Source organism: Bemisia tabaci, chromosome 6 (assembly GCF_918797505.1).
Source record: "Bemisia tabaci chromosome 6, PGI_BMITA_v3".
Taxonomy (NCBI): domain Eukaryota; kingdom Metazoa; phylum Arthropoda; class Insecta; order Hemiptera; family Aleyrodidae; genus Bemisia; species Bemisia tabaci.
The window spans coordinates 49,046,932-49,107,879 of NC_092798.1; the positions used below are offsets into that span (position 1 = coordinate 49,046,932).

At 36.7% G+C, this 60,948-nt stretch overlaps 3 protein-coding genes and 1 pseudogene across 5 annotated transcripts in view; 1 reads left to right on the forward strand and 3 right to left on the reverse strand.

Annotated features, from left to right (window-relative positions):
• LOC109031363 (SLIT-ROBO Rho GTPase-activating protein 1) overlaps positions 1-7,683 on the forward strand; it is a 70,227-nt gene extending 62,544 nt beyond the window's left edge. For all 3 annotated transcript variants that reach the window (XM_019042829.2, XM_019042830.2, XM_019042831.2), the window contains exon 14: positions 1-7,683. This exon is cut by the window's left edge and continues 1,360 nt beyond it. The gene's annotated coding sequence lies outside the window, so the exon portion shown is untranslated.
• Positions 7,684-11,467: 3,784 nt separating this feature from the next.
• Positions 11,468-31,723, reverse strand: PIG-N (Phosphatidylinositol glycan anchor biosynthesis class N). The gene is made up of 16 exons (XM_072301809.1): positions 30,829-31,723; positions 29,566-29,686; positions 28,447-28,546; positions 25,848-26,094; positions 24,813-24,943; positions 23,432-23,637; positions 22,122-22,349; positions 20,992-21,151; positions 19,952-20,053; positions 19,225-19,388; positions 18,741-18,934; positions 18,263-18,489; positions 17,553-17,725; positions 17,027-17,125; positions 14,509-14,700; positions 11,468-13,444 (listed from the first exon to the last, which is right to left on the reverse strand). The coding sequence occupies exons 1-16, from the start codon at positions 31,044-31,046 to the stop codon at positions 13,169-13,171; spliced, it is 2,838 nt and encodes a 945-aa protein (XP_072157910.1). The 5' UTR covers positions 31,047-31,723; the 3' UTR covers positions 11,468-13,168.
• Positions 31,724-35,161: 3,438 nt separating this feature from the next.
• On the reverse strand, positions 35,162-43,428 carry LOC109031352 (cytoplasmic FMR1-interacting protein-like). The gene is made up of 4 exons (XM_072301940.1): positions 43,424-43,428; positions 42,263-42,436; positions 37,194-37,326; positions 35,162-35,470 (listed from the first exon to the last, which is right to left on the reverse strand). Exons 1-3 carry the CDS (start codon positions 43,426-43,428, stop codon positions 37,230-37,232), a joined length of 276 nt encoding a protein of 91 aa, XP_072158041.1. The 3' UTR covers positions 35,162-35,470; positions 37,194-37,229.
• Positions 43,429-44,041: 613 nt separating this feature from the next.
• On the reverse strand, positions 44,042-58,326 carry LOC109033319 (cytoplasmic FMR1-interacting protein-like; annotated as a pseudogene).
• Between the last annotated feature and the right edge of the window lie 2,622 nt (positions 58,327-60,948).

The following is a 60,948-nucleotide window of genomic DNA, read 5'->3' on the forward strand; positions in this document are numbered from 1 at the left end:
TTCAGGCTCTGTTTGTATGCAAAAAGCACTAACTCAGCCAATCGTATTTGTAATACATATAGTCATCTAATTGAAACTGAGTACACATACTTTCATTTTCAGTTCTTGCCAAAGAAACCAGTTTCCTTCGTGTCAACTAACTTGTTTTTAACTGGAGGCTTAATTTTGACTACTCCAGATAACTGAAGTGTCGGATGATTTTTTGCAATAAGGAACCACTATCTCTGGCTCTCCTATAAAAGCCTATATCTGCATAGAGAAATCAATGGCATGTATGTTGTTTCTAAAATGGGCCAGAAATAGTGGTTCCTTATTGCAAAATGTAATCAAATTGATAGTTAGATTATTGGGGTATTGCTGTATTTTCTTACTCTGACATGAGGCTGATCCATTCTTTTTTGACTCTCCATTTATCGATTGTAACCTACACAGTAGAAAATATTGGCGAATCAGTAGCCTGACCAAACTCTCTACCATTCACACAAATGTGAGACTTGGACTTTCGCTCGTTTGAATGAAAATGTTTAAAGACAGTGAACAGTATTTTCCAGATTGATTAATTTTCCTTATTTGAAATGTTGCTAATAAATATGGAAGCAAAAAAAAAAATGAGATTCATTTTTAATTAGATATCTACCAGTTTAAATTTAATTGATTTGCGATAAAAAAATGGATTTAAAGACATCACATGTTGATAAATGCTAAGTTTTGAAAGTCACTGATGTCATAATACACAAATTGATGTACATTTAACTGCTAGCCACAGCACTCAGCACTGTAGAGTGTGTGTGCATATAGAAAAGAACTCTTCCTACATCGAGGAATCGTCTAATTTTTTGGCTTTGCGTTAATGATGAACTTTATGCCTCTTAAAGTTTCATCAAAATTTACTAAGAGCCACTGAGCCCCCAAAAGTGTGTAGGGTTCTTTAATATTTTGTTCAGGAAATCCATTTTTAATGTCGAGCAATGTCTCTGTATTCTTTTATTTACAAGCATGCATCAAGGTGAAGAAATGTTTAATTTAAAGCAAGCAATACCTAATTTACTTTTTTGACCTACTTGGATCGAATATATTTTATTCCTTTATGAATGGATGTAGAAGCATTCACGCTCAACAATGTTTGAAACAGTGTAACAGTGATGTATGCGTTAAATCAGAAAAATTATCTGCCTTCGGAGAAACATTGTTGTTAAATCCACGAATGTCCTAGTATGTGCATCTGAGCTATGCTAACTCATTCTGCAAAATTTCTTAACCTAAAAATTCAACACTGAAAAAAAAGTGAGGTTGATTTAACATTCTGGATACATACAAAGTGTGCGAGAACTTATCAAACGCTGAATTACATCAGTTACAACATTACATCAGTTACTTTAGCAATGCCAAGATGTAAAACTAACTGCTGTGGCGAGTAACTCAGCATTTTACAAGTTCTCGCATACTTCCTTTACATCAAGAATGTTAAATCAACTTCATTTTTGTTTCGGTGAATGTCTTACAGTTTTTCTAATAATGTGACATTCAAAGGCCAGTGCATCTTTCCTGCGATGATGTGGTCCCAGATCAATCAGATGTCTTGCAAAGATCCCCGGTTAATCTGTCTGAAGTTGTAAGATCTTGTTTCATGTTATCATAAATTTCAAACTGGAAGCTTTTCTGAAGGGCTCAAGAAAGAATATAAACTTATCTTATAGATTCGAAGATAAAGAAGATAAGTTTACTATGTCAAATTTTGCAAAGATATCATTGAAATACCGGCAGCACAATTTATACATTATCCCATTTATACTGGTTATATTATTAAACTTGTCACAAGGGCGTTTTGATTGGTGTCCCCTTTTTGTAGAACAATCTTTCAAATTTTCATTTCAATATTGTTTTTTCTCTATTTATTTGTTTTAACATCAAAAGATTCAGTCGTGTAAATAACGGGAAAAGTTTTAGCTCTCTATTTTTCCAAGTATTTTTATAAACCTTATTCTTTTTCCAAAATTTTTTACTCAGCCTTTATGTTAAATTTTTTATCGATCAATTTTTCTGAGGGAGGAAGGAATGTCGCATAAGTGGCGGAAAAGAATGCCTACTTACCAAGATCGTTAACAGGTCTTTTTTTTCTTTTTGTTTAATGGAGATATTTAGACCATATGATACGTACATATTGCAAATGTTGGTTGTTTTTTTCCTCTGAAACTAAAAATTTGGCTGGTATTTTTGAGTGATGTCATTGAAGCACAATTTTGGTTTTAATTGCACCACTGATATGTTGTATGTTAAGTTTTGCCACTTGATGTATAATGTCATTCACTCTGGTGCAGCTCGAAGTTGTTCACTTCTTGCAAGTTCAACAAAAAGTTGAAGGTAAGTCAAGATCAAGTTGATGCAGGCAGAGAAAACTGCATTTAAATCTGAGGTCATGGAAAAATTGAAGGACAAGAAATGGTAATCAAAAAAAAATATGCCTTTGCTGTGTAAGAATATAAAGCAATCTGAATTATGAGCATCCATGTTTCGAAAAAAAAAGTATGCGATCAATGTTTTGAGGAAATTAAGGACATGGTTTTTGTAGTAGGAGATGATAATGTCTTTTATGCCACTACGCTGAAAGCAAGAATGATCTCAACTAGCATCAATTTCAAATGTTTGATGAAAAACATATTCCTGACGATTTGTTACTGTGCCAAGTGGCAGAAGTTAACATGCAACATGATAGATATCATATTGTTTCTGTATAATTTTTATACTGTTGGTAAGACAGAGTTCTATGCTAACTCTGGTGATTTAAGAGACTGACTTTCATTAAATAAGTAATTCATTAATCAAAAAGTAGTCTTCTGAAAATTTTGTGCCGTAAACGGAATGAATAACTTCAATCAAATATAAACTAGTTCCTTTTGGACTACTTAAAATCTAAGGTAAGCTTGCACATTAACTTTTAAAAACGAAATGACTCAGTTGGGTCTTTATTTTTTGTCCCTCCATTTGTTGTATGATACAGTCTTGTTAACCACGTAGGTTTTCAATGTAATCAACAGATTTGTATGGATATGAAAGGTCATTATGTACCTACTGACTGTATGTTATGCTCAAAATGAAAAGATTTCCTCTTTTCAATACTTCTAAAGAGATATTTTCAGTGTAATCATAAAATCTAGTTGTTAATGTAAATTACAAGAGTTCATTCTGTAATATTTGTGCCATATATTGTTACTTCCATTGAAACTTAAGGTTTACTTCACCCTCCAGCAAAGCCATTGTGAAATTACGTGACCTTATCCTTTAGCATTGTTTAAGAAATCTGCGTAATTAATGCATGCCCTCCATCAATGGTGCAAATACAAACAGAGCTGGATTTACACATGATAAAGTAGTTATAGTTCCTAGTCGTGAAAAATTTTTAGGGGTCATTGTCTGAAGGACAGGGAACTGGGCTTAACAAGTCGTACGTCCAGGGCAGGAAACTCATAATTCTCCCCTAGTTAGAATTTCTTAACAGTACATATATGTGACGAAAGTTCATTGATTCTGAGAAAACTAACCCACCATTTCTAATTAAATTTTCTGTGAATTTTCTTCATGCATTTAAAAAATCATACAATTGCAAGGAAATGTTTTGATTGGTTTTCCTTGAAGAAAACAAAAAAAATCGGATGTTTTTAAATTTTGCAATGGAGAAATACATTTGTCGCATTTGGCTGTTGATATTATAATCAGCTGTGGCATTTTAAATCTGTTTTGAATATTATTCTAGGCGCTCTTCAATGAATTTTGTTGTCAGGCTCTCCTTTTAAAACTATCAAATCAGAAACAAAAAGGTGATAGGTAGATTTTATGCTTATATCTAGAGTTGGGCCGGGTATCCGGCGATTATCCGGATTGCCGGATTATCCGGCCGGATACCGGATATCCGGCTCCGGCCGGATACGATTTTCGCGAGTATCCGGATCCGGCCGGATAATCGCGCTATCCGGTTTTTGGACCCGCCGAATAGTGCTTTTTTGGCCCTGAAAATTTCGATAAATTTTTGGTGATATTCTTTCTTTTTTCTTCCCTATCAATACAATTTTCTGTATTTTTTCCTGAAACTTTTGACTTTTTTTCAGTCATGGTAATTGTTCGACCTTTACTACCGGAATAACGCACATGTTCTGCTAATTGACGCGATCGCAACGTAAATTCCTTTAGTCCGCGACCCGCGTGTTTCACTATGGAACGCCGTTAGTGTCAAAACCCTTTTCTTGCGCGCGCGGAATTTTTTCTGGCGCGCGGAAAGAAAAAACCCGTTTTCGATGAAAATCTCTGAATTTCCGGATTCCGCGCCGGTTTTCGATATATTTGCGCCGTTTGTGTCAAAACTATTTTTGTCGGCGCGCCGCTTCAAATCTGTTCCGCGCGCGGAATTTTCGATGTATCGATTCCTGCTCGCAGTTTGTGTCAAAACTATTTTTTTCGGCGCGACGCTCCAAATCTGTTCCGCGCGCAGAATTTTCGATATATCGATTCCTGCTCGCCGATCGTGTCAAAACTGTTTTTTCCGGCGCTGCACCAGAAAATAATTCCGCGCGCCACATTTTCGATATATCGATTTTTCTGCGCGCGGAGAATACAGGGTGATCCAAAAGTCCCTTCCACCCCCTCTAACTTTTTACCTAATTGAGGTAAAGATTTGAAACTTGGGGGATATTCCTAGGTCAAGGGGAGCTACTTTTTGGCCCCCCCTAAAATTTTCAGGGGGCCCCCCTTAGTGGGGCAACGGCCCCCAACTTTTAATTTTCAAATGAGAAGACCCCCTTTGTGATAGCTCGTTTGAAAGAACATAAGAAAAGAAAACTTTTCACGCAAACCCGAAGTCAATATCTCAAACCGTTTCAAAATGGCGGCCGGTTAAAGTTCAAAATGGCCGAAAATTCACATCGGTTATTTGTCGATGGATTTGCGCGAAAATCGGTATGTAAGGGTATTTTGACACGAGAAAAACGAATTGGATGTTAGATTTTCAAAAAAACCAAAATTTCCAAAATGGCCGCTGTTTAAAGTTTAAAATGGCCGAAAATTGTCACCTCGGTTTTTCCTGATGGATTTGCCTAAAACTTGGAATTTGAGAGTATTTTGGCATAAGATAAACAAATTTGAACTTAGATTTCTAAAAAAATCAATTTTTGGTCATTTTGAACTTTAACCGGCGGCCATTTTGGAAATTTTGGTTTTTTTTTTTTAAATCTAACGTCAAATTCGTTTTTCTCGTGTCAAAATACCCATTCATACCGATTTTCGCGCAAATCCATCGACAAATAACCGATGTTAATTTTCGGCCATTTTGAACTTTAACCGGCCGCCATTTTGAAACGGTTTGAGATATTGACTTCGGGTTTGCGCGAAAAGTTTTCTTTTTTTATGTTCTTTCAAACGAGCTATCACAAAGGGGGTCTTCCCATTGGAAAATTAAAAGTTGGGGGCCCCCCTGAAAATTTTAGGGGGGCCAAAAAGTAGCTCCCCTTGACCTAGGAATATCCCCCAAGTTTCAAATCTTTACCTCAATTAGGTAAAAAGTTAGAGGGGGTGGAAGGGACTTTTGGATCATCCTGTATTCTCCGCGCGCAGAAAAATCGATATATCGAAAAAGTGGCGCGCGGAATTATTTTCTGGTGCAGCGCCGGAAAAAACAGTTTTGACACGATCGGCGAGCAGGAATCGATATATCGAAAATTCTGCGCGCGGAACAGATTTGGAGCGCCGCGCCGGAAAAAATAGTTTTGACACAAACGGCGAGCAGGAATCGATATATCGAAAATTCCGCGCGCGGAACAGATTTGAAGCGGCGCGCCGACAAAAATAGTTTTGACACAAACGGCGCAAATATATCGAAAACCGGCGCGGAATCCGGAAATTCAGAGATTTTCATCGAAAACGGGTTTTTTCTTTCCGCGCGCCGAAAAAAAATTCCGTGCGCGCAAGAAAAGGGTTTTGACACTAACGGCGTTCCATAGTTTCACTTTCATAGATGCAGGTGGAAATTCAAGGCCCGAATTTTGTTAGCTACGACCGATCGTGAGTCGAGTAAACTTAACCTCAAAAATCGCGACATTTTTCTAGCGAAAAAGCACTATCCGGATCCGGTACTATCCGGATCCGGCCGGATACTTTTTTGAATTATCCGGTATCCGGATCCGGCCGGATACAAAAAACCGATATCCGGATCCGGCCGGATACAAAAAACCGATATCCGGATCCGGTTCCGGTGACGCGAAAATTCCATTTCGGCCCAACTCTACTTATATCCTTGCATTGCAGAAAGATTAATCCAGCTCTAAGCAAAAAAACTTGTTGTATCTTGTTTGCCTTGTAGCATACCTCTCGTCAGAGTTCTAGTTCTTAGAAAGTTCCTTTTACTGCAAAAACTGATTGAGATGAATTGCTGAATTTTTAATTAGATCTCAAAAGACCATTCTCTCAAAATTTCAAGATTAATTGTGTTAAATTTTACTTCACTATCACGGAGAAAAATTTCAAACTTGGCATCCGTGATAAGCGTTTTCAAAGCTGTACCATTGATGAGTGGCCACTATCCTTAATTTTGTAAAACCAATCAGTTGGTTTTTTTGTATAAAAATAAAATTATATCAAGAGGAGAATTGTTCTGTGTTCAAAATAAAATGAAGGAAAGCTTCGCTGCAATCATCAGCATGCCTTCTTTAATGTGCAATACTGAAAATTGTTAATCTTCTATGCGAAGTCAGATCAGTGATTCATTTTCTATGTAGATTAGAAAAAAAAAAGCTAGGCTCATAAAAACCTGATACTTACTTAAATTGCATGCCAATACTATATCTCGAATTAAAATATCTTCAAGACTTCACAACAGTTTAGCAGCATCAAGTAAATGAACGATACCGAGGCAAAATGTTTCCTACCAGATTTGTGAAACTCAGAGTATCATTTTGCATGATACTAAAAGCGGGTTCTCTGCTTTGTTTGTAACTACTTATTGTCGGTTTCTCCCCAAGAGCATTTCGACAGTGTAAGTCGGCAATTACATAACTTTGTTTACGACGTCGCAGACTTCCTGTCATACCTACTTTATTTTTTAAACCGAAAACTACTCAACGGCAATTCTTTAAAACTGCCGTAATTTTTCTTCTCTGTGCGAAAAAAATTCTACAAAAACTTCAAGGAATGATGTCTATTTGTTCTTCTTTAAAAAAATAACATAAAAGCGGAGATTTTTAGACACCGCAAACGAGATATGTGATTGCCGACTTACACCGTCGATTTGTTTTTAGTTCTGTGCCGATAATATTCAAACTTTTACAATCTTGAAACAATGCACTGACTTTTCATCCCTTCACCGAAAGAAACTGTGATGCTTCTAAAATGTTGATGTGCTCTGCTAGAGTTTCCCTTAATAGCACAGGTAAACTGCCTGAAGCGCAAAAATAGAAGACAAAGTTAAGAAAAAGTCTTACTCCATAAAAAGTAATAATTCAAATTCCTCATTCGCAATTTTAAGTGGCTCTCTCAGAGCGCATCACACCTATTAAATATGAATCGACCAAGTTACTTAACTTCCCTAGCTGATGTGTCAAATACAAGTTCTTTCAGACCATATCGTAATCATTGTTCACTAAGACAATTAACTGTTTTACTTAACTTACTGAGAATAAATTATTTTTTCTCCAAAGACAATTTACTTTATTTTGCTCTTTTTTCTGTCAGCCTTTTCATTGCCCATTCGCTTTCCAGGCATTTAAAATATCGCTTAGCGTATTGCCATGTTTACTGCATTAAGAGTATCTCACGGTTGGATTTTATGTCTTGATTGCAACACATACTGCAGAGGATCTTAAAGGTATTTGCCTTTGAAAAATACACTATAAGTTCTATTTCTTCGATCTAAACTTAAATGCCAAACTGATTGCAGTGAACGCACGGGTCGAAAGACAATGATGGAGTTTTTTAGCCATAGTGCGTAAAAAGTTCATCTTAAAGCTGATATCTCATTACAGAGGGAAAAAGCTCATACTTAAGCACAATTGGACTACATTTTGCAATTTGGAAGTATAAATGCTAGCCTGGTTTAAAAACAACGTATGTGCCATTAGTTTCCTTATGCACTTGAGTGTTTTTCTAGCAGAGCCAGAATTTACAGTTACAAATTGCAAAATGCAGTCCAATTAAAGCAGTGCAGCTTGGTAGCCGAAAATTCAGGAGGCTGCTCTGCACTGAGGATTGGCCCAACAAGGCCGAAACGCGTCTGCAGTTGCCTTCCTGAATGGACGAAACAAGTGTTGCTCCAAACAGCGTATCTCTTTGATGGAAAATTGTGCTTGTGCGTGAGCTTTTTCCCTCCAAAATGAGATATCAGCTTTAAGCTGAACTTTTTACGCATGATGGCTAAAAAACTCCATCAACTTAAATGGGCGGGCGGTTTTAGGTGTAAATAGCTGGGCTGCATTTTACATTTTCCAATTTTCTCTTATGTCTCATTTTTTTGACAGAGAACTGAACTTTTTGACGCCTTTAAACTTGTGAATTTACCTTCCATTACAAAGAAAACACACTCGCAAAATTTCAAGTCTTAATGTTGCTTAGTTTTCTGTTTAAAAAATGAAATATCAGGAAAGATTAGGTTTGTTGGATAACTATATGAGGACTTATATGTAACAATAGTATATGTAGAGTTTTCACATTGTGAGGAAATCGCGTTTGAAGTTTTCGAAGCTTTGCACTTTCTTGCTTGTAGAAATAAGAGAACTCTTCTAAAGATTTTCATGAAGAGCAACTCTTCCTGTAAAAAACACACGTTTTACGATCGATGTAAATGATGTAAGTGTACGATCTATGTCAAAAGTAACAGCGATTTGAAAAAAATGTGACATCCCCTATTTTTACTGAAAACACTTTTTTACAGTCTTCAATAAGGGTAAGGCTGGTGAAACAACTGAAATGAACCAAAAGTATGTCAATGCTGAGTCATTTAATCAAATTGAACAAAACACTAAACCGTCTGTAACTTCTACATCAAAAATAAGGAACAAATTATAAAATCAGTTAAAAACTCATCAATTCTGGCAAAACGGTCCCGATACGTATCATTTGAGTGTCAGCTGCAGCCTGTGGCCGGTGCATGGGCAGTTATCACAAGTGCATTAGAATCTCCACGATGTCCTGCCGCACCGGCTGGGGAGAACACTGAGAACAGTGGACTCTCATATCCGCTGCTTTTACAAATAATATGGTTTTCAGTTGAATCAGTGAGTTCGAAAACACACCAACTCGGTTTTTTTTCGATTTTCACTTTTTTACGGTTTAGTAACACTTATGGATAGAAGCATCTGCACGCAAAAGGAAATTTCGAAATTGCAATCAGAAGTGCTCGAAACAGCAATGGGAAAAGGGAAAAAATCAAAATGATGGTATTTCATTAGAAATACCAATTTTTGGCCATTTCAAGGGAAACGGGTGACCATCTGATTTTGCGGTTTTCTTTTTTCGGTTCAGTACACCTTGTACCAACAAATTATATAAATATTCAAGCGTTATTCAGGTCGAAAAATATAAATTTTTCAGGGCAGACTGTGAAAAATCAGTACCTGAAAGTCAGTGAGAACGAAAACACACACACTCGGAAATTTTTAGATGCTTAATTCTCTGTCATCAAACATGGTGTATCGATTTCAACTTGGTGCTTTAAAAAGTCTCTAAGTACTTGTCCTTTGGCACCAAAAAGGTTTTTCTTAAACTAACTTCTTTGCCCGCTGCGCAGTTTTAGGTGTTTCCTGAACAATTTTTTTTTCCGAGTTGGTGTGTCACCGATTCAGTTCGTATCTCGCCGAAAAATTACGCTGGAAGTCTGAAACTTTGCACAGGCATCATTAAGGGCTCCAGAATTCGAAAAAAACGTTTGCCCTAAAAATGGCGGATGTCAGCGACTGCTATTGTTACATACATGTCCTCATATCCAAAAAATTGAATATAGTTAGGCAAACTCCAGTTAAGCCTGTTCAAATCGAGGTTAACTTATTGTTGAATTTCAAAAAAAATGAATGATACCGAGTCTAGTTGTGGTAATGGAATTTTTATTGACTGTATTAGGAACAAATACCGAAAAAACATAAGGACATACTAAACATGCTTACAGCACATACGGGACCTTCTTAGCAAATAAAATTAGAAACCCGCATTTAAACTCCACACATTATCAGGTAGGTGGGAATCTACGAGGGGCGTTCAATAAGTAAGTATCCCCCCTCTCTAAAATCAATAAGAATTGACCAATTTTAAAAAAACTTGAGCTCAAAATCTTCCTTAGGATATACTGAGTTCAACAAAACAAACCGCAACAAAATCGGACCATGTGCGGCCGAACGCGAGCCGTTTGAACGCGCCGAGGTGCACGGCGCTCCCGCCGAATCCGCGGAGATTTTAAGTCCGCGACAAGAGAAGAGCTTCTCTGCCAAAGCCTCAGTCGTTCATCACTGACGAAAAATCAAAGAAGTTTTTGTAGAATAAGGGGCTTACCTCACCTCTCCACATAACCAGCTCGATCCAAGCAGGTCTGATACTAATTGTGAGACTAAGAGAACGGATACCACGCGTTAGAAGTCTTTCAACTGGCTGGGGATGAAAGTGTTGACGGCTTGTTTGACCTCTTCCACTGATTCAAAATGAACTCCCCAAGTTCAGATTTTAGATACGGTAATAAATGGCGGAATCATACCACATTTATTACCGTATCTAAAATCTGAACTTGGGGCAGTTCATTTTGAATCAGTGGAAGAGGTCAAACAAGCCGTCAACACTTTCATCCCCAGCCAGTTGAAAGACTTCTAACGCGTGGTATCCGTTCTCTTAGTCTCACAATTAGTATCAGACCTGCTTGGATCGAGCTGGTTATGTGGAGAGGTGAGGTAAGCCCCTTATTCTACAAAAACTTCTTTGATTTTTCGTCAGTGATGAACGACTGAGGCTTTGGCAGAGAAGCTCTTCTCTTGTCGCGGACTTAAAATCTCCGCGGATTCGGCGGGAGCGCCGTGCACCTCGGCGCGTTCAAACGGCTCGCGTTCGGCCGCACATGGTCCGATTTTGTTGCGGTTTGTTTTGTTGAACTCAGTATATCCTAAGGAAGATTTTGAGCTCAAGTTTTTTAAAATTGGTCAATTCTTATTGATTTTAGAGAGGGGGGATACTTACTTATTGAACGCCCCTCGTAAAAAAAGAAACAGTGGAACAGAATTGGCTTCTGTTCTGTTGAGATGGAGAGATATTTCAAAAATGATGGATAAAATTAAATACTGATGGATGGGTAAACTACTGTAGCGCTGTAATGAATCCTGAGAGCGGCTTAAAGAGATGAAATGCAAAAAAATAAATACAGTAAAATCTCGCCGGTCAAATTGTCCAGGGGGTTTCAAATTGCTCCCTTCTCTTGATTTTTCACATATAAAATCGAATTTGTGGAGTTTTCTAAAAAAAATTTCTTCAATTCAAGCAACTTTTTCTCCGCGACAAAAGTCACGAATTTGTCTTAATCATACTTTAGTTACCTTACGCCTGTTGGCGGTGTCTAAAGGTTGAGAGGAATTTTGTCTTAACCGTATTTTGACTCTATGAGATTTCACTGTAATTTATGATTGGAATTTTTTTTCTATAATTATACCCATGATGAGTTTTTAATTTGAACTAGACATAAATAATTGACTGAATAAATACAATTCTTCTGTAACTAAACTCATAGTTAAAAGTATAGATTTGTACTAAATTCAAACTTAAAAAAAATTTGGCAATTAAGTATGATAAGATTTCAACATCAGTTGGCGTAATACAGGGTCATCCAGAAAATAAGTTTACCTATTCAATGTCTCCTGATCTAAGATGGACGGAGAAAATGTGTAAAAAGCGTTGAAAAGCCACTACTCTCAGTTTTTTATTGCACTATAGATTTTTAAATTTGGTCTAATAGAGCTCTAGAAATGAGGATTTTTCTAAACCCATCTCCTCTCGCGGGTCCGAAATTTCACAAAGCACCTTAATCAAATAAGCTGCTGTGTCTATTACTTATCGCAAGAAAAAGGGCTTAGAGATGGTTGAATTTCATGTAAAATATGGGGAGGCACATTTTTTTATCAGAAAATCGCAGGTTCATTCGATAATTAGTAGGTCTGGACTGCAGTGCGTGAAAAGGTTAGGCTACAATTGGTAGTTTCATGAAGTTGTGCTGCTGAATTTGGTTTTGGCATGTGAATTGCGCTCTATAATTCGATTTTTAACAAAAAAAGGTGGCAAAAGCTGCTCCAATTCAGGACATTTTACAGTAAAGATATTGTAAACGCTACATATTTATCAAAATGATACATCTTTGACAAATTTTTTTTGGGAGCGGGCGGAGTAATATGAAGGCCCATGAACAAAATTCAGTCAGAAAGTGACAGTTAATGCTGACAAGTTGGTCAACTTTTGTTCAAATACAACTGATTTTAAAGTAAACACGGTCACTCCTGCAAATTCCTAGCTGCTTAATGTTTCTTCCTCATGTTTTACATGATTTTCAGCCATCTCTAAACCACTTTTCTGTGATAAGCAACAGATACAGCACTTACAGCAACTCACGTGCTGATGGCGCTCTGTGAAATTTTGAACCCGCATGGAGAGAGGGTGGGTTCAGAAAAATCCACTTTACTAGAGATTTATAGAACCAAATTTAGAAATCTATAGCGCATTAGAAAGCTGAGAGTAGTGGCTTTTCAAAACTTTTTGCAGATTTTCTATGTCTATCTTAGTTTAGGAGATATTGAATAGGTAAACTTACTTTCTGGACGACCCTCCTAATTATGAAGAATATTAGGGAAACTAAGTGTCTTCATGTTTGTGCTTAGGTTAAGCTATTGCTTTAAGTAGACGCGCAAGAAAGCTTAAAACTTTTAAGTAGAACATAGCTTGAGATAACCTTATTAATCTGTGAACAATCTCAAGAGTTTGATCGTGAATAAAATTTAGTTCGATAGGCGCAGCTGAGAGGCCACTATCAGATTTTCAAATTATGAAAAGAAAAAGCTTGAAGGTAAGAAAAAAAATCTGAGACGTACTTGGTAGTGAAATCCCTGATTTTACAGTATGAATCTTCCCTGAGAGTAAAAACAGAGACAGTTTTCTGTGAAAGTATGACGAGTTATCAATAGTTTTTCTTATTGGATCTATAAGTCTTTCCTGAGAGGTACCTAGCACCAACTGAGGTAAGAATATCGTTACTGCTCAATTCCTTCAAGTAAAAGTGAGCTACACCCAAGAGAAGTGAAATAAATAAAATAATAGATTCTACGATGACATAATGCGAAAGTGAGGTTCCAATTTCTTTCCAGCTTCCAACATTTTTCACCAAGAATAAGAAATGGAGCCCAAGCAAATCGCAAAAGATGAAAACCACCAGGAGTAGCTCGTTGATTGAATCCTAGAAATAAAACATCACATCAAAATTAGGATTGTATCGTTAGAAAAGCATTATTGGGAAAAAAGTCCTTGTTCCGAAAGACGTAGGTAACCCTTTTTTCAAGAGAGGTTTGAGGTTGAAATTTTACACTGCAGAGACTGTTAGGGTAACCTTCAGTGTGCGATTTAACTTAGGTAGGTTATGGTTTTTCATGACCAGAAAGTTATAATTATGCATCGAAAAACGGCACTATCTTAGTTGGAAGTTACTTTCAATCATTCTGGTTCTGCGAATCGTGTTTTAAATGGATTTTGATGAGAAAACATAAATATTTATGTATAATTCGCACCAGTGTTCGAAACTCACCTTGGAGTCTCAGGAGCCATAAGGCACATCAATCTCAACTTTTAGGGGCCAAATTGACTTTTTGCCTATGTATCTTGGTGCATTTAGTGACAAGTTAGACGCAAGGTGATTTAGTTACAGAACTATTAGCTGTTACTTGGGGAAATTTCGAAAAATCACCAAACAGAAAAACTAGGATTTTTTTTGGGGGGGGGCGGGCAATTTAAAGGGGCCACGATGGCGCAGAGCCTTCATTTTTTAGGCGCCATGACCGATTTCTTAGGCGCATTTGGCGCGTTGGCGCCTGTGAGTTTCGAACACTGATTCACACCTTGTCTAATGGTCCATAGTAGCATTTTAGATACCTTAAAGGACCTCATTTCGGATTTTTTGGTGTCCAAAAGATCAAGTTATTTTTCATGCAGATGACTAAAGTGCGGAAAAATGTATGTACATTGAGGTGTTTCAAAATCTCTGCTCCAATTTTATTTATCAAAAAGAAACAAATTAACTATGTAGCTTGAAATTTTTACAGAGTATTCTGCTGATGAAGAAAACAAATCTTGGAAGTTTTCAAGAAATTAATTTTCTTTCGGAAAAATAAAGTATAACAAGAAGTATACGACTTTGCAAATGGATATCGGTTTCACATTTTGGCCATCAAATACACTTGTATACTCTTCTTTTGACTTAAGTTACCTGTTACGAGTTTTAACATTTTGATAAAGTTTAGAACTTACATGGATTTTGATGTACAAGCAAAATACCGTTGCAACAACCAGAAGAAAGGGAATCAATAATTTCAGAAGGATTAGACTCATCATTGTGAATGGAGAGAACACAGAGATGAAACGTTGAACAGTTAGCAAGTCAAATGAGCTGACGGATGCTATATTTCCAGCACCAAAAAATGACATTAATAAGAACGTAAGCTGAACATAGAGTTAAGGATTTGCTATTAGAAAAATAATTTTTTTTAGATTCAAAATAATACGGAGTTAGATTCTACTGTATAGGGTCGATGATATGAAATGGTGGAAGGGCTGAACATTGAGAAATTGAGAAAAAAAACTTATATCATAAATTGATACTCTTGTTCTAAGCTTGAACCTATACAGATTGGATGATTTTGATTCAAACTAAGCTCACCTAGGCTAAAAATTAGCTTTTCATACTCTTAATATTTCCTTTGCTAGAGCCCGAAACAACAGTTTTGTGATTTAAAAATTGATGCGATCTTTTGGCAACAGCACTAGATCGCTCCTTAGAATTTAACAGTCACTATTTCAGGAGCAGACAAAAAGAGGAAACAGTTCCGCTAAAATGTTTCATATTATGAGGAGGATAATTTTGAAGCTTTACACACTTCAAGATCTTGAGAGGACTTGGAGAAATTTTTCTGAGGACCTGAACTGTTTTCTTGCAAATCCGATTTTTTCACCAATATCTATATTCTTCCTACATGTATGACTAATTTGATCAGTTATGGTAAAAATAATTCATTCCATTCATCAGGGCATACGCTTAAATATTTTTGCCACATAATAATAAGTTCAGTGCTTCATGAGCAATGTACAATGGATGGATAAAAAAAAAGGTATGCATGAAATGAATCTGTTGCATACAAAAGAAACAGCTGACTGAGTACGCTTCTACAGGTAAAATTTTCCGAAAATTACAAGCAACTCATCAGAGAAGCCAGTCAACAGCTTCTTAAGGTGATTCGATGGACGCCATATTTTGTGTCAGAAAGGCATGCCATATATCGCATCCATTGGTTCCATTTTTTCAGCTACTTGTCATTTTTCTCCAATTTTGAGATCGCAATTCTGTTGTCAGGAGACTATGGCACTCACTTACCAATTTTAACAAAGAAATTCAACGTAATAAAGGCGTGGTTTTTTTACAGAGAAAATATCGCATTTCAGTGCAGTTTCGATATCAGTATCGAATGGGATGTTTTCTCTCTAAAAAAAACGACGCCTTTATTACGATGAATTTCTTTGGTAAAATTGGTAAGTGAGTGCTTTAGTCTCCTGACAACAGAATTGCGATCTCAAATTTGGAGAAAAATGACGAGTAGCTGAAAAAATGGAACCAATTGATGTGACAAATCGCATACCGTTCTGCCACAAAATATGGCGTCCATCGAATCACCTTAACACACACTTTGCGTAATCCATACAGGCTTCTTTAAATATACCCCATCCGTAGGAAATGTTTCTTGGTCACCAGTAATCAGATTTGCTCAGAGGGAGACAGAGGAAAACCTAACCTTAATGATAATGAACGAACAGTCTTGCAAAATATTTCTTATGTGTGATTAAATTGCTTCCAAGCATGTGTTTCCTCCCTATTTCTTTGTGTTGCAAAACACAATGCTTTAAATAAATAGAAATCAAACGTCAAACAAGTTTGTTAATTGTTCGTTGATTTTCGTTAGGCTTCCTCACTTCTCTCTTTGGACAGACTTGATTACCAGCTACATACTGAGAAAAACTACCCCTGGACACAGTAAAATTATGGAAGATGTGTAATAGAGGCTACGCAAATCAAGTATTAAGAGGAGGATTTTAGACACCCTAGAAACACACCTTGTAAAATGTCTCAGGAATGAGTACAACACTGGTACTTATTATGAGTTTGAAAGTTGTACATGGAAAAGCTTGTAAAGAAGTAGAAAATAATCGGATGAGTTAAAGAATTTAACCTAAAAAATATGTGATGAGAGAGGTGAGGAGAAAGTAATCTGTACTTACACGGAAAAAAAAAAATTGCTGATTCAACAATTCAACTGCTGAAAACAGTGAGTGCAATGTTTCAACGCAGATTTTACAACAAAAAAATGCTACTTTCACCACATTGTAAACTAATTTAACCACATTGTAAACTAATTTAACCACGGGGTGGTTAAAGTAGCATTTTTTTGTTGTAAAATCTGCGTTGAAACATTGCACTCACTGTTTTTAGCAATTGAATTGTTGAATCAGCAATTTTTTTTTTCCGTGTATGACATATTTTTCTTGTAAAAAATACCACATAAGCATTCCGTTTTTTGTCTATTTTATGTACTACTTTTTTACAAGCTTTTTTTGTAAACTTTTACGCCTTTGTGCTGCTAGGGAACGTCTGATGTGCTATGATTTTTTGTATGATTTTACGAGAAGTGTACGTGCGTGGCTGTATCTTTTTTACGCAATGGTCTTATTACTAATAAAAATGAGCAGAAGTTTTCTGGAGACATTGATCAAAGGATACAAGGAAAAAAGCTCTCCGCCAGGTAACAGGACTTGTGTTTCCTGAGATACCTTCAATGGTGCCACCTCCAATACCACCGATACAGACTCTCGAAACCAGCTGAAAATAAAGGATCAATTATGTACAGTCTTCACTTAAACTTTTGTCCGCTCTAAGAAGAAAACAAGAAACACTCAAACTTTCAGAAACTAAAAGGATGAAATACTAATTTTATTAAGTGGTTAATTTTATATTTTGTAATAAGATAATTTAAAGTTAAGTCCAAAAACTCATCAAAATTGGTTATTTTTTACTGGGGAGAGGAGAAACTATGCCTGCAAGCCGATTATTCTCTGCAAATTTGAAGCAGGCTTACTCAAAGCAAACTTGAGAACATCACTGAGAATTTTGGAAAAAAGTGTCCAGCAATATTCTAAAAAAATTAAGGAAGAACACAATTTTTTTAACGCCATAATCAAGATAATGCATCTCCCTAGTTTCAATATTGATATGCATATGGAGAAATATGAAATGCCTGAAAACATACCTGATATTCAAGTGCGAACCAAATAAGCAGATGAGCCGAAAATAGAAAATAAAAGAGCGACTCATGTCCTATCGACAGAAGTAACATGGGGGAGGTCATTGAAAGGAACAACCCAACCAAACGGAGGGACACATCTCCTTTCATCATGTTGACAGGAATAATAATGGCGTTTCCTATGAATGAGAAACAAGTTTGAAAGATAATATATTCCAATATTTACACAAAATAGAAGGACAAAGTTGTGACTTGTTTTGAAGAAAGGCTATGAATTTTGCAGTCACGCTTTTCAGCAGCGTTAAAAAAATGCGGTACTTAATGGACATAAAAAGCATCCACTACAGATTTTCGATGTCCAATCATCAGAAAAAGGAATGTATCGTTTCAGCTGCAACTTCCACAACAAAATAGCTATTTTTGGCGATAAAGTTCAGCATGGCCAGAGCGGAAAATTATGAAAGCATGTACAGCGACAGATTTTGAACATGTTAACCTGTTTTTTTTTGCAATGTTTTCATCAGAAATTTAATTTAAAGTATCTGAAAATTTCAAGGAATGATACTCATAAATTTTCTCCAAAATAATTATTTTATCACGAGAAATTCAGCAACCTTCGAATTTTCTTACAGTGTTTTTCCTTAGCACAGCAGCATGCTTGATGTTGCATGTGAGATTTCATGTAAATTTATTGAGTATCAGCATTGTGTTCTTACCTAACAGGATCCAGGATACAATCTGACAGTACTTCACTGACAGATTGAAATACATCGCTATACAAACTAAGAATGATGCCAGAAGTGCCCAAATGTGCCGAATGGTGCCCAATGAAAGATAACAGCCACTACTACCTTCTTCGGGTTTCAAAATGAAACAGTGATTCAGCACTGGCAGTAAGAGTATACTAACGTTGAAAACAATAGATAACAACCCAGATATTACCCTGAAACAAAATTAATTAACTGTAAATTGCTTGACGTAACAACAATTAAAGGCAGTTAAATTGCAAAACAGGGTGACTCACCCTCCACCAGCTTTTCGGTAAGGTAAGCAAAAAGTTATTGCATTTTTTATAAAAATTACTTGCTACACTTATTCCCTGGTTTCTAGTAAAAATGCACAGTTTTTTAATTAAGTAGAAATGCTGTGATAATAAAATATTACAGAGGAATAAGAGAGAAATTAAATGCTTACACAAAAAATATATTAGCTTCGAAACCGGTGACTGGTAAAAACGGAAAAATAGCTATTCCCAGTGTCGAGCAAGTCCACATGTAGACAAGAAACTGACATTTTTGCCGCCTTAGAGTTGGGAGATGAAACCATGGCCAAAACACTAAAGCTAGCGTGACTGCGCTGATTGCCCATCGCTGGAAAAAAGTTAGCACCTGAAAATAAAATGCATAAATTACAGGACATAAGCTTGAAGTAAACAAAAAGAATCAAATTTGAAGCAATTTCTGCAATTTAGATAATTGTCCTGTATCCACATTAGGTTAGGTGTAATAATTCTCAAAAATCCTCCTTGAGGCAAAAAAAAAAAAAGGTGAGAAAAGTTTGAAAAAGAGGGGCTAATACTAGGAATGATGTGAATCCTGATACAATTCCCTTTCCACTGCTTTTTGAAATACTTGCGATTTAGACTTTGCAGACTAGAAAGGTTTAAAAAAATACTTACGAAAAACTCCACTCCAACGGCATAAGCAATTGGTAGATACCAACATTCATAACAAGTTTGTGCAAATCCCTCAAAAACATTCAATGCATTGTGTTTGAATGCAAACCACCACAGGAATACAGGTAGGAGACCGTAAATATAAAACTGAATGGGTAAGCTTTGCACTGCAACAATGTTTCCACATACATGAGTCAGTTTAGATGCATCTTTTAATTTGACTGTATTATCCAAAACTAGCTTAACTGTATAATAGCATGCATAATTTTACAAGAAAATGGGCAACACTCTGCTAAAAAAATCTTTAAAATATGTCCTTTATAATCAAGAAAATACATGTTTTGGAGGATCCCTTAAAATCATGCGTTATTTCTCCGCAGAAAAGGTACGGTACACACAAAAGGTACTGCGTACATTTGAGTTGTAGGGATAAGATATGTTACGTTGGGGAAGTAGCGTAGTGCCCAATTTTTGTGTGACCGCAATTTCCATCTTATTTTGATAATATATCACTCTATCATTTTCTAACATGAGGAGCTAAAAGTTCTGCAGCTTAGGGGTAAAAAATAGCAAAACATTGTCTGCATGAGGTTATAAACACGAAGAGAAATTCAGAACTTGAAAAATAATTATTAATTTGCTTCTTCAGTTTTTGTAATTTAGGTGATGCATTAATATAAAATAAAAAAGAACTCAAAATAAGAAAGGTATATCATTGACTGATTATTACCTATAATAAAGCTGATGGTTATCACAAACCACACGGTAAAGGCATATGGTGAGAGCCTTGACAGCATTGTGAGAAAGGAGAGTTTGGCTGATTTTGGTCCACCTGGAGAAAAAAAAAATCTTTTCACTGCTTCCATTTGATTTGTTTCTCACAGTCTGAAATACATTTGAAGCCTCGTAGGTGCATATAAAATGGAAGATTATCAAAATGTGTTGGATAGTATAATCAGTAGGATTACAGACACGGCTTTTTGAAAAATCATCCGTCCATGGTAAGAGTAAAAAAACACTTGCTTTAATTATAACATTGCAGATTTGTTTGTCGACTCCCTTTCTTCCATAGGAAAACTAATCAACATTCTTTTTGGAAATTTGTACTGATTTTCATTCATATTATAAAAGTTTAAAACAATAACGTCCATTTATTTCTTTTTAAGAACGAAAGAAAAAATTGAGAAAAAACAGAAGAGAAATTGGTTCAGATAAGTTTTTTTGACACTACAGCCTCAGTTACTTGTTATCTTTTTGACTGAATATACTTCTAGAAGCATTCTTTGCCAGCTATCTGGTTAGTTTGCAGTAGCCAATACGCTAACTACAATCATTACTATATGCTTCCTTACTACCTACATACACGAATCGCTTTTATAGCGCTCTCTGGCGCTTTGCGACTCCTGATCGCCACAAAACTCGCTTTACTACTTACATTTTCATATCTTGACTGAGCTACTTTAATAGATCTACAGGGTCGATTTCCATGATTTTTCTCCGATCAGCAAGTAATTTTCTTTAGATGAGCCTGCTGGCTTCAAAATGTTCATTTTTGAGCCCCCCTCCTCTCTTTGCTGCTGCAAATAGACTCTCTAAGGATGTAGAGCAACTACTGCACTCTAATAAAGAGAAATATTCATTAAGCTGATATCTAGTGCAGTGAAAAAGCTAGGGTTAAATGATGTTTAGACTGCTAGATTTTTGGCAAATCAACAAAACGAAAGAGGACTTGTAACTTGATTTGAAATTACAGACTAAATTAATTCATACCTGGCTTCAGCTGTAGATTCTTGCAAAGAACCGTTAGCAAGACAAAAATCCAACCAAAATATGATACGGATATGCAACCCAAGAGTAAATACTGGTAGTAATTTTGGTAGTAATTGATGGCGGCTAAATTGAGATGTATCAATTTCTGACTCAGAGAAATCTAAAGAGAAGACACAAAGTACTAATGTATTATACTTCCCGGGATATTAGGTTGAATAAAGTAAACTTTATATTATACAAATCAAAAATCGGCAAGGCAAAATTTGACGAAAAGGCCTGAAAAGATTTACGACATTTGTTTCATACAACTTTCAGGGAGACTTTAAAAATCAAATAAAAAGGAGCAGGCTTTCACCAGAAGGAGCGAGGAAATTTCAATTAAGATTTGGGTGCACTCCACAGTGGGTCTTTGATACTTAACTTTCTTTTTAAGAAACACTTTTGGTCCTGAAAAATGTATTGATTTTTCCTTTCAAGACAATGGTACCTACAGATGGAAAATCGGCCAAATAAATGATACAAGTAGTTTTCACAGACAAAAAGTACACTTGTAGATTTTATCCTAAAGAGACGAGGAGCGATCAATTGAGCAGAAATTTCTACGTTTTCACATTATATGCATTGTCAATTGCATTCTAAAGAAAGTCTGACTGAGTGAATTCAGTTTAAAACACGAATTAATTGTAGTTCTTTTGAATATTCACATTCAAAATCGTTTAAGCAGATGAGTCTGTTTTTTATAATAGCTGCCTAGAATTTAACACAAGGTTTTTTGTACTAATAGTTTATGTACTAATAGAGTATGTGATTCAAGTTGAGCCTTAATAAATCTTGGTAGTCTTTCTGCCAAACAAGCGGAAGTTAAACCGAACTCAAAACATTCCCAAAAAGAATTAGAATTGAAATTTTTTTAGGGGTTTGGTTTCTTACTGCACCTCTCAGATATAAATTAAAGCAATAATGATTGCCATGAGTTTATTCTTGAAAAAACAAGTCTTGAGAGACGTTTTTCATACCTCTATCAAAATTGATCAAAAATTTAAAAAAATCGAGTCCGAAGTCGAATTTTACCTACGAGTCGTGAAATAAAACAAAAGGGAGCGGAGAAAAACAAATTAGCTCTAACTCACTGCCTCATGATATTGATGGTTGATGATGTGGTTTTTGATAGCGTTCTTCATCTCTGCATCTAGCTCATCAGTCAGATCCTTGAACGGTATGTAAAAGAATGATGTAGATGATAGTTTGACTGAGTCACGGCTTTTCAAGAACTGCTGATTGATTTGTTTCATGTTTAATTCCAGCATCTTGGCTTTTTCTCCATCAGAGACATCCAAAAAATCCATTGGAAGCACACCCTGTGAGAGAAAAAAATTCAATTTTCAGACCAAATTTTCCATTAGTTTTCGGCAAAATTTGTATTTTCGATTAGTCTACAATGGTGGATTTGCTCATTTTCTAACAATCGTTGGATAGGGGGATGAAGTAAATTTTCTACTTACAAAATTTTACAGAGAAACAGTGTATTCTTGATACATATATCTTTCCGCAGCTTTATCAAAAAGAAGACATTTTCCAAATTTATTTACTAAATCAGAACCGTAAAAAACCTTAGAAACATTGGATGTTCATAAATGCATTAAAATAAAATCACCTTTAATTTATGCATCATTAATTGCTTGCTTTGAATATTTTCAATGATCAATGATTTTTTTATCGATGAAGGAGAAAGTATCATTGTAATTAGTTGTAATTGCAGACAATTTTTCTTCACCCTGATGCAGTAATCTTAAGGCCTTGAGGCCATAGCAAGTCAAGCAAGCAGAATTTCTAAAACTCAGCAGCTGCAAGACATTTTTTTACAAATTAGATAACACGAGGTTGCCATAGAACTTTGAAAATGAATTTTCCTGACACATTTTGGTAAAATTTTGTGACACTTGAAGATATACCAGATGGTTAAGAAGACATACTTTGAAATAGTTTTTCAAAATCTGTTGTTCAAAATGTCAAACCTATTCTAGAGAGCAAATAAAGGTGACTTAATACTTTTTCTTTAACATTTTTGTCATTTCCCCTAACTATGGCAACCCTGTCTCTACTGTTGTGAGGACTAGAGGTCAAGTCGGCAATTTTTAGTTTTTTTAGAGGGTATTTCCTTTGTTAATCGTAATCTTCCAAACCATCTATTTGGGACCAAATGATTTGTTACCAAAAAATCAAGTATTTTCAAAGCCTTAATTCTTTTTTCGAAATCAAGTTTCTTTACAACACTTTTCAAGACTGCACTAACCATGCATAAAATTACACAAAACTATGTAGGTCAGTGACCTGCAATCAGAAAAACAAACACACCTAAACCCAAGTTCTAAGAAATATAAAAAAAAAACTACTGATGAAAGATAGAGAAAGTGTTGTATGAGAATAATCAAACACTTACAACTGAGTGAACTGGAATTGAAATGCCAAGCAAAGTGGCCAAAAGGGGAACAACATCCGCTTGCCGCAGATCACGACGAATTAAATGAGATAGTCTCCAAAGATCATTCTTATCTGTTTCATTGACAAGCTTTGGCTTTTTCACACCTGGGCCCCAGATGACAAAAGGGGTCTCCGTCTCAACATTTGATCCATCACCATGAGTTCCTGAAACACCGTTTACATCCATTAAAAATCTTTTATGACAGAAATTGGGAGTTCTATTTAATTTGATGATAAACAGGGTCATCCACTCAGCTTCAGACTAAATTTTGGCAAGTTATAAAAAAAAAAAAAAAATTATAGAAATAAACACTCATTGTTAGCGTAATGACAGAGTGATCAATTTTAAGCGTGATCAATGTTAGTGGAAATTATAAACCAATGTATGACCGCTAAACATCAACTAGACATGCAAATCCAATAGAGGGTCTGATTATAAACAGAAATTAAGATTTAAAATGTATTAAATAAACTGTATAAGTATTTTAAGGATATTGAAAAGATCAAGAAAAACCCAATAGATCATGTCCTACAGTAGAGCTAAAAATACCTAGTTCAATTCTCGGCTCTTTGAACATTCTCACATGGAAAGTTCAACTATAATTAAAATTGAAAAAAGTAGGTTGTAGGATAGCGTTCATACTACATTCTGAAAAAATCTCATGTCTTATGAATTTCTGATGAATAAAAGTGACATTGAGACTAAAATGTGACAACACAATACCAAAACGAAACCAAAGATCATAAAAAGACATAAAAGAATAACATGCAAGGTTATTTTTCAAATTGTGCAGTAAGAGAAAATCATGACAAAGACGTTGTGGATAAAGTATACTTCCAAATTGAAAAATACATGAAATTCATGACTTGTCCTTGAAATGAAAAGTTCCAATCAATGACAAAAACCCTCAATTAGCACATTTTACGTCGCAATTCTTCAGTGATACGTAAAATGCATCAAAGTAAGGATCCGCTGAGCCCATATATTCCGTTATTTCAACAAATTGCAAGTGGAAGCCTAATATAGAGTTATTATTTTCAGCGCTCTCATTTGCCAACAGGTACAGGCTAAGGTCATGGGTGACTCAACTTTATATCCTATTTGCAGCAAGTAGAATCCACACCATATGGATACGATTAATTTTTTGGCCATTCAAGAAAAATTATTTACAACCATTCATATGATTTTGAAATCTATTCCAAGTTTATTACTCAATAATAATGATAATTGGAGGTATAGCATACACTTGATACAAGTGAATCATTCGACAGCGAGAAAACTGCAACACAGTAATAAAAAGCAGAAAGAATGAGCTTGCGTAAAGAGAAACAATACAAACCCCAATCAGTCATGCCATGATCCGAAGTAAACACGTAAACTGTTTTTCCATCATGATTGTAAAATTTCTCTAATCTTTCAATGATTAGTTCAATGTTTGCATCTGTTTCTTTCAGCACATTGAAAAACTCTCTTGAAGGATTATAAACAAATAGAAGAAAACCATTAGAAAAGGAACTCAACAGAAAAGCATGGCATGCAAACACATGCAAACCTGCGTTTTGATCTCGCAGATGTCATGCCCCAGAGGCAACTGCATTTTTTCAATGATTCTTAAACATTTTTCGTAGCAATCTCTACATTAAGTTCTATTTCCTACTGATATTTCCTATTTTTCCATGATTTAACTATGACAGAGCCAGATAAAAATGCACTTGATTTATGGCACAGTACTGCTGCCTTTAGGTGACAATCATTTCAACTACTAATAATAAGCCTAGTTTATAATTTTTGCTGTTGTTGTTGGTTCGGCAATCTACTCTGGGTATTCAGCCTGAATTTTGATGGGGCGATTGTCATTGGCTGGCTTAATAAGGACGCGGCTCAATCCTAATTTATAATGCAGATTAAAAAAAAAAGTTTTTGGTAAATATTCTTGAGGGTATTGGAGAGCAATCAGAAATAACACCAAGAATTGATCATGTTGCCCTGATTGTTGTTTATCCCTCCGCTGAAAGTCTTTTAATTATAGCTAACCCAAAATTACTTTGTTCTTGACTTACCTTGTTTGAATAGATACTGTATGGCACTACAAGTAATAAAATGTCCTTTAATTTTTAAATTACTTTTCAAATTCACAATTAGTTTGAGTCTTAGATACTTCTGTTCATTAATAAATTGTTTCCTTTTTCAGTCAACTGTCAGCGCTGCTACCAGAGGTAGACATTACTTTTGGAAGCAGCGAGTTGAAAAATAGTTTTTGGTTTGATTATGACCATTGTATGCTAGATACTTTGCAAATGAAGCTTCTGTTTGAAATAAGTTTATGGAATAAATCAACACAACAAGCAAGGGGAAAATCAACGACAAAACTCACTGTGATTGTGGTTTATCTGAGTGCCCAGAGGTATCTGTGGCTAACAGATGTAAAAATAGGAAGACTTTACTTTGATTGAGACTTTCTCTCAACTGTTTCCCAGAGCTGTTGAATTCTGCGATATTTAGGGTCTCATTCACTTCGTTGAAAACCCAAGAGTTTAGGGCAAGTATGCTTTCTCCACTTCCAAAAAGCTCCTGCATTTCGTGTGGATAACTCTTCATAATCATTTGCTTGGAAAGGTTTCCTAGAATATAAAAAAAGAAATATAATACCTTGCAGATATTTCACCAAACATAGGTTTGAATCAATTGGTTACATAGACACATTTAAGAACTTAAACTAAGAGTTGCCAATGTGCTTGTAGTGGAAAACGCTGTTTAGGCGCAAATGGGAGACATTTCAGCAAGTTGACTGATTTTTTTTAAATAGGGATAGTTTCGAATTTTCTCTGACTAGTGAGTTTTTAAATTTTATTTTGACCGTTGACCTAGTCTGATACATTTTAAAATAATTGATGATTTTTTAAAGTTTGAAGGAATATTTCTATCGTCGTAAAAACTTAAGGTAGTTGACTTCAAATAGACTACTTTTGATATTAAATACATATTCGAGCGTGGAGGGCGCGTAAATATTTTTTGAAAATTCTGAGACTTGGCCGAAGACGCTGTTTGAAGCAAAGATACATTTCGGCGAAAATTGATTATTTCTTGAAATTTCGAAGAAATACGGCTGGCGTCGTATGGGTCAAAGGTAGTCTACTTCTAACAGAATAGTTTTGACAAAAAGTAATAGTTATGGTCCCACAGTCAGATGGTTTAGGTTCCGATTTTTTCTTGCAATGTGCGTTATGCATTGATTATCCCAGGGTGATATTGCTTAACATTGCCTGAATTTCCTCAGGTTTTCGATTGCAATGCGGAGGTAAACTTCATTAATTTTATCAAATATAGTGATAAAGATTTTCGTGTTCACTATATTGTTACTTTTCCACTCCTCAAAGCATTGTTGCTTTGAGTTCTTGAAAACCACCTTACTAAAAACACCATCAACGAATCTGAGACAATATAACGCTGATAAGTGGGCTGCCTTCTATGTGTTTTTCGGACCTTGGCAATGCAACCAGCACAGCGAATGCATATTAAGAGAGGGGTGAAAAGGGCAGCAAGATGAGAAGATACTAAAGTGACTTTGCACAAAATCAGACAAGGGGCACGCTAAGTGAACACAACTTCATATTTGCACTTTCCCTGTTATAATCCTCCTTGTTTTTTCTCTTCTTTACTCTATCGACGAAATTCTATCCTCTCCTTGTTATTCATGTTGAATATTACATTTTCAGCATACTTTTTTCCCCATCCTTTGCAGACAGCAAAAAGAATATTCTAAGTAAGAATATTTAAGCCTGATATTACGCCTCTGGGACTATAACTATTACTTTTTCTCAAAACTATGCTGTTAGAAGTCGACTACCTTCGACCCATACGACGCCAGCAGTATTTCTTCGAAATATCAAGAAATAATCAATTTTCGCCGAATGTATCTTTGCTTCAATACAGTGTTTATGGCCAAGTTTCAGAATTTTTAAAACAAATTTCCGCGTTCTGCATGCTCAAATGTGTATTTTATATCAAAAGTAGTCTATAAGAAGTCAACTGCCTTCAGTTTTTAAGACGATAGCAATATTCTTTCAAACTTTACAAAATCAGTCAACTTGCTGAAATGTCTCCCGTTTGCGCCTAAACAGCGTTTTTGGCCAAGTTTCCGAATTTTTAAAAAATACTTGCGCCTCTGGTATGGCAACATGGTTAATTTATATCCTAAGAAGTGTATTAGGCGTCTATTATTTAAAATTTTCAGGGCTCTATTGTGACTGTATCGCCCCTAAAAAAATCATCAAATTGTCAAAAATCTCAATTATCGGTAACGCTAATTCCACAAATGTGCGATGCGGCAGCACTAAAACTTTACTTAAAAATCTGAAACTTGGTCAAAAGTGTTTCCTAACCAAATGGAACACTTTTTCAACTAGAAAACGTAACTTTTCGAAGGTCGACTTTTTTTGGGACACCCTACTGTAGATTCTCCACTATGTGGTTAAGATAAGAGTAAACTTGTTTTATTATTTTTCCTTCCTTGCTTAAAACTTGCTTCAGATAAGTTGACAGTTGTTTATGACAGCAAAACAGTTACTGGCAAAAGGAAAGTAAAAAACTGCAAACTTAGCTGACGCAATTAGCAGCAATTGGATCGCTTTTAACAGAAAGGAACCAAGCCACATCAGCTATTGCCAAATTTAACTGGGCAATCTAATTTTTTACGAGAGAACATTTGTGCAGACTCCTTGGCAAATTTTGAAGAATTTGTTTCATACTACGGAGAAAATTCACTGAAATTTGCACAAAAATCCACACAACCGTTTTCATGTATAAAAATAATTTGAGCGGTTAAATTTGGCAATAGCTGATGTGGCTTGGTTCCTTTCTGTTTAACCCTGTCCAATTCTAAAACCTGCCCGAGATGAATAAAACTATTCAACCCAATCATGTGAAGACAAGGAAATTAAAGACATGAAAATTGCTGAAAGGTGCATACCAACCTTTGTTAAACATTGGTACAATATCTGGACTACCCCAACCTAGAGTCAGGGCACTCCGATTAAAGAGCGAGTCAAATTCAAATATATTGTCCGTCCATCCCTGGAAACAGCGAAATCAACTTGAATTTAGTTAATGCATTCATCAATCATAGTCATTCATACAACAAGATCTACATATTTTATTGTTAAGGGGGGGGGGGGTGTTCTCCATTAATATTTTGATCGGAGTGTGGTCAAAAGTATCTTCATATATAAAATTACCGGACCTCTGTTTCACTGCTTTTCTGAATGGGACCTAGAAGTTCCAAAGAAAATTGCCAAAAAACTGGGGAAAAGGGCCACTTGCTGAGGTTGCTAAGTGACCCACTTCTCGATTTAGTGCTACGGCAGTCTTCCCGTTAAGAGCACTGCACACTGTTAGACAGATATCGACGGTGAAAGTCGGCAATCACATAACTCGTTTGCGGTGTCTGAAAATCTCCGCCTCTACGTCATTTTTTTAAAGGAGAACAAATTGATATTATTTCTTGAAGTTTTTGCAGAATTTTCTTAGCATTGAGAAGAAAAATCATGACAGTTTTAAAGAATTGCCGTTGAGTAGTTTTCCATTTAAAAAATAAAGTATGACAGGAAGTCTGCGACGCCGCAAACCGAGTTATGTGATTGCCGACTTTCACCGTCGATATCAAGTTTGATCTCTTGCATCTCACCATGATTTTTTTTCCTCACTGTGATTTTTCCTTCTTCCCTTCCGACTGTGTGTGCATGACTATCTATTGGCAGATACTTGTACATCGTGAACAATGATTATCTATAATACTGATTGTTACTGATCAAGTGAGTCCTGTATAACTTTTTGATTGATCAGAACAACTTCCTTTATTTTACTTTATTCTATTAATTTTCAACCAGTCTTTGTCCAAGATTTGGGGAACTTAAAAATCCATATTTCTTTGCTACAGTTTAGTTAAAAACTTGATTCTGTGAGATAAAAAGAGCAGTCCATCTCCTTAGGTTGTATCACTCCTGATACCTACTGAAATGATTGCATAAGTTAAAAAATACACGAAGAAACAGTTTGTGAACTCCATTAACAAGGGAACATTGAATTATGAATACCTTGAAGATTGCGGATGGATCCTCGTAAAACCCAGCTATCATAGCAATGTGTCCGGGACGGGACTCTGTCGGTACCCTGGTATGACATACTCCCCAAGATGCTTCCGTCAGGATGACCGATCTGATGATCAAAAAAATAAAGATAACAATTCAATCCCTAAAAAATTTTTCAGTATTTTCAAACAATGACACGCTGTTAATTTTTTTTTGACAATGAATAAAATAAAAAAAGAGCTCACATCATATTAAACATTAGGTGGTAGTCCTTTACTTAAGACCATCATGCTTAATCAACCAAATTAAGTACAATTGCGTACAGGTAGGGGACTTCAATGGTACTTAGAACTAAAAAACCTTGTTATCTTGATAAGCTATGAGGAAGATTCCCAGTCACAATCTCCTTACAAGTATTAATAGATGCCTCATCATTATTTTTAACCAACACAAATGTTCTCAATTAGTTTTGACTTTACAAGGTTTTTTTGTGAAGAGGTTTTTCCGTTGAAGATGGAGGAGAAATTTACTTAAATCCACCATGATCAAATCAAAATGAATATTTATGAGGGTTTCTGCATTGACTTGTTCAAACCAATGCCACTATCGGTCCTAAGGGTTACTTCAAGCAGTGTGCAGATTTTCAAGAACTCTATCTAATTTTAAAGGAATATTTAGTTATTTTTCTATTCAAGTAAATCGAGAGGAAAATTCAATTATCGTCATTTTTCAAAGTTGACAGGAGCTCTATCAGGTTTTTCGTTTCCTCAGGGGGTTCGTAGATCTGGCAACAGCTGATCTGGGACAATATTAGTGAACGAGAGTCCATTAGAATGACCAGCAATTTTTTTTCATGTTCACAAAATACGTCGTCTCCCGCACGAAGGAACGTAGCTCCAATCCAAGGTTGCCAAATTGACTCTAATAATTAATTTATTTTACAAAAATGTAAGTGTGCAATTTTTATCCAAATCTGTCTGATTTTTGCATGAAATAGGAAGAAAAATCAGTGAAATTTTCAATTAGAAATGCCCAAGATTTTTCTGGTTAAAATGCAATTTATGAAGGAAAATTTGGCAACATTGAAATGTAGTTACGTTCTTTCGTGAGGAAAACGACGAATAATCCACCAATGAACTCGGGATGGGGAAAGTTTGATCATAATTCAAGATCCTAGGCAACTAAAGCTTGACAATTCAGACAGACATCAGAGGTAGATAGTTGGTTCAGCAAATTATGATAAGAAACTACCAAGCAACATGCTCTCACCTTAAATATGGTGCGTTCGGAGTTGAGTTTACATCATTTCCAAAGGCAGAAGAGGCTCTGAGGCCATCAGCGCTGATCAGGACGATACGTTTAGCTGGAGCGCCAATCGGGTTCTCAATGACAGGCAAGTCATTGAGAAGAGGAGATTTAAAATAGGCATCAAATATAGACAGTAAAAAGATGACATGTACTAGAAATCCCAATGCAAAAATAAGCATTGTCGTAACTATTCAACACAAAATAAGCCAACCTTCCGATGACAACTGTTCTGCATAGTGAGACAAACAAGTACGCGCAAAAAAGTAAAAAACTAAGATTGAATTTAAGGCTTGACAGAGTTTTGATCCAAAATATAGAAAAAATTATGTAAAATTAATGAATTGGCTAGCGCGATGACACCATCACCGTCAGTTTGAGGTTAAGTTATTTGTTTACCGCGCAGCCCGTCATGCGGTGTTGCCATATCGCCTACTAATCGTCACGAGTGTTCCTCCATGGATGGGGGAGGAAGTTGGGGATTGGGAAAGGGGAGGGAGGGGGGAACAGTACTTTCTACATTATTTTCTTCATTTACTTTAGCAAGCGCGTATTCTGTTTGATTTAAATTTTTCATTTTTAAACATTTAATATTTTATACCTATATTCAAAAAGGACCGAAGGCTCCCCGAAAAAGCCATACTATTTATACATATAATGGGGAGAGAGATCCTGCTAATTAATGGGAATAATTAAAAAAGAAATCAACACATCAAACTTCATAAAAATTGGTAGAAGGCCCTCTTACAATATGCGGAACGAGTAGGTAACTGTGGTCCTTTTTACCGGTTCTATACATACAAATTTCCAAAGAGGGCCCATCGACCTCTTAAGGGCGACTCGACGATTCCTATCATGAGAGAGATCTGGAGTTATAAATGAGATTTAAAAACAATTCAACACACCAAACTTCATAAAAATTGGCGCGAAACGGGAAATTATGGGCCTTTTTCCCAGACCTATTTCCAAAAAGGGCCCACCAACCTCTAAAGGGCGACTCAACGATTCGTATCATGAGAAGAGAGATCCGGAGTTATAAATGCGATTTAAAAAAAATTCAATGCACCAAACTTCATGGAAATTGGCGTGAAACCCTCTAAAGATATGTGAAACGAGAATTAATTGTTCTTTTTTCCGGACCTATTTCCAAAAAGGGCCCAGAGTGCTCCAAAAGGGCGTCTCGGCAATACATTAAATGAGCCAAGAGATCCGGAGTTATAAATGCGATTTAAATTTCTAAATGAGCAGTTTTCTATCGGGGTTTCCCCTTTTTCTTCGTGGTATCTTGCCAATATAAGGAAATTTGAGGGTGGATCTCTCGCTAACATGAGGGCCTTAAGAAGATGAGCAGGGCAGCGCATTTTTGAACATCCTCCGTCAGACCTGGAATCAGTGTTCGAAACTCACCTTTGAGTTTCAGGGGCCATGTTGCGAATCAAGCTAGATTTTTGGGGGCCATTGAAGATTTTTTGGGGGCCAGATTGAATCAGTGAGAACGAAAACGCACCAACTCGGTAACTCGAAAATGCTCAATTTCCATTAAAGACAGATAACTTACATAAAGGTCATTGAAGTTAGCGCATCTATTCCAGCTTGGACCTTTAAAGTGTCCATAAGTACTTGTCTCTTAGCAGCAAAAATATTTTCCTTAAACGAACTGCTTCACCTCCGTGCAGTTTTCTGTGTGTCTTGATTAGTTTCATTTTTCTGAGTTGATGTGTTTTCGTTCTCATTGATTATTGACTTTGTGCCTAAATATCACGGCGCATTTAGTGAAAAGTTAGATACACGGCGTTTTAGTAACAGGACTAGTATAACTGTAACTTGGGGGGGAATTTTTTCCGGAGAGAAAGAAAGACTCCCAAGTAGCACAGTGCAATGAAAATGTTGAACTTAAATTGCAATTTGATTTCAATAAAATTGTAATTTTTTTACCATTTAATTGCAATATTTTACATCCTTTAGTCGATTTATGCCGATTTTAAACAATGAACAAAATGAGCTTTGTGTGTCAGAAAGATAGGCAATATGCAATGCAATGAAAAATCCCAACTTATTTCAATTTGATAGCGATAAGTTTCAATAAATGGGGCTCCTTCAAATAGGAGAGCTAGGCAACATACACAACATTCAGTGGAATTGCAATATTTTTACAATGTAATTGCTACTTATTTCAATCTGTGCTACTTGAGCTGGAGAGAGACGGTGAGAGGAGAGGGCAGGGAGAGGAAAAAATAGCAGATAGAGAGAAACAGTCAGTAGATAGAGAAAAAATTTAGCGATAGAGAGATGAATTTTAGATGGTGAAAATAATATCACGGCAGAAAATAATTTTACCGAAGGATGAAATACCATCCAGCGATGAGAAAAAACATTGGAGGTGGAAGTTAGGGCGAGTTAGTCAATAACAACGGTCTTTTGCCGTAAACGTCGTTGGTTAAATTTCCTTGATTTATTTATGTTTTATTTAATTATAGTAACATTTTATGTTTAAAATGTTCTAACTAGAATGTCGAGCGTGATACTATCATACATAACATACTATCATACGCACTATATCATACATAATTCAGCTCGGTTTTATTCTTAGATTCAGAATAAACTGGGTCCTGTAGTACGGAGTTGTAACAGTTTTTTTGTGATCAAAAAGTGAGAAATGCAAAGGAGAAATGTCATTGATGCGGAGTATTAGTTCTAATCTTGAACGTCAGTTCTTTAGTGCGTGTTCACAGTTAAAATGTGTTCAATTCTGGTCCTCTATTTCTCAATTTTGGTGCGAGAAAGTTATGTTTTTCTACTCTGATCCCAATGCTCTAGCTGTGGACTGCAGGACTGCGTTTCGTTACTGTGTGAGTAAAAAATCTCTTTTCATTCCTCAGACTTTTTCTTTATTTTCTAAACTGCAAGAAACAAAATTACAGGATACACTCCTCTTCAAAAAGTCAAAGTCCAACAAGGAAACAACTCATAAATCTGACAAGGACCGTTCAAATTTATCCTGAAAGTCATGTGTGACTTTAACCATTCAAAAGTGAAAACTAGGAAAAAGAGAATAAGTCATAATATGCTACAGCAAAAGTTCTATCTTTTGATGCACAAACTATGTCTTCAATTCCATTTAATTCACTAGATAGCAATAATTGATCTGCTGGGAAAGACCTCATTTTCAAAATTAGTGAGGGCATGCACAATTTCTTTTGAAATTTTCAACGATGAAACATTCGGTCTGGTACCGCAGTGATCTCTCAAAATATCCCTCTGTATATAACGCCTGCCTAATTTCCTGAATGTGGAAGTCATGGATGCCTGAATTTTGCATTTAAGCCTCAAAATTAAGGGTACCAATGAACATTCAAGCTCAGCAGTAATGAGTTTGTCTGAAATATTTGACTAAATTTGATGTAAAACTTTGTTAAGAAAACTCAAATTTACAAAATGTCAACTGTTGACTCCCATATTTAGCTGCTAAATTCATCATGTGAGGCAGGCACATCAGTGTAAGTAAATTGAGTTAAGCCGGAATCACACACTGAATTTGGCAGCTGAATATGGAAGTCAACAGTCATCGCTCAACAGCTGAAATTTTGCAAATTCGAGTTATTTTCATCCAAATGTGTATCGAATCTATTTAAGCTGTACGGACAAATCCAACATTATCCACTGGTCGCTGAGAATCTTTGCTGAATTTAGCGCAACACGTGCAAAATTCAGGCATCAGACTGATGACTTCTACATTCAAGCCACATTCAGCTCTCACATTCAGCGTGTGATTGCGGCATCAGATAAGAAAGGAATCAAATTTAAACTAAAATTTTGCAGCACGAACAACCACAACAATGATCCATCGCATTATTTACATGCTTTGTTATCCACATTTTGGAGAGAATGTTGAAGAATGCAAGCAAAGCTGCGTAAACACTTAAAATTTTAACTGAGATCAAGCGCTCATTGTGCAAATCGACCGTGTAAGTCGGCAATCACATAACTCGGTTTGCGACATTGCAGACTTCCTGTCATACTTAATGTTTTAATTTGAAAACTACTTAACAGCAATTCTTTAAAACTGCAGTGATTTTTCTTCTCTGTGCGAAGAAAATTCTGCAAAAACTTCAAGGAATGTTGTCAATTTGTTCTCCTGTAAGAAAATAATATAGAGGCGGAGATTTTCAGACACCGCAAACAAGATATGTGATAGCGGACTTATGCTGTCGAAATGTTGTTGTGTAGGTAGGTAAGATAGGTACTTCCATTTTGCAGCATGTTAATTTTTATAGCAGGAGAATATATAGTCACCAAAGAGGAGTTCAGCTCTGCATACGAGATTATTATTGACAAAACTTTACTGTTTACATTAATCTGATAAATCACAAATTCCTTTCGGCATGGGAATTTAGAGGCTATGCACGATTTGTGACTGCAGGTTCTCCGGTCGATAGTAGTGTGCAAGCGCTGCAAGGGAGGGGTAAAACAGTGGCAGGAAGCAGCGGACATGTTTGACTGAGGCACTATCGTGTTCGTTTGATTTCAGGTACTTGTTTAACGTTGCGAATATCTGAGAGTTCAGCACCTGCAACCTGCGGATTTGATCCACCATCCATTTGAGGTTCTGAAACAAGAAATTAACAACACTCAGAAAACCTAGCTCAGGAAACAGATGGATGCTTTAGATAATTACAGATTTTAGGTGTATTCACTCCAGATCAATTAATCTTTTAGACAAGATTTGTCTTTTATTTGGGCAAATCCTGATTCTTTTATTGTTTCCACTGCATGCAGTTGTGTATTGGAATGCCTACTCAGCAAGGTTGCTAGATTGTGAGAAAAGATATGGACGTTTGACATTTAGTTAAATGTATAAATGCACTAAAATTTCAACACTATCTGGCAACAATGCTGTTCAGACCCTGAATCTCGGCTTCAGATTTCAACATTCAAGATTTTACAAATTCCTGATTTCTACCATTAAATTCCCTGACTTTTTCCAGATTTCCCTGACCTGATGGAATTTCCTGACAGGTCTTAATTTAATACATTTCAACAGAGTAAGTCTACAACCACTTATCTTGGTTTGCGATGCCGCAGACTTCCTGACATACTTAATTTTTTAAATGAAGAACTACTCCAATGGCAATTCTTAAAAACTGTCGTGATTTTTCTTCTCAGTGTCAAGAAAATTCTCCGAAAACTTCAAGAATGTTGTCCATTTGTTCTCCTTTAAAAGAATAAAATAGAAGGGGAGATTTTCAAACACCACAAACGAGATATGTGGTTGCGAAATCGCTCCATCATACATAATATATGATTTATAATACATGCTAGATTGTGTTTTCTTCCCTTTTATTCGTGGATTCATCAAAACTAACTACGTCATTCTCTTCACAGTTTCAGAGAAAAAAGTCAGAACTGCAGAAGAAAAATCTCTAGACGAAAAAAGGTAAAGTTAAGGACCTTCTTTTCCGCTAGCAAATTTTTCTAAACATTTGAAAAATGCACGGAAAAAGAAAATATGGATATTTCAGCACAGGTTTGACCCTGAAATCTAAAAAATTGAAAGATATTGGTCCTGAATTCCCGAGACAAATAATTTTTGGTTGTAGGAAAACACGGTTTAAGTGTTTGCAAAAAATTAAAGAAAATATTCTCCCTGAGGATAAGGTCCCTTCTCGCAAATAAAGTTGCATTTATTGTTACTTTTGTTTTCAATAAACATCCTACAATCAGGGTTTGTACAGAATTTGGAAAATTATTTTCCCTGACATTTTCCTGATACATTTCATAACAATCGAAGATCTGCAAAATGGTTATATAGACTTAATTTGAAATAGTTTATAAGCAAAATTTATTGTTCGAGACTTCAAATCCACTGTAAAAAGCAAATAAATGTGGTTCGACATTTAACCCTAACACATTTGTCATTTTCCGAACTTTTGAGAATTCCTTGAAATTTCTCCATATTCTTCGACTGTGGCCACCCTGTAAAAATCAATATAATTAGCTTTCAAAATATTGTTGCTTTTTGCTGGGCAACCAAAATCTCTTCAAAAGCTAAGTAAACGAGACATTACTGCACAAAGTGTTCACAAATTCAGGACTTAATTTTCCAGGCATAAAAGGCACTTAATGAAGCTCTTATTATACACTAACACCGCTGATGCGAAGTTGACGCCAAGTTAAAGAATAGTAAAAAGGAGGTTCTTTCTTCCAAATATTTTTCTTTTTATTACAAAAAGAACTGGTCTGGGGCCAAATGGAGCCTTTGTGAGTACCTACATATGTGGGCCAAAATGAATTAATGATGGTTATTTCGAAAAAGATTACTGTCTCCTTACCTGTATATTGACTATAAATTATTGTGTAAGCAAGATTCAATGTTTGCTGCCCCAGAGGTAAGCGTGGCCCATTTGTGGAGGCTTGTCTCTATGCACAGGGTTGGTAAACGTCATTCCACGGCATTTCACAAACCTGTAGACATTTAAATTTAAGTTAATGAAATCGGAAAAAGAAAAAGACAAGACATTTTTCAGAACTAGAAAGAGAGAGCTACAGAAGAAAAGTTTCTATTTTCAACAGTAGCTGGAGCTATTGATTATGATTTGAAATCAAAAATGGTTTCTCTATATTTTTCAAGAAGGGAGCTCCTGTATCATTTGCATATTTTTGGCAACACCCATATTCAACACCTTATGGGGTCATTCCATGTCAAATCAAACCAAAATCTGACCCCACTTCTTCAGAATTTGATGAAAATTGGTACACTCACTCTACTTATTGAGCTGATTCCAAATAGTTGATTTTTTTATTTTTTGTCCATTAGTTGAACTTTTATTGAGCTTTAAAGTTGGAGTAAAATAACTGATGTTATCCTCTTCAATTGCCTGTGAGCCGTTTATTCAATCTGAACCGTTCTGATGCCGATTAAAAGCTCTTGAAACGGGTTTTCCATGTATGTACACCAAATTTGAATTCAACTTTAAAATGTTTTCAATAAACATTTTAAGGTCTAAAATTGAAGTATCTCAAAAAGGGGCATATAGAATCCTACGATTATTTGTCCAGAGGTCAGTCATACCTGTATCTACACACTTGCCAAAAATCCAAGTGGAGACTTGTTGGAGTTAGAGGTTTGGCCGAAAAAGCTGCATTTTTTTCCGGTGCGCTAGCAAGACGGGTGATAAAAGCGGTTCTGAGCCGCGGCGTTCCAAAAATCTGTCGAGGCGCTGGGAACGAGTGATCGAGATACTTTTTGAGATACTTCAATTTTAGACTTGAAAATGTTTATTAAAAAAAATTTTAAAGTTGAATTCAAATTGGGTGTACGTACGTGGAAAAACTGTTTCAAGAGCTTTTAATCGGCATCAGAATGGTTCAGGTTGAATAAACGGCTCCAATTATTCAGGCAATTGAAGAGGATAACATCAGTTATTTCACTCAAACTTTAAGCTCAATAAAAGTTCAAGTAATGGACAAAAAAATTAAAAAATCAACTATTTGGAATCAGCTCAAAAAGTAGAGTAAGTGTACCAATTTTCATCAAATTCTGAAGAGGTCCGGTCAGATTTTGATTTGATTTGACATGGAATGACCCTATATCTCTTTGATGGGCCCTCCTAACACACTGTGAATATAAATTATTCAAACTGACCTAACGCATACATTTTAAAATTTGGTGAAAATTTAACACAGAAGATGGAGCTGGGTTGCTAGAAAATACAAAAAAATTAAGTATTCTGCCATAAGATTATTTGAGAGTTGCAAAATTTCCCTAGGTAAAACATAAATTTTGGAGGAAAGTTATGTATTATTTTTCTAGAAATTTTCAGATATTTTGATTAAATTACAAACAAAATTGTCTAAAAAAATATTCTCAATTATTCCAGTATAGTCTTTTTTTATTGAAGGAAATAAGGCGACGACAATTTTCTCCCTGGCGTTTGTTTGTATTTTTTTTTTTTTTTTTACAGAAAGCTTTGATTGATCACAGTCCCTAAAATCTAAAATTTCAGAACTAAAAGGCAAAATTTCTGACTTTCGTCAAAGGAACATGTGAAAACAGGAAAAACCGATGACAATTTTCAGTTAAAGGAAAAAGATCAAATGTTCTGCCGCTAAATTCCCCGACTTTTCCAAGTTTTCAGTGACTTTTTGTCCTTATTTGTCACCCTGTAGATCGGAGGCTTTGTCATGGCAGAGTTAGCACATACCTGTTAGTTGCCGCATTGTAGCGATAATTAGGTAAAAAGTCGTAAATAAGCTCCCAAAAAACGTGTAAGGTAATCCTGCCATAGGGAGCTAAAACGCTGTGATTAGCCTCTCGGAGCATGGCGTCTTATTCGTCCGCCGTCAAATGCTTGTTCAAAAGTTTATCACACAGCCTGGCGTAAAATAAACTGTGTGGTAAATATTTTTTTTTTGAAAAAAAAAAAAGGCAGAAAAAGATAATTTCACACAATTAGAAGTTTAACAACTTGCGACATTGTTCCCCCATCAAAAATTTCATGTGAAACAAAATGAATACACAATCTTTCAAACTCAGCTCGGATATGAAAAATTAGAGAGTACATTTCAAGTTTTAAATACATTTCCAATCATGATTAACTGCAAATCACTGTCAGATAAAGACAATCCAAAATTAGGGCTGATGTTTCGAAGTGGCAAACGATTATAATTGGATAGCAACTAGAATTAAACGATTACCATCTAATTTTTGTACAGATTTTGAGGGCATCCACAGCCAAGACATAATTTTTGAGTTTTAGTATTCTCTCAATCTTTAAAAACCAAAATATTAATTGATTTTATGCTACTGATTCTAAAATCATCTTAGTTTTGGGGGGAAAAGCCAGATCTTATCTCTGGAATCAAAGTAAGTAAGTAAGTAAGTAAGGCCAGGCTTACTGGCGAGATGCCCTCAAGGGGCCAAGGCAACTGGCTACTACCGTCAAGCACCCCGAAATTGGACCGTGCTCCTTAACTTCATACTCTTGACGCATTGTGTAACCTCTATATTCCCGCAAGGCTCAGCGGCCGCCTGATTGCCAACGATAGGTGTTATCAGAGACTGTGGCAGACGCTGCAGAGCATGAATATTCGGAGCATGGCCATGCCTACACTGAGTTGGACTGTGTTGTTGCAATCTCTACTGATAGGTAGCGCTGGCAGTTGCGCATACTATGAGTGATCACCGATTTTTTCACAACCCAGTCGAACAGTGCAGACAGATTACTTACTGGGTGACTGCGTCCCTCCCGCACCCTGTTACCTCGAAGGGTTAGGGTATTGGAGTGGCATAGTCATCCACGGTCACGATGACTGATATTTGATCACCTCCGAGGATTGAACCCGGGACCTCAGTGTTGGCAGCAAACTGCCTTGACCACTACACCACTGAGGCTGACTGTCTCTGGAATCAATTGTTTCTCAAGGATCGCAATATCTTCCAAGACTTCCTGAACTTCAGTGTCTGTAGCATGTATTGATTCAATTAACAGGCTGATAAAAACATGAATGGATTCATTCCGATTCAAGATTGGAAAACTAAATTTTTGCCTGCTGTCTGGGACACATTTCTTAATTCTTTGATTGGAAATGCAGAGATTTTTTCGAGCAGGACAGATAATACACTAAGCAAATAATTACGCATCGGCTGCTGTTAATAAAGGTATGCTTTTCCCTCCCTCATTTTACAGAATTAAAAATTTTGAACACTTACAACAACACCTGTTATGTCTCCCCCTTCAAATTTACAAATGGCAAGCTCAAGAGATTTCTGCATGTCAGCGTAGATGCGTTACGTGATTAGTTTGTTGAGATCGATCAATCTTCCCAACAATGGCTATGGCAGGTGGCGCTGCTTCAACAGTGTTTCGTACCGGTTTGCGCACAGATATGCCAGCAGGTAGGTTCCCATGGCCACACACTCAACCCGAAAACGTTTATCTAACAAAATACTGAAAGAGAGATACACACATTCAACATTAGAAGAAAAATCCAAGAAATGTATATACAAAATGTTTATATTTTACAAAACAAACATACCTACAATTTATTTTTATTTTCTTCTAAAATAAGAATTTGTCAGGCACTCAAAGTAAAAAAAAATTAATAAATAAAAAAGTTTTGACTCACAACAGTAAAAACTATTTTTCAAAAATACCACTTGCATCATGTTACATTAGGGTGCGGCTTATTTCCATCATGTAGGAAAATCGACGAGGTCCGGGTGGCAATCGGTTCTATCTATGAAAATAATAGGCTTTATACAATTTGAGCCAATTTGAAGCTTTTTTAGATGATACTCAATGGGATCAAAACTGCAAGCAAAATTACATTGGTTTGAATGGGCGGACAAACGCCTGATTTGCGAAAATGCGTTTTTTGGATCTAAAATGCGCTTAAATGTAGAAGATCTGACTAGCTCTTAGAGAGGCATCTAGAGGCCCATTGGCATTCAAAACGAGAAAATCACACTTTTGACCCATGAGTTGGGACAGGGGGGTCACAGTGTAGCCGGTTTTGAGCCGCCGCGCCTGCAGTTAAGTGATCGCTTTTGAGACTTTCTGATTGAACTCAAAATAAGTGTTCCAAAGTTGAAGAGGCAAATGTATCTCACAACTTGATGAGAAATAATGTATAATGGTTGTTTTAGCCCTTGAGAACTATACTTGGCCCTTTACAATGTTGCCTCCCATACTATTTCTCGAGCCTGGAACGAAATTGGTGTATATATTTTATCTTGCACTTGAGTGATCCCCCTACCTTCACCCTTGAGTAAAAAGTGTAATTTTCTCGTTTGGAATGGGCCCTTAAATGCCTTTCTAAGAGCTGGTCAGGTTTACTTCATTTCAGCGAATTTTAGATCCAAAATCGCATTTTCGCAGATCAGGCGTTTTTCCCCCCATTTAAACCAATGTAATTTTGCTATCATCAAGAATCATCTAAAAAAGCTTCAAATTGGCTCACAGCCTATTATTTCCATGGATAGAACGGATTGCCATCCGGACCATGTCAATTTTCCTACATGACTGAAATAAGCCACACCCTGATGTTACATGGTGATAAAATAGCGAATTATTGGTTTAAAAAAATTGATAAATAAATTAAAAAAACAATTTTTTGAAAGGAAAGAAAGAATTGATTATATTCTATAATTAAAACTCGCTAGTTTAAACAGGTTAAAATTTTACAGGGAGAAGAATATTGGACTTAAAAAGTTTCACGACAAGAAATTAACTATGCATTGTCAATACATAGCCAATTAGTTACCGAGCCTCAACAGAGAATTAGTTTTTTTGGGAAACTTTATCGAAAAAAACAATCAGTAAAATGAAAAAGAAAAATGTAAAATACGGAAGCAGGGAAATAAAAAAAAAATTTAAACCTGCTAATAAACAAATAATACCTTGCTGCGAGTTGCTTATAATGAGCAAATATTTGCTCACTAAGTTTATACACAAACTGATCGAAGCACAGATTGACTCCTGCCTCAACTTCATCGTATAAAAATTGTTGGCAAAAGACAGTCAGTGCATAATGAGCACTGTCCTTGTAGAGATCTAATCGGTATAAGACGTACCTGAAAAGGAGAGATACAAAAATTAATTCACAAAGCAATAATGAATGATAATTTAGAATCGACCCTACTTCCTATGAAGTTCTTGCAAACATAAAACATAGAGTTCTTTGACTGCTACCCTTGCAGATTTAACTTCAAATTTAAGCCATTACAAGTATTATGTTGGCAAGACCAAAAAGTTGTCTTTAGATCAATCGAAGATCTACAGCCCTAGGGAACATATCTTCTACAAACATTTTAGTTTTCCATGAACTGAGAATTTTCGCACAAATGTGTCTGAAAATTTTAGTGTCTCCTCTCTCGAGTGTAAAGAAAGGTCACTGGAAATTTCAGACAAATTCATGCAATGGTATTCCTGTGAAAAAATAAGATGTCAATGAAAAATACTGAAAAAACGCAATCGGGATACATTCCTGTCCGTGTCATGTGGGAGGCAACTAATCTTTGAGGAATGTTCATGAAAAAAATCTACAAATCTAGCTTTAAAATAAGCTGGGAATCGCTGTTTTCAATTGTCAAACAATTGCAATGAATATATCTTGTCACCAATTAGAAACAGTACCATGGACTTCATTTAAAGATAGATTGATGCTTCTGAGTTCAAATATTCCTTGAATAATAGATGCAAAGCACGTAGCATGAAATAATAATTAGGTTTTTGATAAATCCTTTCTGCTTGCCTTCACTCAGAAAAAAAGTGACACCGCAACGTCAACTGGGGTAAGAATTTAATATGACAACTTACAACTTTCCTCAAACTCTCAAGATAAAAGAACTAGTGCGGTATACAATTTTACTGCAAATATTACAGAACTCGTTGGTTACAATTTCGAAAAAAGTAAAAAAACGGAAAGGTGAAAACACTTTCTTTACACTTAGAAAGGTATTTCATTACAAATTTTACTAATAGTAATCACATCGATGATTTCAGAAAAATGGATGAATATGATAAGAAATCAACTACTGGAGGGAGCATTTTCTACTTACTCCATCATCGAAGGCTCTTTTGTACGTAGAATGTGATCAGTCAAAATCCACGGCATTGACATTTCAATACGAAACTGAACAAAAAAGTAAAAAATTATTTTTCGGATTTTGAGAAGAAATCACTCAAATGATGCATGGATAGAAATGTGTTGCACTTTACAAAAACCAGTATTAGATCACGCTCCGGACAAAAATGTCCTTCTTTCATTCTGTGTGGACTCAGATTTCCAGACTTAAGCCCAGTTTTACTAACTACATGAAAACATCGACCATTCCCCCAAAATGTTAACAATAGAAAAATTGAAATTCTCCATCATCTGAGCTACAAAATCAGCACTGATGCAGAGTGTCTAGTCATTTCCAACTTCCTAATTCCCGGGTTTTTCACCAATTCTTTAAAGACTTAATGAGCTCACGGAGGGGACATGATTCCTCATTTCTTCCCGGTTCAGATCCTTGATTCCCAGTTTTTCCCTGGGTCATTCTCATTCCTGGTTTTTTCCTGGATTTCCTTGTTGCTAGACACCCTATGATGTTTTCAGGATAGAGAGAACACTTGCTGGGGCTTAAAAACAGTATTTTTATCTGAGACAAGCTGAAACTTCCTTTGAACAGATTTCAGTTGTTGCTGTAACTGCATCAAGTAACAATAGAACCCAAAGAAAGAAAAAATTGGCAACAAATGCAATGTAAAAATGAAAAGAACATACATTAGGCAAGGTCAACCTCATAATAAGCTCCGATCAAAGTTAAATTTAAAAACTAAAATCCTGTCCAAATGCATTAAAGTTGAATCGCAAGAATTTTTTTGGAAGAAGAGAGGAGGCGATTATTTTTTTTATGAATGATTCATTCTAAAATAAAAATTTTCATTTGTGCTTTAAAAAATTGGATTGTTTAGCATAAAACTACCAAAATTCCACTGAGAAAATAAAAGCAAAAAATAAACAAAACAGACTAGAGCCAAGAGCTTTTAATGATTGGAAGATTTTTGTGATGCATGTAACAAAATCTATTATATGCATAGAGACTTAGATCACAAAAATCACTTTTTTTTTTTTTTTTTGGTGCCAAATCTCTTGGAATCGAAAATAATTAGATGTTATGGCCTGCGGAAAGAATTTCAAAGTTCTGCAACGGAATGCTCTGCCATTTCCACGTTGCACCTGACTTTTCAAAAGCTCGTCACCCTAAAAAATAATACTTTAAAGATAAGAATTGAAGAAATTTAAAGGAAAGAAAGGAATAGATAATGTACCTTCTGATTAGGTCTCTCTTGTTCTTTATGGCTTTTCAGAGAGGCTCTCTGAGAATTACTTGCACAAAGTCCTGGAGTTCCGCATAAATATTGCGTCGGATGGCTTCGGTAAAGAAGGTTTCCATCGAGACATTAAAACTTGCAGGCCTTAGATCATAGCAATAACCTTGATTAGCGCAAATTTGTCCTCTTCCGTGTAGTTGTAACAAGTTGCCTTGGCAAAGGAAAGTCAAGGTTAAAAACAACGAAGAGAAATTTACAAAGATTTAAGGAAATGCTTGAATAAAAATAGAATCTAAAGAGCTGTCTGCATTAAGAAATACATTAAACTAACGAGACAACAGTACGAATCGAGAATTTTGAAAAATACACATTATCCACAGTGCCACTTTTCTTAGCTTTAAAGGCTGAAAACCTGGCACTTAACAGTCAAAGTTTGGCACAAAGGCGCAGGCCTTCACTTAATTTTCTCAGTGAGGGGAAAGTTAAAGGTATAACTTAAAAAAAATGCTACGACTTGCAGAGGACATTTCAAGAATGGTGACGTACTTACTCTGTCATATTCTTCAGCTTCTTGTGGGCATTCTTCACTTTGATGATGATCTGTCGGGTGCAACAACTTCCACGAGTAAAGCTCTGTAACAACACTACTCCATTCGAACAGCAATTGTAAACCACGCAAGGCTAAATTGGCTGTTTCCTTGTTTTCCTTATCCGTTCTCATTTCTTTGAATGTTATGTTGACCTTAAAATTATCGAGAAAAGAAAAAAATTGAACAGTTATTTACAGATGAAAACATGTTTCACGATAAATGGTTGATACTGGCAAATAAGGAAAAAAGATAACAGGCTCGATACACTAGATTTCAATGGAAATTCAATTTCTTATGAGAATGCTCCATGTTAAAAACTTATTACAATACTTCTCGCTTTATTTGCTGGATACTGTTCATTCACACTTGTTATTTCTAAAACAGTGTTGTAAAAAATTAAAGTAACAATGAAAATGGAGGAGGAATTGGTAAGAGGGAGAGGAGGTACCTCGTTACTATGGATAGCAAGCTCACTGATGTACTTGACGTGGTCTTTGCGTATTTGCGGCAAGTGTACCATCAAATCAGCTTGGGGACTGATCGTGGTAGAGCTCGATAAGGGCCATTTCCCAGGGTCGAAATTCTTCGAGCGCTTGATATAGTTGAATGGCGCTATTTGCATGTCACCAAAGAGAGGGACAACCTCTAGATTCTGAAAAAGGAAAAGGAGAAAGACATCAGACATGGAAAATTGATTCAGACGATGATGTAAAAAAAAAATAAGATTAGAATATTAAAGATTGATAAAAAATATTCACCATGAATGGAGTTATTGACGGATAGAAAAACGAAAATTCAAGTAGGTGTGGTAAAAGCTTGATTTTCCAGTTTTAGCAGTTCACCAAATTTTTTTTCCATGTCCCTGCCAAATCCCTGTGAGGACATGGAGAACATCCTTAAAATTTGATGGATTTTAATCTATCAGATTTTTGTGCAGTACTATGGCAGGGTGTCACCTTGCATTATCGAATTTTTATTTTTATTTTATTTTATTTCATTTTTACAATCATCACAGGATTCGTCCTTTCGTAATTATTACAAAAAACAAAAATAGAAACTTTGGAAAAACTAGATAATAGAACCAAAGATCCAAAATTAATTAATGCCATACAGGATTCAGCTATTATACTGGAAGAACTGGGAGTTGGAGGAAGAAATACGGAAAACACTGGAGCAATAAACAACTTGGAATTATTGACTGCTTTGTCGAAAAGTGTACAAAGTCAGGGAGGAAGATGAGACAGTGATAAAATTTGACAAATAATACCTACCTTGAAAATTCTGTAGACTTTACTGAGATTTAGTTTCTTCTTTTGGTCAAGTTTGTTGATACTGCAGAGCTCATTGTCCATAAAAAAAAAACCGAAGCCCATGACCTGCAAACCAAGACAAAACAAAGTTTTTACGGACAGTGTTTTCATGTAATTGTGACCAAATCTGTGGGAAGGGACCTTTTTTCCGCAGAGAAAATTTCCCATAACTTTTTGCTAATTCAAGGAGGAAGAAAATCTGGACATTTTGACGCAAGTTTGACCCTAAAATCTTAAGAATTGAAGGAGATGTTAGTCCAGAAGTTCCATAAAAAAATTCTTGGGTTGTAGAAAAGCGTGGTTAAAACGTTAGAAAAAAGTTAAGGAAAATTTTCTCCCAGAAGACAAGGTTCCTTTTGTAGATCTGATCACAATGAAGACTTGGATGATTCGTAAACTTTTTTTTTTTTTTTTTTTTTTTTTTATCAAAGGCGAAATATTGTGAAACCTGAGAAAAAAATACTGAGTAACTTAGAACTGTCTTGCTATGAAGTCAAGAACAGCGCCGAAGAAGGACTGACAATGAGACACATGGCCAAAATACAAAATCTTATTAAAAGTTCACGAATCGCCTGAACTTCAGTTACATTTCTTGAATTTAAAAGTTTAGTTTAAAATCTAAGAGAATGAAAATTTAAAATCTAAGTGGCAGGCAGAATTTTTAAAAAACACTTTTCTGAGAGTAGTGTTAAAATCTCAATTTTGAGATCTTCAGAGTCTTAACTGGCTTATGACTGGAACAACAGTTCACTTTTTTCCCAAATTTTTTCCAAAACACAGTAATTTCCTTGTGATAAGAGCTTGAGTCCGCAATTTTGGATTCTCGTTTCAGAAAGACAGCGATTTCGTTTGTGAACAAGATGTTTTCCTACAATCAACGAAACATCAAAAAATGTTTCTTTATTTCTTTAAATTAACTGCTGACTCTTATCAGTAGAGAAGAATTCAAGCACTTTCAAGGCCTAGAAAAAAATGTCAAAACCAATCACTTTCGAAGGTCGAACGAATCACGAAGATGGGATCAGGGTGTCTACAAGATTTTCAAAATGAAATTCCCTGACAATTCCAGGTTTTCCATGACAAAAAATGACAAAATTCCCTGACTTTTTGAGTTTAGCCATACGATGAACTAGTTAGAAAATATTAAAAAAACTATCCTTAGGAATGACCCTGTAAAGTCATATTCTGAATTACCATGGCGTTGGAAGGAGTTGAGTAATACTTTTGAAAGGAACGAGATCCTAAATACTCAAAATAAAGCTAATTCCAAAATGGTATACTCAGACTAAAATTCACCTTCAAAATTTAATTTTTAAGCTCTACTACGCTCTCTTTGTGACATATTGCCCCGTATACTTTTGAAAATTCAAACTATAGTTCACCCTGGTGGTTTCATAAATATTGGCATATTACTTAGTGCCCTGAAAATACAAGTCTCTTTTTCTTAAAATATAAAACAAGAGTTGTAAATGTGCCTAACTCAGGTAGATTTTGCTATAATCAAGAGGAAATACGAGTCTCTTCTCGATTTTAGATAAATTTGCTTAATTCGGTTTTTTTTTTTTTTTTAAGGTCACTTAATTCAATGGATTCCAGAACCTATTGTTGGTATTGAATTTGTCTTATACTCAACAAGCGTTGGCTTGTTAGAATATAATCCACCAATAATATTTCTACAAGATGGATGCACCAGTTGTGAACATGTTGATTTAAGAACCAGAAAAATTTCATGCAAAATGCAGTTGACATTAAATATTTCTTTACTCAATTAAAGAAAAACTAAAATTCTAGCACTTTCATTAAATTTCCTAACTTATTGAAAAAATTGATTAACCATCTGCTCAAAACTGGGGCACTTAGTTTCCTATCATTATTTACTGTAACTTTCTGCTGTTAGCAAGTTAACTTCATTCAAGTCTATTTAGTCTATCTTGCCATTTGGCATGAATTAAGTAGATAAATTAAATAGGGCAGATCGATTCGATCTTTAAAGTTAGCGAACACACATTAGTGAACCTAGCGGCCGTGTTGCAAACTGGTTGAACAGAGCAGTTTACATTATCAGCCACGCGAGCGCGCTACTCGGCCAATTCGGCAGTGACGAGCAAAAATAGCCGCGAAATGTTCGAATTGCAAAAATTCCCTGACTTTCACCGGTTTTCGATCGAATTCCCTGACTTTTCCCGGTTTTCCAGACAGTGTTTAATTCCCTGATTTTTCCCGGTTTTCCAGACCTGTAGACACCCTGGGGATGACATGATACTCACTTTGACCAGCATGAGCTTTTCGGTGGGTGTTAGGTACATTTTTGTTTCGAACATGTGCACACACAGATTGACAAGATCGGACAGAAGCTCTTCGTAACCGATTATTTATTCCAAATTCTCTTTCACCATGTCTCAAAATTTGTTCTGTGTGGCGAGAAATATGGATAAATTCTGCGACTCCTGCAGGGTGTGTGAAGCTGCCATAACTTTCAAGAACTGGGCGGCACTGAAAAAAGAAGCAATGGTGTAGAGACTTGTCACAATACTTTTGAGCTACAACGGAGGTTTGATATGAATCAGAGGGAAGGGAGAAAACTGTTCGATGTCAAGGACAAAGGACTTAACTCTCCACAATGCCACACAGGGTTGCCATAGAGTTAAGAAAAGGAATTTTCCTGACACATTTGGGTAAAATTCTTTGACAATTGAAGATATGCCAGATGGCTGAAAGACATAGAACTAGGGAAAGAAAAGAAGAGACAAATGTCACATCCAAAAATTGCACCATTCAACAGATATTTACATGCTAACCAATGGGCCAACTGATGATTGTTACACTCAGACTGATGTGACTTTTGTCTCTTCTTTTCTTTCTCCAGTCCTAATAGACTATAATTAAAACGTAAAAGACTTAAATATTTATTTTCGGACAGCTCTTATAGAGACTTTTGCGATATTACTTCTGTTCACACATTTTTTTAAAAGTAATCTTCATTCAGGTACACAGGAGAAAACTTCAAAATAGAGAAATCTTTTAATACTTTACAGACATAAACTTACCGGCGATTGGGAGAGTAATCATTTTTCACACTTGATTTCATGTTTTTCAGTTTATCTAGCCCCGTAAACATATTGATAAATTTTCCTAGGGTGAGCAAGTAGGCTTCCGACACAAAATCCTTCCTCTTTTCACGTGGCACAGCCTTTTTACCTCTGCACAAAATCTTTCAATAGCTTTTCGCTGTAAAAGAAATAATTGGAGTTAGAGATTAATGATCTCATTAAAATGATTTATTCCATGACAGTAAAAGTTATGTGATTAAAATGTGCACCAAACTTAAAAACTTTTTCACCTACGTTTTTCATGATCAGTATGCGCTGTAATAACTACCCTCCTGGCCACCATCAACGTTGACGATCAACTGATGATTGTGACCACAGAAGCTGCTGAAATGCGGATTGAGCGTAAAACATGATTTTGTAATTAGAAAGTAAGACTTTTCTAGATGTCATGTACAGTTTAATAGAAGTAAATAAATTGAGGAACAACACCGCTTAACATGGGTTCTGCCCTTCAAACCAAACCAATTTTTTTCATTTCCTAGGTGCTAAAGAAGTCCGAAAATGCCCATGTAAACTTCAAAAAAATTGTCTGGTGCTCAGGACGCCGCCGTTTTGAATTTTTCAAAATTGAGAAAACCCACGATTAGATTTTTGCAAATATCTCCTCAACGGTTCATCCCACAAAGAAAACGAAAAAATCAGCAGAAAGGAAAGAAAATTTCCTACCTAAATCACCCTCCCCTGTTTTTTCTAGCTTGCTTTTCGGGTTGTAAAATTAACGTTTTCTTCAAAAATTAGCTTAAAAAAGGCGCATTTTTGCTGATTTTAGGAGAAACTTTGCTTCAAATCTCCAGCCACGATTATCTGAGAAAAAAACTGTTATGCTCATTGAAAAGAGCGTAAAATTTACCTCTAGAAAACACATGTCAATAGCTCCTAAACTTGATTTAATTCTGTGAAACAGCAGTTCATTAGCTCCGCCCTTAAATTGTGATTTTGTCAACCATCTCCTTGAAAATCAAGAAAAAAAGAAGAAAAAAAACCTAAAACCGTGGCTCAAACTGTGTAACGATGTGGTAAAACAGTGCTGGGCCCACACTATTTGGAGGGGGGGGGGGGGAGCAAATGTTCAAACATTTTCAATCAGAGCCAACAATTTTGAGCTCTGATGAGGATCAGTGCAAAACTGATGGGAGAGAGTGTTCAGCTCAGGCAGTTTGCATTGGAATATTTAGGTGAGGTCACGTCGAGAAATCTATAATTTTAGGTCTTTTTATACCTCATCAGTAGATCACACTTTTCAGTGAGATCAAAAGCCCATAAGTTCAAAAATTTTCAATCAGAATCCAAACTTTGAGCTCTAATGAGTACTAATACGAATCTTACCATCTTGCAGTACAAGCCTCGTACCTCGAACTTGTGCTTTGATGCCGTCGTGGATTTTGCAAGATTTTCAGTTGGGTTCACTGACGAGTGTGATCTACTGATGAGGTATAAAAAGACCCAAAATTATAGATTTCTTGACGTGACCTCACCTAAATATTCCAATGCAAACTGTCTGAGCTGAACACTCTCCCCCATCAGTTTTGCACTGATCCTCATTAGAGCTCAAAATTGTTGGCTCTGATTGGCAATGTTTGAACATTTTGGTTCCCCCCCCCCCCCCTTCCAAATAGTGTGGGCCCAGCACTATTTTACCACATTGTTACACAGTTTGAGCCACGGTTTTAGGTTTTTATCTTCTTTTTTCTTGATTTTCAAGGAAATGGTTGACAAAATCACAATTTAAGGGCGGAGCTAATGAAGTGCTGTTTCACAGAATTAAATCAAGTTTAGGAACTATTGACATAAGTTTTTGAGAAGTAAATTTTACGCTCTTTTCAATGAGCATAACAGTTTTTTTCTCAGATAATCGTGGCTGGAGATTTGAAGCAAAGTTTCTCCTAAAATCAGCAAAAATGCGCCTCTCAAGTTCTAGTTTCCTCTCTGAAAGCGTGAAACTTTTTTCAGGGCAATAGTACAAAAAAATAATTATCATTTGGCAAGCGAGAATTTATCATTGTATAACCAATTGAGATCTAAACCTAAGGCATATATATCCTAGAAAAAAACCCATTTTCCGATGAATATTAGCAAAAATAAGATGGAAGTTCAATAGACTGAAAAACTGAATGAATATCAAATAGACTAAGACCTCTGACAAGTCCACAGCCAAGACCGTTTTCTTGCTGAGTGCGCCAGGTAATTTCAGGCACAGTGACCGGCATTTTGCATGTACTACAACAATTTTTATTGTTTCAATTGTACCAAATCATACTACATAAATAAAAGATCATACAGTTGTGCAATAAAGGCACCATTACCAGTTTTTGCACGGAACTAAAAAGCAGAGGGAAGTAATTTTAGTTGATTAAGGAAATATTTTTATCAAAATTTTTAACATTAAAGACTAAGATAATTAATTTAATCGTTTTATCAGTGTAATTGATATACTTTCGTTTAGTTATTTGTCTTTAAATTATATAACTAAAGACTACAGGTGTCAGGTGGGTAATCTAAACTATGTTCTAGCATTGTGGCAATTAGTGGAAATTGTGGTTTGAAGCATTAAAATATCCCTTTTTTCTTGCATGTTTCTCTGGGCCGGCAAGATCAGTTACACTTCTTAGACACATTGGTAGAGAACGTGATGCAAGTTTTCACCTAAAATACACCACTTCAATTACCTACCGAATGTCGAAAACGAACAAAATTAGAATGCTCACCAGAAAATACATGAAATTAAGCAGCTTTTTCACTTCAATAGCTAATACTTCAGCAGTCTTTTCATAGATTTCCACCCAGTTCGGCTGCTCATTGGACTTCGGTTGCGGGATGGCTCGAGAGCAACATCGCCACGTGCACAGCATGACCGTATGTTCCAAGCCATCTTCCAACAGTTCCTTCTGGAGCATTACAAATAGATATTTTACAGGATTGGTAGATTGACAACTTTAAATTCACAACATGGCAAAGCTCTGAATTTTTAAAACGACCAAAACCAGAGTCGATTAAATTTCAATGAAAAAACCTATTGACTGTTTTCAGTGCATATAATATAAAGGTTCAAAAATGGATACATTTACATTTAAAGGTCAATCTGCAATGGATTCCTTGGATAGTTTGAAATCTTTAAATTTAAATCAAGGTTCAAATGACCTTCCATCAACAAAGAACATAAATTTCTGATTTTATTCTAAAATAGATGCCTCTACCAATTTTCAAAGTGTCTGCTTTAAGTTGAAAACACTTGCATGGAACTAGCTTTTTGAATACGATGTTTCTGATACTGCCATAGTTCTGTAATGATTTAGGTAAGAGTGAAAGAGTCTTCCGATTTAAGCATGTTATCGGTAGTCGATATTATTCATTCCCTGCTAAAAACTTAGGATTTCCTCTCATTTTTCTCAAAATTATCTTGGAAAAGCAAGATTTTTCTGAAAATCATTGAATATTATTCATCATCCATTCAATTAGACGGATTAACGGCGGTCAAGCAGCAGGAATGTGAAGCTTCCCAAACTGGCATGAACGGTGGCTTCTTCAATGTGCTCTGCTATGCCAGTGATGAACCCATTTCGGTCTTCGAAGTTGGTATCGAAGTTAGCTTGATAAATGACAGAGCATGGCTAAGCTTTGATACACAGTTGTTAATTATGTAACGTGAGCTCATCTAAGGCGTCAACATTGCATAAGGCATCAGTTAATGTAACCTTATCTGCCACCATTTTGAGAAGTTGACCTCCTTTGTGCAAAAAACCATCAAAGACATAAAAATGTGACTTGGCAAGCAAGCATTGTTGTACATGGAACTAAGAGAAATGAATGGTTTTGAAAACATACCCACTCTAATTACTTAAAAACTGAGAGTACACTGTAAACCGAAAATAAATATTCTTGAGTGTTGCACGATTCAATACCAGCAAAGACATAATGTCTTTGAATACCAGAGAAGGTTAACGGTGGAGAGTAGATAAAATTGTTCAAATAACTTTATGCCTTCAAGAGGTAGGACAAACTTGTCTAAAACTATCAGAAGTAATACTGCTAACTTGAGGTAGAGGTGTCATCAGCTAAGTTGGCACTTGAATACATATCGTTTGCAAGCAACTGTAATGTAGTCGTCCAACAGGAATCGAGGATTGACTAAGCTCGCGATCGGGCTGCCGTCAATCGCCTATTACTGTTGGACAATTGCAGCACAATTGCTCGCAAAAGAAATGTAAACAAGTGCCAACTAAGCTGATGACACCTCTAGATAGCAGAGTAAACAGGTAATTCCAAAAAATTTAGACTTGAAACAATGGAAATACAACATAGGAGTGGGAGAATGGGCCAGTTGTGCTGGTCTCAGAATAATTGTGTTATGATACTTAATTCTTGCAGATCAACTAAAAATGAAAAGATCTGGCCAAACAGCAAATTTCTACGTTGAATATTAACCGAGGTATCTCGCCTTGAAAAACTCGATTTATAACGTCATTAACCGCGGTAGGACGTATCATGTTTTGCGATACCTACCGCAGTGGATGACGTCATAAATTGAGTTTTTCAAGGCAAGTATTCACAGTTCTTGCTATTTGCAGGGGATTGGGAAACAAAACCTGTTAGACACTCTTCACTGTGCTCAGAGGTTCCTTCTTAAATCTTAGCTTCAGTCTCACACACAGGAATCGATTGTTGAAATTCTTATCAGCATGCCCAGGCGTAGGGGATCAAGGTCTTCCTGGCGCAAAGCTCACACATTCCTTATCTTGTCCTGGCATGCCAACAGAGTTTCAAGAACCGGTCTGCATTCATTGATTGACTAGATGAGAAAAGAGGAAATAATGAGATGCCTCTTGGTCCACAGCAGTCTCCAAGACAAATCCAGCAACAGACAAAAAGACATGTTCCGTCACAGGAGTCTGATGACAATTCTGTTATAACATCGTAAGTTATGGCAACTTCACTCCGTTCTCATAGAGGAATCAGTACATAGTGTAAGCTTCCGCGATTTAGTTGAAAGAGAGGCAAATGAAAGGAATACAAGAAAAACGACTGACTCCTACCTCTGTAAAGATCCACTCAGGACTTCGGTTTCTCCGCAATTCCCATGGCTTCTTCTTGATTTTCGTTGACCCTGGGGTTAAATCTTCGTCTCGAATTGATGGAATACTTCTAAATGAGCAGAGAAGATGACAGTTTTAACGGCTAGTAATTAAAGAAGTTAAAATTAATTGAGCTTGAGCGATCTAGGAGCGATCGGAAGACCGGCTGAGATTGCGCGGAAAAATGCATGGCATGGCGGCCATGTTGAATTTCAAACAGCTGGACGAATATCGAATATCGTATCGAATGCGATTGTTCGAGTATCGCACTATCGATTCTTTACCATAGCTTCTTACGGGGACACAGCTATAGTCGATCGTTCACGAAGTTTGGCAAGAAATCCGCCTCAACCACTGGACTCCGTTTTTCTCGCACCGGCTCACTGTGGCGAAAAGCCGCGGCTAGAATTCTTACGATCAGCGACCTTTCTCCTCATTTTACTTTTAAACTTTCAATCTTAGAGGAAAATGTCATAGGACCCGAAATAACGGCCGTCAAATTTCCTATCGGTTCATTACACAAAATTTTCGAAAAATAATTTTCGTAACCAAAAATAAGGGTTTTAAAAGGGCGCAGGCAAAAATTCTTATGATCAGCGACCTTTCTCCTCATTTTACTTTTAAACTTTCAATCTTAGAGGAAAATGTCATAGGACCCGAAATAACGGCCGTAAATTTCCTATCGGTTCATTACACAAAATTTTCGAAAAATAATTTTCGTGACCAAAAATAAGGGTTTTAAAAAGGGCGCAGGCAAAAATTCTTATGATCAGCGACCTTTCTCCTCATTTTACTTTTAAACTTTCAATCTTAGAGGAAAATGTCATAGGACCCGAAATAACGGCCGTAAAATTTCCTATCGGTTCATTACACAAAATTTTCGAAAAAATAATTTTCGTGACCAAAAATAAGGGCTTTAAAAAGGGCGCAGGCAAAAATTCTTATGATCAGCGACCTTTCTCCTCATTTTACTTTTAAACTTTCAATCTTAGAGGAAAATATCGAAATACTCGTTTCGAATGCGATTGTTCGATTATCACACTATCGATTCATTGCCATAGCTTCTAACGGGGACGTAGCGATATTCGATCATTCACGTTTGGCAATAAATCCACCTCGGCACCTGGACTCCGTTTTGCCGGCTCATATCACTGTGGAGCGAAATCCTATTAGAATCCCCGGCCCGGTCGCATATTCCCAAACCCCGCGTGGATTGCGAAAAATCTAGCCTGTCCTCAAAATCGTTAGCCGCTGCCTTCTGAGCCCTGCCCCGGTCGCATATTCCCAAACCCCGCGTGGATTGTGAAAAATCTAGCCTGTCCTCAAAATCGTTAGCCGCTGCCTTCTGAGCCCTGCCGCGGTCGGCATGGGCCTCTTCAGCAAGTGGCCTTGGGCACTGCGGCCATCCTCTCTCCTTTCTCCTTTCTCCCGTCTCGCGTCTCGCCGCCCCGTCTGATTGTCTCTTCAACCCTTCGGAATGAATGGGGGTGACCTCGCGGTCCACTCTTTTTGTTTTCCGGAAAATATCTTCTTCCTCCTCAAAACAAGCCCTTCGCAGAGTTGTCACATGTTGAGTGCATTTTGAAATGCACCATTGACAGTATTTTTAGGTTTCTGCCTTCATTCATTATGTTCAGTCTCTCAAACAACGTAGTTGAATGATGAACTTTTTTTGGGGAACATTTATTTTTCATAAAAATTTCTATTCCTATTTAATGGGGTTTTAATAGCTCTCCTATTGATTCGGGTGAGACACCAAGTGCATATTCATCCTCGCAAATGCAGAGACTTTTTTTTATAACTTTTCTTCACCACCAGGTTTACTGTTTATCCTTTCAAGCAAGGTGATAGGTTCTGCGCAGAACTATATAAGTAAAAGAAAGGAAATAATTGAAAAAAGAAAAAAAAAATTACTTGAATTTTTCGTCAAGAATACTGCTCTTGAATCAAGAATAAGGTCACTGGAATAAGGCCGAATCCTGCTCGATATGAGCGGCAGCGGCTTTTTTCTCAAAGTAGGTACGCATTTTGCAGCTTAAGCCAAGAGAAATCTCCTCCTAGCGGCAAATTCAAGAATATTAATTCTTACGTAATCATTTTTTTCCAGTACAAAAGCTCCGCAAATTCCACTAATCAAAGAGGCTTGTGAGATGCATATGCATTGCGCTGCTCTAAAAATGTTCCGAGAGTTATTTTCCATCAAAAATGTTTTTTACAAAGAACATAACGGTAGGCATAGCCAATAGACAAGTTTATTGATCATGCGATCAACGAAGGTGACGTCATGACTTTGCATTGCGAAATTTTCGGCATTAAAAAATATTTCCACTGCACGTAATTTAGGCATTTTTCGGTGAAAGGGCGTACGAGACGTCCATTTCTGCTAAGATTGTGCAACGTAGTTCTCTATCCGACTGTTTTGCTGTTTATTTTTCGTTGAATCTGCTCAGAGTTTTTCCTGGCGATTTAAAGGACATAAATCGACTGTGAATGAATTTCATTTGCCGCGAACGGTAAGAAAACTGCGCAATCGCAACAGCATGGCAAGCTCCATTCGCCCTTTTACCGAAAAAGTCCTCAAATTCTGCTGTTTCAAAAGATTCAACTGAATAAATAAATATTACATCGATTAATTCGTGGCCAAAACTGTTGAGAAGAAATCAGAGGAAGGGCATGAAGGTTGGACGGAGATGAGAGACTACCTGAGCCGAGCCGGTGCGGAGGAGTCTCGGACCCGCACAAGGGGCTTCGGTTGGGGTCTAAACGGGATTTCACAATCCACGCGGGGTTTGGGAATATGCGCCCCGGTCGGCATGGGCCTCTTCAGCAAGTGGCCTTGGGCACTGCGGCCATCGCGCTTACTTCCTATAACTTGTTGCGGCTATTTCCACTCGTTCCTGGATTTCGTACTAAACGAAAGAGTTCATGGGTTATTTTGATCGTAGAATTCATTTTTGACCTTACTTTTGTTGACTTGTTGACACAAACACGTAACACATGATCTCGAGGGTACAAAGAAAAGGTACTCACCGATAAATTGCACTCGTCCTGGCAGACATTTCGTGTTGAAACTTCGCACACTAATGGTATATTGATCGAAAAATTCATTTATAACCAAACTTATGCCAATATATATGTTGACACAAACGATGATGACACATAATTTGGGGGGGGGGGGGGGGGGTGGCAAGCGGTCCGGATAAGCAAGGCAAGCACTGCGCTTGCCCAAATATTTCAGAGGAAAGAGGAAAAGTACAAAATGTATTAGTAAGTAAATTGCATTAAAAACAGAAAGAGATAGGTAGAGTTACGTATGCAGCAGCCACAAAAGTAGGAAAGCGGCGGCAGAGCGGACGGAGGTGGCGCATGGCGCAGCGAACATGGGCCAACTCATGCTCTAAAGAATCGCTCGCGAAGGGCTGAGCGGAGCGCCAGGCGACTTGTCTGGGCGCCAGACTGCTCGGCGGCGGAATGCAGCTGAATCAAGGCGGGCGGGGCGGGGAGAGCGGTACGCTCCTAGTTCGAGCGCCTCGCTGCTCTTGCCTCCGATGCGCTCGCGCTGTCCGCTGTCCTGTTGCATCTTCCCGTCGCGGTTGCGATTGCTCCCTCCGAGCCAATTGTGTCCTCTATTTCAATAATATGCCGCTCACTTGGATCTACTTGGTGACGAATCAGACAATTCTCAAGCATGTTTATTCTCAGAGAGATGTTTTTTTGAGAAGTATAATAACTCAAAAAATTCTAAACGCTGTGGAGTAACGACTAGATGTGATGTACCTCAAATAAGTGGCAAATGGAAATCATAAGTAAGAGAGAATGAAATATAACCATTGTTTTTCAGGACGTTCCATCAGATTTCAACCGAAAAATAGAGTAAATTGAGGTTTGCGAGGATCTAAATTTTAACAATTTTCTAGGGAGGCTCCCTGAGGAGGGAGGAATGGGGGCTAGGTTACGTTAAACAACCCCCCCCCCCCCCTGGATTACGAACGCTAGAGCTTGCCCTGTCATTAAACCCACCACACGCCACGGGGGGGGGGGGGGGAGGTATTTTCAAACTTTTAGTATCGGAGTGAGAAGAAGAATTTCAAAGATAGATTTTACTAGTTCCGGTTGAAAATTCACGTTTTATTGTTGATACTTGATGGTATGTTCATCGAAAATCCCATTTTTGACCTTACTTATGTTAATTGATTCACATCAATACGCGATTATTCAGCCCATCTCACTCCCTTAAAACTGCACTTTTTCCCCTCCCACCACCTTTTGAGTCATTTTGATACCATCTCTTCTTACCCTTTTCCACCCGTAGATGCCTTTCATTTTTCAAGGACAACTCTTTTTCAGCCCTATTCTACTAGACCCAATATGAGAGTCGGCTGAGAGGAGCACAATCCCAGGAAGTAGTGTTTTGGAGACTCGTGGGTAAGGTAACTCTTAAACCAATGCAAAAGGGCGGACAAATATAACGAACACTTCATTCAAAAGTATTGATAGAACACGTAGTATTAGTTAATACTACGTAATACTGCGTGTCTATCAACTCATGAACTCCACGAATGATACATTTCGGTCAAACGAGCAAAAGTAAGAAAATTGACTTCTACCGACTTCTATTGACTTTCTGTCTTGTTCTTCTTTCTTCTTCTTTGAGGCGAGAGAGAAAATCCTGCGACGCGGACCGCACCGGGTACCAAACCTGAGAGCGAGAGGGGAACGGGCGGGGCGAGGCGATGATGAAGGGGTAAGGGAAGGGTTAAGAGAGAGAGAGAGGAGTGGCGAGGCACCGGCGCGGCGCAGGGGGGCAGAGGCAGAGCTGAGGGGGTTTGGATCGCGCTCGCGATGTAAACGTAGCAGAGAGAAGAGGAAGCAGGGAGAGAACGGGAGAGGAGAGCCGCTCATCCGTCCAGAGCTGTTTCTACAGGTGCCTGCAAACCGGATTTCCGGCCCGCCATGCCGATTCGTCCTCCGCTTCCGCCCCTGCGCCTGCGGCAGCGCGCGGGGCGGGCCGCATCTCTCATTTCCAGTTTCGCATTCTCCCATTTCTTCCTGCAGGTGCGTGTTGCGAAATTACCGGATCAATCATGCAATCATCATTGCAATCATTGCAATCATTTAAGGGTGATTTCTTGATGAAAGGAATAGTCGTGTCGCCGTGGGTTATAAACGACTTAAAGTCAAACGGTTGAAAAGCAAGCTGATAAATCAATAGGAATTATGTCCCTGAATTATCCATGCTAAACAATATGATGAATTATGATTGTATTTAATAATATGAGACTTTAAAGGCCGAAAAAGTCCGGTCGGTTACCCGTCGCCAACCCCGACTTTGAAGCAAAAAGAGCAATTTGCGTTAGTAAGTCATTGTTGATCATGGATTCTTTGGCAATATATGCTGAAAGGAGACTCTAATGTTCAAGAGAATTATCATGTTGAACTGAGATGTTTTTTAAGCGAGGAAAGTAGGAAAGTCACTAGAAAGAATGTCGCCTCATTTGGCAACGTATTTTTGCAGTTGTATTAGGTGCAGTGTTTATCGCGCCAGATGAAAACCAGGAGTTTAAAAACTGCATGCCATCAAATTGTTCGCTGATCAAGCTGATGAAGTCCTTGACTAAACCATTACTAATAAGTCGGCTTTTTTTATTCTGAAAACTTTAATTTCTATGTAAACCAGTGATTCTTAGGTAGGTAGCGCTAATTATACACTACACAAAATCCTTAATCTAGTATCATTAAACTAACAGGAAATCCTAAAAGTTTAGAAAACCTTTATGGCAACATAAGATTCCACCTCATATCTCAAGAATTGCCAAGTTTCATCTTTTGTATCATTTTTTATCTCTCATTTTCAAGTGTCGGTATTACGCTGTGTCGGTTACGTAAACGACACAATTTGGCGGCGCCGCCTGGTTTGCCTGAACCTCCAGTCCCGCGGGAGGAACTGATCTACTGATAGCTGTGATTCAATGGCTCGTTTGCTGATTACTATAACTTTGTACTGAATCAAAATAGTTAGTGCCCAAGCTGGAAAAAGGAAGTTTAATACTTTAAAATGAGGTAATGAAATTTGTTTAAAATTGGTGCACTTTTCTTTTTAAGATATTTGACATTTTAGCTATTCCCGTGAGCGATTATCGTGAAAACACCCTTGACTAAATAAATTACAGGAAAACGACCAGTAA

Bases quoted from the DNA above. Each gene is read 5' to 3' on its own strand.
- PIG-N (XM_072301809.1), bottom strand. From the start codon at position 31,046: ATGCTTATTTTTGCATTGGGATTTCTAGTACATGTCATCTTTTTACTG. The intron at 24,944-25,847 runs GTGAGTTTTGTC...TAATCCTTCAAG, and splicing joins TCAGATAAACCACAATCACA to AGAGTTTTTCAATGTGCTGA. The intron at 21,152-22,121 runs GTGAGTTAGAGC...TCTTCTCTTTAG, and splicing joins ACCATCAATATCATGAGGCA to ATTTCTCTGAGTCAGAAATT.
- LOC109031352 (XM_072301940.1), bottom strand. The intron at 37,327-42,262 runs GTATTATTTGTT...AAATGTCTACAG, and splicing joins TATAAGCAACTCGCAGCAAG to GTTTGTGAAATGCCGTGGAA.